The following is a 72,089-nucleotide window of genomic DNA, read 5'->3' as shown; positions in this document are numbered from 1 at the left end:
AGAATTAATAAGATTACCCTGAGATCAAACATCGAGGGAAGAAAAGACATAATTAATTTTTCAAAATTATTTCAAAATATTAGCTGTCCAAGGAAAACAATCTGAATATATGGATTGTTGATCTCACATTCAGTAGCTCGTACTTCAACCAATGCATCCTCAGCAATAAAAGTCCCAGTGAAAGATGTCAGTTTACAGGGACACCAGTGATAACCAGTGATGAAGATCTATGCAACACCAGCTGTGTTGCTGTCCGGTTACTACTAAGCTATTTAAGTTAATTTAATGGCACAATATTCCTGGTGCAGGTGCATTCAGTAAATTAGTATTGAATTAGTTCAAGCTACAAGGAAGTGTCTCGGAAGCCCAACAGCATAAGATAGTTACCATTATGTGCTGACAGAGTAATCTCATTTTTTTTCATAGTCCTTGACTATGCAAATCACTCATGTGCCTGCTTCTCTGGCAAGATGTTTATATTCTATTAGAGCCCCATACAGATGAAGCACATGCCTGAGATACCTCCATCTATAGATTCTTCCCTAGTGTGACCAGTCATCACCCGTTTTATAAGAGATTTAAATGGGCTTTGGACCAAGTCCCTGCCTGCAGTGGTCTAGCTCCTTACAACACTTTCTTAACTGATAAGAACCTCAAAAGGTCCTGAAATTTTGTTTTATCAGGGCTACATTACTCAACAGAGTGAAGGGAGGGCATACAACACTGCGAAGTTAAGTATTGTGTTACTTCCTTTTCCTGCAAAATACTATTGCACAGTGTTACAAATAGTCTTTCACTTCTCCCCTGTGCTCGTGGTTTGGCCCTAATAGCAGTACCAAAGACAACTGTGAGCTGTTCTTTGGAAGCAAACCTTCAGTGAGTCTTTAATTCTTGTGTACACAAAAATGCACGTCACTCAAGCTGGGATTTTTTCAGGCAGACTATGGAAGTCAGCTCATGGTTATAACCCAAACCTCCGCGTGCGCCAGTGCACAGTTTACATATGCAGATAGCCACTTGCATAGTTTATGTATGTGACTCAAAGCTGAAGGCCTTTGAAAATGTGACCTTCAGAGAGCCCAAAATGAAAGAATTGGAGAAAGCTGCAGAATGACATCTAGCACTTTTCACTAATAGTGACTGCAGTATCATTTTTCCAATTCAGTCAACTAACAAATGCAAGAGCTTCTTCCTTCATTATCCTTCCTACAAGACATATTGCTAATGCAATACTGAATACACCTGTGAGACAAATTGAGTCATTTCACACTCAGCAGCAATTTAAGTGTCCATTTATTTAAACTTGGTAAGAAGTACAACCTGCATGCTTACACTGCTGAATTCAACAGAGTTTGCTTATTTGTCTGTTTATTTTGTTGTTTTTGTGTTCGATATCCAAAGACAGAGGGGAGATGTGCCATTTAGTGTACTGTAGTAAAATAGCGCTGACCTACATATTTATCAACAACAGCAAAAGGAACACTATATAAAGAATATCAAAAGTTCATTTCCTACAAATTTCTTTTAATGAGCTATTTGAAAATGTTTGATACATTGTTGGTAAGTGCCTATATTTATGCACAATGCTGGTTCTTGTCTCCTTTTACAGGGGGTCTCTGAGGCCGTCAACTTTTATTAACATCTACACTAAAGGTTTTGTATGTCTTAGTTATGAAGTTTACATATTTTTCTGGCAAAACTGACCTTTGACATTTGGTTCTGCAGAATGGACTATAATAAAATAAGATATGCAGTATAATTAAATGCAATACAGCTATACTCACTATTAAATGCCTACTTTCCTATTATGTATGTATCTGATGTTCTAGAGAGAAATACTTACAAAACATTTTTATTAGAAATACTAATTTGTTAAGATGAGTGCATTCCTTGAGATAATTTTACTCCAATAAATCTCCAGTAGAAACTTTTTTCCCCCCAGTTCATAGCTCACCCATAGGAGCAGTTTATGTGCCAGGTCAGAGATCCCAAGACTTCCTCTTAGAAATTGTCTCAGATCTGAGGCATTTGTCCCCTCCTCCTAACTCTACACTGGTCAGGGCTTTCATTCCTCCTCAATAAATAGTCTGGGGATTTATGGTTTATATTCCACATTGTAACAAAACCAGATTTCAGAATATTGAAATCTTTGGCCAGTTCATGTGCATGTCTGGGGTCATAGACAGAATCACACTGCATGCCCACAGACTGTCTTTGAAAAAAGAGCTTTCAAGTATTCTTCCAAGAAATAAATAGAAGTTAGTAATCTATTTGCTCTAAAGGAGACTAATGAGCAAAGGCAAATACAGAAGGCAAATGAAACTTTCTCAAATTTTAAAGCTTTTATAAATGTGAATATTCATTGTGAAGCATACCATGCACGACACCATACATACATATCTAAAATACGGAATCTAAGTCACAGGTTTCCATTTGCTTTGTTCATGTTGGGACCCTTCAGGTTTTTTGGTTAATATGCTACCAGTCACTCCATGCAGTCCTAGAACAGTAACAAAGATATGAAATTTGTATCCATAGCAGCAATTCACAGTTACCAGTCTGAATTTCTGCTTATTGTCTATTGAAAGGAAACTAGATAAAATGTTTTGCTCAGCAGGGGGGAAAGAAGCTAATATGCCACTTGCTGCTTTGGTTAATAGGAAAATGGAGTGATTAATCATTAAAGAAGGACAACGTGTGATGTATTTTGTGGGAACAATGATGCTATAATTAAGAGCAGCGTGGAGGGCACCTGCACAAGTGACAAATATTAAACAATGTGGGGGATTATGGCATTTGCGATAAACATCAAGACTGAATTCCTATTAATTTTCAAATCTGGGAATGCTTTTCAGTTTTCTAACTGTTCTGAGGTACAAAGAATATCTACCATCTCTCAGACCAAACTCTCAAACATTTTTTAGTGATATTCATTCTCCCTTTAGAAGAATGGTTTTACCCTGCAAAGCTTCTTTTCCCTTTCTGTTGAAGGGAATTTTTTCATTTCCTTTTGCAAAGCACATAGGCTAATAGAGAAAATAAGATGGAAAGTGATGCTTTGGAAGTTATCTGGGCTTCAGTCCCTACTCCCACCGCTTTCATATTTCTTTGGCTAAAATGCGTAGGTGGTGTGGGGCGACAGCAGACCCGAAGCCCCTTCTCCCAGGGAGGTAGCTCTCAAGATACAACGCTTTTGTTCCTGTTTGATGACTCTGCCTTGACATTTCCATCTAAAAGCTCAGCTTCACTAGGAGGGATGAAGGTTGTCATGCTTCGTAGTCTGGCGTCTTTCAGAGAGAGAATGATAGCACCTAAGTATGTGACTTTATTGTCTAAACAGTTGTTTAACTAAAAACAAGTCAGTGTTGCACAAAACAGGGTCCTGTTTTTCTGTAGTTGCAATTCCTTTTGCAGTTGGCCGGGGACAGGAATAACAAGAAGACTATGGCTCTAGGGCTGTCTCCTTTCTGTTGTCATCCTGAAAACAGGAACCCTGGACCCATTCTTTTCTTCCTGGGACATCACAAATCTTCAAAAAAATTCTGTATTTATCAATATGCCTTGGACTAATTTCCATCCTCCAGTTTCACTCAGTTCTTTTATACTCTACCAGCATGGCCGTGAGCGATGGCACCTGCAGTTGGATACAGCAGGTACTGAAACAAGTCACTGGGTCTAGAGGGGTACTAACTTGACACATTCTCCTCTTTTCCTTAAAAACCTTTGGCTTTGGAATCTCCAAAACATGGGAAGAGTTCAGGGATACCTATTCACTATACTGATTAAGTGCATACTTAAGAGACTGCTTTAAACTCCAGCAGCTTTGGAAATGTTTGTGTTAACTATGTGACAAGATAGAGCACTGTCAGTAAGTTTACAACAGAACAGACTTATCTTGGTTGCAGTATTCTCTGGGAAAGCACTTCAAAGCTAAATTCCTGGAAGAGCATGAAGTCACAGGCAATAAATCCAACTAATGTTTATAAAATATGTAACGTTTTAAAACTACTGAATAGAATATACTAACAGAAAATTGAACAGAAAGACCTTTTGTTCCTGGCCCTATAGTTTGTTTGGCAGACCAAATGAAATACAGGGTGAGGGACACTACCACTGTACCAAGGGCAGGAGGACAACATTTCAGAAGTGTGGGAAGAGGCCCTCCAGAGACACAGCCTGGGTGCAAAGAACAGAGGAGATGATGGAAGATGAAATATTTATTTTGTCTTAAGCCCAAAACACTTCTCACTGGTCCTGAGTGGCTCATTATGCACCAGTTTCTTGCTGTAGATGTAGACATTCCCAGCAAAATGTTTTCTGTTTACGGAATTTCAGAGCAAACTGGCTCATTCTGTGTCCAGCTGAGGACTGAGAGGTCACCCTCCGCCCATGTGCAATTGCAGACTGTGGCATGGTGGATTCCCAAGGGGAGAGATCACCAGAAGGTGCTACCTGATGAGCCAAGGTTATCATGAAGAACAGTGGAGTGACAAAATAGTTTTGTAAACTACTTGAAGTATGGGACCAAAATATACAATCCTGTGGCCATAACTGTAAGATGCTGCCCATGGGAAAGCTTGTCATTACAGCTGTTCATAAGAATTTGATTCTGAAGATCTTTTATCCATTACTGGTTCTCAGGGTGTCTAGGCAGTGTTCAGCTTTCAAAATCACTGTTTCATAATGTTGTTTTTCTTTTCTTTCTGTTTTTAAACTGCAAAAGTCTGTATGCTATGAATAACCTAAAAATGACCATTGGGTTTAGTCACTACCAAGCAAGTGGTATCTGCTGGTGAGAAGCTGTGGTTGCTCAGCAGCTTTGCAGATCAAGGCATTTGTCAAGGAGTCTCGCCCTGTGACCCTGGAGAGAGATAAGTATGTTAGCAGATGCTAGTGGATGACTGGCACCCCAGAGAGAAAACTCATCCTTCCAGATACATAAATAATAATGACAGCAGGAAGACATTTTAGAGAAGAGGGCAGCTGAGAAAAATGTAAACTAAATCACAAAAAACTCTGATGGAAAGTTAAACTTTCCAGTGGGCTCCCAGTTGCGCGCACAGTGGGCTGACCCCCGCCAGACCCTGGCACCTCCCACTCCTCTCCACCCGGGACACCCGACAGCTGATTCTTGTGCTCCCACTCGATCAGGACCCGCCACATTTAGCAAGAAGATTGTAGCACATATGCTACAGCGATGGGATAAAGTCTACTGTCCATTACAGCTGCGCATTGAAGTAAAGTGACAGTATCTCAAATATAAACAACTACAGAAGTACCAGCCTTTAAGTTCCTGATTTAGAATGCTATTCTATTTTTATATACAAGTATATGTATACATACATACATCTATATACAATATACACACATATACTCCCCTTAGCAATGGAAAAACACCACCTACATGCAACAGATGGTATCTTACTTTCTTTTTGTTTACTAAAATATCTATTGAAATAAATAGTAAAGCCTATAAAGTCCTAATTTCTTCAATGAAAACATTATTTGCAGCATATTGTCTATTAATTAATGAAAACATTCATAAAATATGCTGCATCTTTAGTAGCTGAAATTGAAAAAAATAATCAATTGTAATGAAGTGAAGAGCCAGATAGGAGATTTTTCTTTTGGAAATGACTTTTACATAAAAACCGGAAACAGCAAATCAAGATATCATAAGAGATGTAAACTCGGTAGACAGGTCACAGTTCGAGAATGCTTCCTGCAGTAATCAGTGATAAATGTTTCTTCAGAGATAGCTATCTCAGCAGGAGGGAAAAACATGTAATGAAAGATATGCTGCCATACAGAAAATTAACCAATGAGAGAATTCAGTGAGAAGAAAACATGCCACATATGAAAAAGAATCAGCATATGGATACATCAACACTGTGATACTGGCATTTCTATAAATATATAAGAACAGAAACTTTGTCAATGATGTCCACACTGAACTTAAAAAACATCTCAGGAAGATGATCAGGAATTTTGTTGTCATTCTAGAGAGTCCTGACTTGTGATTTTCTAATGAAATACAAAAACAACTGATGATACACTGTAGTAATCTGGAATTCCTGACTAGAGAAGACAGTGTTGAAGACTGGTGTTTTCATTAGCTGAATTTCAGGCTACATCTCCACCAAACACGTGGTCAAAATATCCCCAGGAAAATAATTGAATGCAATCCTTAAAATTAATTTAAAAACTAATGTTCTTTAAATCTTAAATTCTTTAATTATTTAACTTCTTTAATTCTTTAATTTAACTAAAATACTGATGTTCTTTAATAGGTACAAAGAGGGCTCAGTTCAGTTGCCCAACATAGGGGTCTAGAGGCATCTGCAGTGTCTTAGGGTATCTGGTACCTCCACCCAGGGCTGGTAGGTATTATCTAGGACCTACCAAAGACCTATGACCTTCTGAAAGGGCAGCTAGAGGCCAGGCAGCTTGCACTAGGGCCATCTCAAGTGGCACCAGACACCTGTGTTCAAGTGATAGGCATACCCCCTCCTGGGATCTAGGGAGCTACTCAACTCACCCTGAAGTACCTACCCAGGTCTGGCCAGATGAATGGCTCTTTAGGCACCACTGACTAGATTGTCTATAAAGGGAGTTTAAATCCCTAATCCACATCCAGACACCTGGATGTAGATATCCTAATTTGCAAGGTGAACCCCACCCAGGTTGTCCAAAGAGTTCACATGGTTTCACTTGCCTGTGACTAGAGATACTTCAAAAAGTCTTCGGTCTTAGCTGTATTTGCCCAGTTCATTGCTGCCCTCTGTATACATTCACAGTCTTGTACCAAAAGCAATTTGGACAGTTCTACTGGAAACTAACAATAGCTAAGGGAATGGTCAGCTTGATCTGTATGAAGTGGAAATTAGACAAACTGTACTTTTTTCTTTTCATCAAGCTCCCTGTGATAAACAGAAGCACAAAAAAATGATTATTTTATTTGAAACTGGACATAAATACATGAGAGGACAGTAATGCGAAAGAAGACCTAACCTTGAACATTTTAATGTTGTATCTTAATTCATCCTACTGAATTTAACTGTTTTTGTAAATAGATCATAGAATCATAGAAGAAAACCCCAACCTTCTGGACACATATTTCAGTTTCCTAAATACAGGACTGCTTGAGAAAATCACCTTAATAATCATCAGATCATTGTTACCATTTAAAAAGAAAGCATTTAAAATATCATTGTGCCGCATAGTCCATAAATAAAGCACTCAAAAACTGAGAACAGTTTTATGAGGTCCAAGCAGTATTTTGCATTTAGTATGTTTTTCTGACAATGAAATACGAAAGGACAGATCTACTACAGATAGAGATATAACCTCATGCTTTACACAAATATGTTCTGTATCACTGCCATAGCTCGACTATTCCCTAATTTAAAATAGAGACAGTGCCTTCTTAATGACTGTTCTCTATTTATTATACTTTATAGCTTGCACTTGGATGTAGCAAACACATCATATATTTCCCAGAACAGTTGAAGAAATATTACACTTCCCATACAGTCTTCCTGAGCACAGGATGCAGAATACACAGCTCTGTAGCCACAGACTGGGGACAGGTTTTGTCTGTTTGCTTGCTTTATTTGGCTTAGAGGATTTCCCTTCAGTGCTAGAGCTGAGCTCGTCCGTCCTGTCAAGTCACTCACTGGCTTCCCTTCTGCACTGAAGATGCTCCATGCATTTGCTCTCTCATGTTCATCTAGAGAGTATGTTTGCACTTAACGCTGATTCATGCTTCATTAGCAAGTTAGCAGATTATACTCATTTGTGAACAGTTGCCCCATTGGGTCCTATGTACTATCATTTCAATGAATAAATGTTAATCTCTGTATTGTAATCTTCCTCTGCTTGTTCTGTCAAATACTTATTTAAATAGATGATACAAGAAATGATGCTCATTTGGCAAGGTGACATCTTCCAACGTTTTTCATGGTTGGCAGTAGAAGTAAAAGAGGAATTTACATTTGTGCCTGTTGCCTACCAGAGAGCACAAGGACATTTCTATATAACTGATAGGAGTAGAGTTGACTTCAGCCGCTCTCCGCCCACATTGCTGGCTGCTCCCTCAGATGCAATGAGTTCGGGCTGGGTTTAGTGCTCCCGCACTCAGGTTCATCCTCGGTGGATGGGGCAAACATAGCTCGGAGCATTTCCTCCCAGGTCTGAGTGCAGAAGCCAAAGCCTGAGCCAACAAACTTATCACACGCAAAAGTTTCCTTGAGGGGACACGGGGACCCAGACTATGTCTGAGCCTCAGTGTGTGTGTTTCCATGCTAATGATGATGTGAATGGTAAATGGAGCTGGGCTTTAGATCAGATCTGGACCTGTATTTAACCAACAGTGTAAATATATGTGAGAGGAAGAAGAGCAGAAGGTCTAAGTTTGCACTTGATGTCAACAGGATTAGTTTAGTCTGGAATGAGAAAGCATTACAGAAAACTTTTTCAGAGACTGTTATCCATATTTCCCTCATAAGTTTTAAATCTGGTTTCCCCTCCATCTACTGAAGCGTTCATTACTTTATATGGGCTATCAAAATCTGAGCACTGAATTTTTTAGATAATCCTCCCTCCTGGGGAACCTAGAGGCATCCATCCTCCAAGCACACTCCGGTGTCACTAAGGACAAGAGAGGCTCAGTGAGGAATGACTGTTCTACCGAGTAGCAAATCTTCCATTTCCTTTGTTATCCAGACAGCTTCTTTCCACTGCAGCCAAGGACGGCATGTTCAGCCATGAACACACAATGCAGGCCTACAGGAAGGGGAAGATGCATAATTTATGTTGTGAGCCAACACAGTGTCTCCCGCACTTTAAAACAATCACTTCCTATTTCACAACCTCAGCCAATTCCACAGCTGGAAAGGGCTTCTGTCCCATTGCACAGAAGCCTCCTTTGCATATTTCAAAGTCTTAATCCTACAGCAGAGTTTCTGCACTTAAAGGGAAATGAAGAAGTTCCTTCATGCTATCAGCAGTCTCAAGCTAAATGTCTCTTGGCAGTCCGCTGGTGCTCCAGTTATAAACTAGATCTAGCAATCAGGGAAAATCTGCCCTTGTCTTCAATAGCAGGGACTCTTTGGCGGGATACAAGCACTTGGTTTTCCTCACTATTCTTTTATACCGGGTGTCACTTCTGCTCCCAGCCGTGGTACATGCAACCCTTCTTTGTTGCCCAGTGAAGCTATGTACAGATGTGAGCCTGATCATCCAGCTGGACTATCTGAATTTCTATTCAGATATTAAAATGGAGAGACATTGCATTTCAGTCTGTCTTTGCAAGACTATCAGACCTGAAGGATGCTGCCAGTACTTAAGACAGAAAATAAATCAGGACCAAACAGTAGGCAACATAATTGAAAGAGTGACCCTTTTTCCTCAGCAGGAGCCAGATATCACCACCTCTCCAAACTGAGGCTACGGAAGTTTCTTGCTGGGCTGGAACAGGAATAAGACAGAAAAAAAACACCATAAGATAATTAACTACAGCATTTTGCTATGGACAGTTCACTTAAACATTGCCCTAGAGACAAAAGGGAAACTGTCTGGAGGAGAGAAACAAAATTACAAAATATCAAAAAATCCTCAGCCTCTTAGAAAAAGTTGAAAGAATTGTCTTCATTCATTCTAGAAAAGAGAAGTGTAACAGAAACATGATAATAGTATAAAAGGATTGTTGTAGAGTAGGATAATCCATGTTTTTCCATCTCCATCAGTGTAAGGCAAGGTGGAATCAACTTCCTTCGCAGTCAAAGGAATCTGGGTTAGGAAAGCATGCATGCTGTAGAAACTGATAAATCCTGGAACAGATCACCAAGGGACATGAAGGAATCTCTAGCATGTGATTATATATTAAGTTGTATGTCTTAGATAATACATTTGATGTATTATATCTGCTAAGGATGTGCTGGTCTTACAGGTGCAGAAGGGAATAATGGAGCAGCAGACCTATTCCAGTCTTACCTCTCCACAATTTATTTGAATTTGTAACGTGGACTCTCAGAACAGAATCCAGCCCATTCAGCAGTCATCGTGATACATAAATCACAATAAAACTCCCAGGGAAGAGCACTAGCCTTCAGTCTTTATCAGTATCAGTGTTTAGACAGATGCTGAATGAGCAAGAAATCAGTTTGCTGGCTTTGTAAGCAAGTTTACCTAAAGGTATGAAAAGGTTGTCTATTTTTTACCTCCCAGTAATTAACATTTACTCTAATCAGAACTCATTCTTCCAGTTCCTCTGAGTTTAGGAAGGGTCTAGACTAGCAGGTTGGCCTGAGCTGAAGGGATCAACTCATCCTTTAGTTTCCCATCCGACATTGCCAGTTGGGACAGTGACAGGCATGTTGTAGAGGAGAAATCCACCTCCTGGGTAACACCTTTGCTCTTACTGGTGCCAGGCTGTCTCAGAAAGTTGAAATTGAAATTTTACCTCCATTGAACTTAATGGGAATTTTTCCACCAGCTTCAGCAGAACCAAGGTTTTCCTCTCGCATTTGGGTTGAATACCTTCCAAAATGGAGGATGTTTAGCTGTGAACTGTCTGAAGTAGCTCCATCACTTTCAGCTGTGGGAACATAACTTTGCTTTGAATTATATGAATAATCTGAAACTCTAGACTCTGCAAAAGCTCATATGACCAGACAGGACAGTTGTGAAGTGCTTTCACTACTTGAGATAGGGTATACTGGCCCCTTATGCCATGCCATCAGGAACATATCCAAATTGCCAACTCTTGGAGACAGTGGCTCCATTTGGAATAACTGCAGAAAACCAATGGGAGCTAAAAAGCCCATAGCTCTGCCTTAGCTCCCTTATTAGCCCCTTCATTGTGCTCATTAAAAATACACAGCAGCTCCATGCAGGTTCATATATTCGTCACATCCCCTCCCATTCCCTGGCACCTGCAGTGGAGTACTGTGGCATCAGCCCTGTCAGATGACCCAGTCTGGGGCTCATCTTCCCCCTATATACAGCAAAGATGCATCCACTACAAGAGTAATACACCACACTCCTCACCGCACGCCTGATTATCCTCCTTATATATGTGAACTAATGATTTGTGGACGAGGCAAAGGTAGTAATCTTCATCAGCTACAGACTGGTTTGATAGGTCACCAGTGCAAAACATGCTGCTCGGCGCTAAGTATGCTGCCTGCCTTTAATTCTTTACCAGTCAGCCTTTTCAGGCTTTCACCCAGCATTTCCCTTTCCTGTGAATTCCTGGTATCCCAGGGCTTGGAAACAAAAGTGACTTTCAAAATATGCAGCTTAATCAAACTTGCAGCTTTTGAGACTGGAGAAAATGTCCTAGTACTTACCTCACAGATTTATCAGGCTTTCTCAAATCTTCCTAAGGATCTGGCATCAGAGGAGAAGTATTCAGTAGCATTCAGTCAATCAGTAACAGCTAACAGCTTCACTAAGTACCTATAAAATCTTCTACAATTCTCCCCCAAATGGGGTAAAACTAGTTATTTGAAAAGATTACTCCSTCCTCTAAGACTCTCAAGATGTTGTGAAATGTTCAGGAGGCAGCCTAAAATGGTCTTTTGCTTCCAAAATTGTCAGGAATATTTTACCAACTCATTTTCACATTTAAGCTTTCTAAACAGGTATACCTAAGTATAGTGAAGTAACCTTCACCCTAACTAACTTTCCTTTTCTGTTACTCACCTTCATGTATGAAGATCTTCATAGCCATTACATTAGTCCCTTGAATCTCTCTCCTTAAAGCCCACCTCCACTATGATTGTAACAAAGACTTTAACAAGAGTTATGTAGTTGGACTCCCCATGTGTTTTTTATAAATTGCTGTTTTAATAATTTAAGACACAGACATTGTTTATCAGTTATGAGATGTTATGTTTATAATTAAATATAGTAAGTCTTCGAGGTCAGCTTGGCAAAATAGTATCTAGATGACGGAAATCACTAACAAGAAATTCATGACTGACTGAAATCAAAAGCAGCAAGTTAAGGTAAAACTGTAAACAGCAGTTTAACAGCTAAAAATAACCACCCAGGACTCTAGTAGATATGCCAGTGGTAGAACAAAGTAGCAGGAGCAGAAACTGAGCCTTTCTTCCCCACCACCCCTGCAGAAAGTTAATAGAAAAGTGTTGCTGCTGATGCTGGTTAGCAACAGCAAATGTAAAAAACCTTGATAAAGGCATTTTGAAAACAGCCAGACAGAATAGAATACTATAGGAAGGATTTTTCATTTAAAAAGTTGTTATTGCACTTTTGAACTATAAAAGAAAAAAAAAGTCCTAAAGAAATATCTTACAGGATGTATATGAATAATGAGGTCACCTGGTTCTTAATCAAAAGCTGAGAAGACCAGGATAGATGCAAGCCCAGGCAACAAAATTTAAGCTACCCTTCCCGTCCCTTCGCTCTAAGAAAAAAAAACAGAATCAGTGAGAAGAAAAGCTATTGAAATTTGCACACCTCAAGGCTTCCCATTTCACTGCTTGGCGTTGCTGAAGGGGACACATGAGCTCATTCCTCTGCGGATGTCCTGCGATCATCAGAAATGGGGCTACTGCCACTTGGAGTGGTTCCTTCTCCACACGGCTGCCAAGCAGGCGTTTGCTTTCCGCTTACCTTGATTGGGAAGTGAAATGGGTTAGCTAAATCCCCTAACTTGGCTGATTGCAGCCAAGGCTGCAGTGTGAATAGCTCCTCTGATACAAGGACTATCCACATGCTCAGCATTTATGACTGCTCATGTTTGAAAAGAGGCACGTGCTCAGTTTTTTCTCGTGTGTGAGCTGCTTTGTTTTTAAACAATGTTTCTAACACTGAACCCTCTCATCTGTGAGAAGTGAGTAGTATCATTTCTTCTGAGAACAGTCCACATGTAGCTACTAACACGAGAGGAAGCTCAATGAAAAACTCTAGCATGGGCAAAATTATACATAGTTACTGCCACTGGTCTGTTCTGTCATGCTGGAACACAGCTAGTTTTGCGCCAAGACTGTGGTCTCCTTATTTTCCATATAAAATAGATGCTGGTTCAGATGCAGGCTCCTCTCTGGCGCAAGCCAAAGAGATTGGGGCAGGGAAATCCAGCTGTAGATGGAGATTGGGGTCCCTCTTCTGCGAGCGGTGGATATGACCAGTGACCACTGTGCAGAGCAGAAGGATCAAGCCACCCCATGGCGAGTTTGGAGACTTGTTGTTAGATAATAGAGAATAAGCTATTATTCAGCCATGCACTGGAACACATGCTTGCCTTCAAGTGTATGTTTAAATCCACCACTAGCCAAAGAAGTTTAACTTTACCAAGATCTTGCTGAATTTTTTCCTGAATTACCACCAAAGAGAGCCAATTTACCTCTGAAGGCTTGGGAGTCATAGAGAAATGTGTTCTGCCTGCCTTCTACCCAAAACAGCATTTGTGCAGACAAATACATTGCTCCCTTTAAAAAGCGATGGAAACAATCCTAGCCAGGCATTGATTGGGATTTAAACACAAGTAGTAACTAATATTAATGTACAGACATTCAAGATTTAGGCTAATTTCCAAATTGTAAAGGTGGTCAGTAGCTGTTAGCACCCACACACAAAAACCACCTGAAATGATATTTATGTCCAGCTTGGCATTTGCACAGTGGACGTTGTGTATGTACGTGTTGTGTGGAAGAAAAGGAGCCTGAGCCCCTTGGCAAACTGCGTGCAGGGTGGATGGTCAGATCAAACGGGGCTTAACTTCACTGCCTCACTCTGCAATCATTCTACCCGATGTAGCTTGCGTGGAACTCCTCTTGTTTTTCTTTCTCCTATAACACCACCAGCCTCCAAAGGAAGCTGATGGGATTGCAATCCTCGTGTATTCAGGCTATTTCTGCTCTGCTGCAAGAGCGCACAGCCCCACGCGCCAGCTACCCAGGCCCTGGGGCTCTGCAGGCTGGACCAAGAGCATGAGCGGACACCAGCAAGAAGTGGGCACACCATGCTGCGCTCTTCATAGCAGGTGTTGAGAGAGATTTAAACGAATGCTTCACTGCAGTGTGTGCTGCTGTGTGGTGAAAAGGACTGGGCTGACCTGCACTTCATTTTTTGCAGCAGGAAGACTTTCAGCGCTCACCAGTGCATCACATGGTAGTGCTGCAAGGCAGGTGCAGTGCGGCGGTGGCCAGGAGGGATGGTGGTGACATGAGCAAGATCGTTTCATTTATGACTTAAGGCTGTCAACAAGTACTGTCCCTGGTGATGAGCAAATGGCACACTCACTGGGTGTGAATCATGTGCATGCAGACAGCAGTTACAAAATATTCACTCTATTTAGCTCCACTTCCCCAAAGGAAAAACATTTCTGAATAATAGACCTGAATGCAGGGCCACATGCATGAGTAACTGAGATGACCAAGATATGGATGTGAGAAGTGAGATTAGCTGAGTTTAGCAACCACACTAAAATCAATTTCGTTTCCTGCAGCTCAGCTCTGGAAATGCTCACATGAGCAGTCACCAAGCGCAGGTCCCGCTGGGTGTGGGATATCTTCCTCTGTCCCTTAAGAAGAATTTTTAAAGGAATAAGTCAAATGGCGATCTCACTGATGCTGATGGAAATCCTTGGAACTGACTTAAAATAATACCTATGAATTTCAGAGGTCTTTCTAACACCACTTATAATCACTCTGTCCTCTGTTTTTGTAATCCCTGGACTGGAAAAAAAAAACAGCTCCCTTTTGGCCATCTCTCAGAAATCTTGTGCCCAAACTGATCTGAATTTGGGGGTAACTCATACTTACTGGGAGCTTCCTGAAACAGAGGGAAAGCTAACCTCAGAGTTGCGGCCATATGTTAGTCCCAGCCTTTAGTCTCTCCATTTTGATGCTCACTTAGCAAGATAATTATCCATTTTCCACAGGCTGTGCAAAGCTTTTAAGTGGCATTCTGACAATTTAGGGCCACATCCTCATTCTTCTTTGTGTTATCTTGGCATTTTGGTTTCCACAAGGGCCTTGAAAAATGAAATAAATGTAATTCATTATTAAAAGGTGTTCCATATCTATTAGAGCTCCACAAATGCAGTCTGGCCTCTGGAGGGGACATTCCGATTTTGCCCATCTGAAATCTAAGGTGAACTGGCTTTTCGTAGTCAACAAAGAGAAGTGAGAGGGCAGTTTGTCCCGTTTTAAAAGAGGTGTCTAAGATATCTCCTCTCCTCCTCACTCCATTTAACAGGATCAGGATTTTTCTGCTGTAACAGTCTTTTTTGCAGTGCTTTGTTCCCCTGAGAATGGAATTGCTCCAAGTGGCATGGTTCCACCTCAGAGCAAGCGAGAGAAAGCAAGGAAATTGTGTTATGCAACTCTAATATTACAAAAAAAGAGGCTATTTGCTGACAGAAGTTAAAAGCCAGCTGTCTACTCCTGTGTGTCTTCCCTGTAGCTGTATTTTTAAAAGGGAGAGATTTATAGATCTAATAAAACAAAACCAGACTTTAAATTCTACAGTGTAGTTGTGAATTTCCTTCACTGTTTTGCAAAAGAAGTTAGAAAAGCCAAGGGTTTGTGTTAGCCTTGTGCGTGGCCAAGGTGGAAGAGAGGGGGAAAGCTTTTTCCAGTGTGCAGAGAGGAGTCACGGTCTCAGGGTGGTGGCACCCCTYGGGGCCGGGGGCCTCGGGCTGCTGTCGGGATCACTCACCTCCAAAACCAGCCCTTCGCCTCCACTCCCAACAGAGACACCGGATACTCTGCAACCATCGCCAGCCAAAAAGCAGGAGTATCTCAGTCAATCCAAGTACAACTTCTACTGCCTTCAGACCCATTTGTAAGTCTGTACGCAGCTGTAAATATTTCCTATGCTGCTGGAAAGAGCCAGTGCTGGAGAGAGAAACGCCGCTGCTCGGGCGCGATGCACGGAGGCCTGGCAGCCCACCGTCACGCTCAGATGGGATTTGCACCTCACGCGGCCCCAGAGCAAGGTAGTCCTCCAGCTTCCACCTGGCAGTGCTTGCCTGAACATGCTTATTTTTAGAAACAGCCATAAAGATACTGGCTCATATTAAAAAAATAATAAAAATAAAAATAAAGTAGCTAGAGCATTTTAATCTGTGCGTTTTCCAAATGGCTAAAATTCTCCTCACAACTGCTGACCCCTTCCTATTCTGTCTGAGATGCCATACAAAAGAGACTTGGTTCAGTTTTGTTAGCGATTCACAGGAACAGTCTGTTTCTCATGCATTATAAAGTGAGCAGCAATTTTTGCCAATTCAAAAACCTTATCAAAATATCAGCACCATAACATATGTTTTAGAATATTACTATTCATTTTAGAATATTACCACTTCCACGTGCATTTTTCCCTAGTTTATAACAATATCTCCAGACACAGCCTGTAGAATAGGCATTAATCGTTGGGATTGGATTCATCTCAGCATACGATTTCTCCCCTCTGATCATTATGCTCCAAGGAAAGCCCTGAACACCCCAGCCCTTGGTGTGTACAAAAAAAAGGCCAGTGCACCCAGCGAGGAGCCCACCGAGGAGCCATGTGGTGCCACCGGCCAGGCTCAGGTTGATGTGGCCACAGCCACCTGGGGTTGAGCTCCTGCCAGGACTGCCAGTGGACACCAGGATTGCTCTGATTCCGGCTCTTAGGAAACCTACTTTCAGAAATTCCGTTTCAAATCCCAAAGAGCTTTAACCATGAGATAGGTGCTAATACAAACTCTGCTCGGCCAAGATAATGCATAGCAGCATTTTAGGTGCAAAACTAATTTTACTGATGAGAGCATAGGGGCCTGCACAATCAAGATAATACAGTAAAAGCTTTGAATGGGACACAGGAGGAGAAATCAGAGGGAGTCAGTTGTAGAGGTCCTACAGAAATACTGTGAGGTGACTACCTGTACCTTGACATGCCCACACACCTCTAGCAATCTGGTTCTGCACACTCGTGGCACTTTTAAAACGGGACCAAAGGTCCACTTTTGAAGGATGCTGAGATGGTCACTGAAATGCCTTTGAAACTCCCACCTGCTTTCACCTACCTACTTTCTGTCCTTACCCGCTCAAAGAAAATGCTTCTCTACCTCTCTCCATTTTATCACAAATCTTTTCATTCCCAAGGTCATTAAATGAAAGCTAGTTGTCCTAAATATTGAATTGTAAACCTGTTCTGCCAGCACTGTTGTCAGCTGCAGCTTGGGAGTTGCACTCAGAGCTCTTGCTAAAACATAACTAGATGGCAATAATCCAGCCAAACTCACTGCAGGAGGTACCGCTGGAGCTGGCTTCCATCTGCCCCCCAAAAGCACAGCTCCTCTGCCGTCACAGGCTCGTGGTGGCCCCAGTGCCCCCACTCTGAGTCTTCCTAATTAAAACATTTCTGTTCCCAAGTGTTTGAAAAAGACTTAATAAACATTAATGTGTAAGTACTGTCGGTTAGTTTCCTTCCACCTCAAAATCAGCTTGCATAATATTAAAAACATTTTGAGGAAGTAGTTTCACCATAATAACTCATTCAATTAGTTGAGCCATTTTAGTGCATTGGTTTCAGCACAATTAATTGTCCTCCATTATTCCAGTTATTCATAACAGTGACACAATTTTTGGAGGTAAAAGGTTTTCAATCATGGCTTATTAGGTAGACAAGTACAATCGAAGAGCAGCTGTTATCATAACAAATGAAGCACAAAGACTACCCAGCTGAATGCAAATCAAGTAAGCCATATATATGAAACATAGGTACCACCATGTCAGAGCTTGAAATATCCACTCTCCATCTTCCGGTTCCTCCACAGCTCTCGACCAGCAGAGGAAGGGAGGAGGGAGACACTAGCAGAGGGGTATTTTCCCACACACTGCTCTTTCCTTGTGTGCCCTCAAATGATTGCACCACTGCTGGCCACCAAAGCTGCGGACAGGCTTGCTGTGAGAGCAGATAAGGGAGAAAAGCATCCTTTAGCAATCTCAAAGTTCAACCATGTCACAAGAGTCTTTCGGGACAAGCCAGACCTGGAGCACTGAATAGATGGTGTGCTTTTCTTTGCTGAACTCCCCCTCTTGATGCTCACTAAGTGCGTGCAGAGGAAAACAGTGCTCTTGGCGTCCTCTCCTCTGAGCTGTCTCCTGCTGTCTCTCCTTGTCTCCTTTCTGGACTCCTGCTGGGCACAGACTCTGTCTCTTACACCTTTGCAGCAGCGGAGCCTGACAAACTGCCCTCCACCCACAATAACAGGCTTGTAGCTTTGATCTTAGCTACTCTCCTCTCTCACAGATAAAAAGTTAAAGTGATTTCCTCAGTTTGGCCATCTTCTTTGCCCAAATAAACCTATTCAAAAAGAAAATAAATTGAAAATGTCCGTGACTTCCTCTCCCCAATATACCAGAAAACTTCCGAGGAGATGCAGAAGAAACAAGAGCAAGGCAAGTTGCTCCATAGTTCCTCCTCACCAAGTCCAGTTAGTACAGAAGATACTTCCACCTCTTCCTCATGAAGGACACTACTCCTGAAAGCCTGGCATCCTTTCCAGCTGCAGAGACAGGCATGCAGAGCTCGTCGTGGTCTATCATCCAGGGACACCCAGCTGCATAATGTAATATCAGAGGCTACTTTCTATGTAGAATGAATGAAAAATATGTCACTAAGATCTACAGTACAGATACACACTGTAATCTGGCATTTCATTACATTTTTTACAGCTATCCCAATATTTTTTTCTTTACTTAGCATTCTAATGAATGGAAATAATGTAAACAGAGCCAAATTTACAGGTGTTAGGCAGTCTTTTGCATCAGGTACCTATTGCCTATTGCCATTTGTGCTAGAAATATCACAGCAGGAGGTTTTCCTGCAGTAGCATGACAGTCCAGTCCGGCCTTGATTCAGTGCTGCCAGGCATTATTTAGGAGAAAGTTATCACAAATATATTGTGAACTTTGAACAAAAGTCATGTTTGGGTTTTGTTCAAAGGCCCCTATGCAGAAGGCCGTCACCATCACGAGCCGCACATCAGCCCACACCTAAGGTTTCAGGCTCCTCAGAAGACACAGGAGGGTGTGAGGCTCTTTTCCAGCTAAACTGTAGCAGATGTGTGGTGGGACATACCTCTCCCTCCTGAGCCGGGAGCTCAGGATCTTGTATGTGTGCCTTAAGTTGGATATACGGGAAACTCAGGTCAAAGCAAAAAGGTACTTAGGGGCCTAAAAGGCCAGCGATGCTAGAGACCAGGTGATCTCAAAAGCTGGCTAGGGCGTAGGTGGGCTCCAAATCTTTCTTTCTGCTGAGATTTAGTAGGACTGGCTCCGTATCTGGTTGCTAATTCATTGAGAAGTGCATCAGAGTCACAGCTAACGCACAGCGAGATGAAACATCCCGTGCGCTTTGCACAGCGAGAAGGCCCCCAGCTTCCACTCCAACCTGTCCGCCTTCCCACCCAGCTCACTGCACAGAGGTTGCACCCTGTCATTGATCCTTCTATTATCACGGCTTATTTCAAGGCAAACAAGCGTCACTTTGATGAACAGCATTCTTCTTATCTTCATTACTTTTCCAACTGCTGCCAGCTATCTACTGAATGCCTCAGACGGATTGTTACAGTGTTATCATTTATGATGCTATTATTCTTCTCCTAAGCTTTTGTTAGCACTCTCCTTATAAATCTCTGAATCTCTGTAGCTAGGGATTTTTAACTGTAATAAAATGCTGGAGATCTCAAGGCTTTGCACACAGTCTGTCTGCCAGAGATTTGTTTTTTTTAGTAACTGACTATCTTTAAAAAGAAAAAACATTTTTTACCATGTTTTACCACCTGACTTCAGACATATGTGAGCAACCACCACCCTCTTCTTACCATAAAAAAGTGTTGCATTATAGCGTGTCTTGTGGTAATTTCTAAAGTCTCCATGACTGGCACATATTACTAGTTACATGTTATCAGTGCTAAGAATATTGTGAGATACTGTGCTTGGGGATGAGAAAGTGGTAGAAACTGAAAATCTCCAGAAATCATTGGGCATTGACACTCTAATAATCAGAAAATCTTGGGTTTGCCAGTGAATCACGGTGGGACATGGATCTGGTATCTTTAAGGTCAGCTATGGAAAAAATATTGAGGTGCATAAAATTGCAGAAAGGTACCTTCTTTGACCTTTTTTTCTTGTTGTGGAATTGAACAACAGGCTGAAAGCACCAGCTCTTGATCTCAGTGAAAAAAATGAAATAGTCCATGTGTCACTGGCAAATCAGAATGGCAAGTTTAGAGGAGGATTGCTTCATTTCTCCCTTTTTTTATTAGCAAAAAGCATTTACCTCATAAATATTGCATCATCCCAATTCTCTGGAATATTTTTCCTGTTTTTGGGCAACTTATTTGTTTACCTATCTATTTTTGTCAAGGCCAAAGTAAAGGGCATTACATTAACCAAGATCCAAAATAATGAGAACATGAGTTATCATCACTGTAGCCGTATGGAAGAGGAGGACAGACATATCTTAGAGGATGGTCACCCTATTTAGGCAACCTGATTGGGATGTTAGGAGGAGGTGCATGATGGATGCCCACCAGGTTGCGGGCCAGCGTGATGGACCAGATGGAGGGACACAACAGGATGGTGAAATGAGGTGGCTGAGGGAGAGAAAGGTGTGAGGAAGAGGGGGGAGGAGATTTACAGAGAGCCCAGAGCTATGTCAAAGAGATGTCACTTTGACTAGCACACAGCTGAAAAAAAGGAGGCAAAACCAAGAGTGTGAACAAAGAAAACTGCTATCTGCTTGAAAAAATAATAGACACCGGTCCATAATAAAGTGTTTGGGAATTAGACATCGTTCCCTATGCTGCTGGCACAAAAAAACATGTGAGATTATCACGTCCTACCTGTACCCAGGAGAGCAAATGCAGATAGCTAGGCTGATAGCACAGAGACACATGTGATGGGGCCAGGAAGCTTGTGCAATGCCCAATGTGCGTGGTCGGGTCCCTCAGCTTTGCACGCTGGCTTGCGAGCCACGTCCGCGAGCCCCGCACCCAACCCTAACTCTGATCTCGTTGCCTTTCAAGGCCAGCAAGAACCGCAGGTCCCAATCTGTGGCCGCCTCGCACCTGGTCTAGGCCCTGGCACCCATGCAAAACTACAGGAAGAAAGATCAGTACACCTCTTTTGTATTTATTTTCTGCAGGTGCCGTACTTTCACCTCTGGTGCACAACATCATTGCAGCAGCGTAGCAGCATTGCTCTAACACCTGCACTTCATTATTTTTTCATGCTCACAACTGGACAGTAATTATGGAAAATTTGATTTAATCAGCAGGGATGACTGTGCTGTTCTATATAAAGTGTTCCTAAGGCAGCTGTTTCCATGGTGTTTAAGCATTAAATAAAGTAAGTGAGATTCCAGCAGCACCTTCCAAGACTACTGGAGTTAGGGGTTGAAAACAGATAAAAAGATTTTCATTCAAATGATGTACAAAACTTTACAAGGCAAATGGAAAATAAACAGTAGTAAAGCTGTGATGTTTTTTATGCATGAACCCCCAGAAAAGTCTGTTTAGTCTATGCATATGTCAAGGCACATTTCCCAAAACTCCAAAACTCTCTGTGGGCAACTTTTTACATTTGGATATACCTGAATATCTTTGATGTATTTTGCAAAAAATATTTTACTTTTCATTCTGTCCTTCTATGGATGATTTTATTCTATGTAAGAAGCATTTTTAAAAGAAAATGTTAAGTGATTTTGTTGCTACTATTGCAAACAATGTGCTATAATGCAAAGAGCCTGTGGGACAATCACAGCATTTTTGACTACCACATATTAAAGGCAGTCACTTACGTTGATTGTTAAGTAGGCCATCAAGGGCATTCAAGTTTTAAAAATKTATCGATTTGAACTATATATGTGAATGTACTTATCAAAGCTAAAAATGTAGTTAGCAGCAAACTGCGTATAATATATAAATGATAAACCATAAATAATAAGTATGGTTGTAAATTAAATTGCTTGATTATGCTGAGAAGATGCACTCTAATTTGGAAAAGAAAATTACTTGAAAGTAATTTCAGCAGTTGATAATGCTTTTAGGGTAGCAGAGCTTTATGAGCTATACTCTTTCTTAAGTCGAGCATGAGACTTTCTGACAGAGTTTGCCTACTGACTTGGTTGTTTGGATGTTGCAATGCCCTGAATACAATGGATGTGACAGATATTGATAAAATAATGAGCGAAGATATTTGTAAACCAAAATTAGGAAGACCTTTAAATTAAAGACATTAATATTTTTCTGATGGGAAGCAAACAAGCATGGTTATCAACAAGAGCTAAGCTATAAGAGAGGGTGAACTGAGTTTTAATTTTGGGAGACGACGGAGTACCATTATCTCTAAAGGAAGCAACAGACGCCTTGGCATTTTTGAATATGGCACAATGAGGGACAAAGGTATTATAAATAAACCAGAGCCGAATTCAACAAGAGGCTCTGAAATACAACCTGAGCAGCAATATAACACTTATGCGCTACTCCAACCATATCTTACATTGCTGGTACACTAGGTGAGATTCTGGATGAATTTCAATAGATAGAAGAAGGAAGAATATCTTACCGAGCATGGACTTCTGTACCCACAAGCCATGTTGATGGTCTGCATGAACCTGAGTGGAAAGGAAAAGGTTGTGGAAAGTGCTGGAGAGCCTGTGTTCAAGGACAAGCGAGCCTTTTCCACACATCCCACGTGAAGTACTGCTCTGGCTTTAAAACCCATGGCCAAACGCCAAGATTGTTAAGGCCCAAGTAAGAGTTCAAAGCTCACCTGGAGCTCAAGGAGCGGCAGCGCTGCCGTGCACCCAGAAGGATGCTCCTGCCCAGACCTCCTCCATGGGCCCTCAGGTCCCCAGGTACTTCCGGGGTATGCAGAGCCTTCGGGGATTGCTACGCGCGGTGTTTTACTCCGTTTCACACGTGCAGCGGGACAGCGTTCACCACATCGGTGAGCTTCTCCCAGCGTCGCTGTTAGCACACAATAAACAAGGGCAAAACACAGCAACGGTTCATTTCGCCAGGACAAGCAATAAGATTTCTGGTTACAAAGTGGCAACACAGAGATGCAAATAAACAAAATATAAAAACAATCCCATTTCAAGTGTAGGAACTGTAGGTATTTCTAGATGTTTGGTCTTTTTTTCTTTTTTCATCCAGTGTCTCTGTGTCACAATTCTAACTGGGATTCAGGGTCCACCTCCACCTCCTGAATTCAGCGACTGTATCTGAACTTGCTACATTTGTCAATTTGAAGCCAATTATTAGGCACTTTCTGCTTTTTCTTCTTTCCTTTATTCTAGTAAAGGCAAATGCTGGAAGATGTTGTAATCATGCATCAGAAGATGTTGAAACATTTAACACTGCTTCAAGTGAACATGACTCTCCTTTGATCTCTCAGACTGATACCGTAAAAACAAGTAACTCGACTGCAAGATTTGTCTCGTGTTATTTTTCCGTTTCTCCTCTGCAGGATCTGTTTGGGAGACTTTGGTCCTGCAGAGGGACAAATCCCAAACCTGGAAGGCTTCATCAGGTAACCAACAGTTTGAGGGTCCCAGTTTTGGAAGTTAAGAGCATGTGGGCAGGATGCAGAAGCGTCCGGTGGGAGAGAAGTGTGTGCAGCGGCCGCAGACCTCTGCGCGCAGGACTGCCCTCCTCCCCTGCTCCTCCCCAGCAGTGTGGGCTGAGCAGCCGTGTGCTCCCCCTTCGCTCCCTTCCTCCTTCCCCAGCCACTCTTTGGTGACAGCTTCCCAGGGTTTGATTCCCTCTCATTATCCCCGGAGCAGGAGGGGTCCCTGGGATCCTGATCCCCTTCAACAGCAGCACCAGTGTCTTGTCTCTCGCACCCTCCTCCYGTGCCATGTGGTAGGTTCAGTCTTTGCCTTCACCATGGGACAAAAGAGATAAAAGAGGCAGAACAGGCACCACGGGATGTATGCTGCAGGTTATAACCTTGGAGTCRTCATCTCCTGTCTCAGCAGCCATTGCAATTATATCAAAAAAAACAGTGGCCCTATGAGCCTGTAAAAACAGGTACTCCTTCAGGCAGTACTTTCAAAGGAGAGCTTTGCCTGAGTGGAGAAGCTCTGCCTTAGCACCCTGCAAGGTGACCCCACAGGTCACCAGTTGAAGTGTCAGCCAGAGCAATTCTCATGGAAACACCCCAAATCAGTGCCATTTTTCATTCTGTTTCTGGGACACAGTAGTACCTTCCCTCCCTTGCTGTGTCCCACAGAATTGCTGTATTATAACACAGCCTGTCAGACTAAYGATGGAGTAAGGAAAAGGAGATCTCAAATCCACATTCACACAAAGGAAGACGTTTATGAGGTACAGGTATCTACTAACGTTCTCTCAGCATTTCTTTATTTCATTTGTATCATGCCACATTTACGAGAAACTTTTCACAAGCGTTCTCGGGGATCAGACATTAATGACCCCCCCAGGAGAGCACACAGCAAGTCTCAGTTACGGAACGAAATAGGGATATTGTCAATGACTCTAATATCAACAGTCAGAGCAGCATAAGTCTGTCATTGCAGGTTTTCCTTGTGTCAGCTATCAGCCTTTTACATACATAAAGGCCCATTTGCTGGATCAGGATACACCTTTAGCGCCTGCATACAGAGCATCAGCTTCAGCAGAAGCTGTAACGCTGCTGCGTGGCAAAGCACTGAGTTGCTGGGCAGCCCTTTCTGGGGCAGTGCTGATTACTCTGCACTGCAGTATTATGTGTTTCAGCCCTAAAAAGTCTGTTGCAGATAAACTATACAAAAAAAAAAAATGTTTCAGCAACTTTGGTTTCAGCAGCTTTCCATAAGGAACTTTTTTATTATGAAACCGGTCCCTTGCTTCTGTCAGTTGAGAGCTGGAGGTAAATTATATTGTTATAATGAAACTCATACTCTGTCAGACTGAGGATGGGTTCGGAAGAGTGGGTTTCAGGTCAACGTTGACATAGATGAAGACATTTATGAGATTTACAGTGACTAATCTTGCCCCAGTCTTCATTTCATTTGAATCATGTCAATTGTATCATGCCATAAAAAGCTCTAAGAAATGTCATGGAGGAACATTTTTCTCTCTCTTTGAAATACATCACTTGAAAGTCCATTATTTTGGGGCAGTCCAATAAGTTAAGTGAATGCTGAGCCCCAGATCTGGCTTGTTTTACTGCCGTATACAAGACCCAACCCTTGACTGGCGCAGACCCCAGTGGTGGTTTGGACTGGTTTCCCTTGGTGGGGGTAAACTCAGCTGTGAGAGGAGGTGATGGCCACAGAGCAGGTAGAGCTTTCCTTTGCTTATGTTTAGAAGGCAGCTTTTAAAAGCTACTCAGTAAGCCCTGGTTATTAAAATAATTATCGGAGAAGTGGTCTGTAGGCAGAGAGCAGGTAAGGAAGTTTTGGATATCTGAATTAGATATCTAAATTACCTAAAAGCAGATATCAGGTAGCTAAATTTTAGATGCAGATAAATATATATATACATTTATTTTATTTAATTAGCATTTATATTTAAAACATCCATTGACTGCTATTTCCCATATTCATTTCTCACATTAGTGTTTTAGTAGTCTATTTGAGATATATTTTAAAAACAAGATATATATATTTTATCTTTTTTTTTCTCAGGAATTGAATGATGTCTCTGTTTTCCTTGACCTGTAGTCCTTTGACTTCAAAGATTATACTACTGATCAATAAATTGTTTGTTGTGTATGTCACTTTTCTACAATTTCCTACAGACTGGGACCAGTTTGGGCCAATAGCTGTTAGCTGCTGATGTGTTATACCTTGAGGCATTCTGAAATCATAATATCTACCAAGAAAGATTCAAAATGCTAATATTATAGATCAAACAAATGTCATTTACATTAAAAAGATTCATACTGCAGCATAATTAAGAAAAGCAGAATTGCCATTTTTATAAAGTCAAAGACAATCTGTTCCTCTGTAAATAATAGCAGCTTGTCCACTGCATCATGCAGAATATTCATTCCCATGACATACTCTACCAAACCTCCTATAACTCACTCAGTCTTGGATATCTATTTGTTTATATTTTTGAACTTTGAAATGGAATGTCTCTCAGGAGACATTTAAAAACAAAACATTGAAAGGACACACGCTTACCGTTGTCAAGATGATAAACGTGTGCAACGGTCAGTCAAGCAGTCAGCACCTAGAACAAAGGCAGTCCAGCCTCCAAGGGACGAGGCTTACAGGATACAGGTACAACTGTGCCACAGTGGTGATACGCTGTCCCGTCAGGGGGTACCTGTACTACTGTGCAAGTTGAAAGTGAGCCAACTTTTTTAGTCTCAATTCTGCTTACTGTAACTCAAAAAAAAAAAAAAATCACCTCAACATAAAGAGGAATGATGAGGATTTGGAAGAGTTTCTCTATAAGAAGTGAATAATAGACAGGACCATTCACTTTGAGCAAAGGATGATACAAAAGAGATCTATAAACTATGAAAAGCTTAGAGAAAATTAATAGGAAATGATTTATTTCCTATTTCAGATAATACTAGATTTAGGGCACAGTTAATGAAATGATCAGTCAGTTGGCTTAAAACAAATGGAAGTATTTATTTATACAGTGTCTAATTATTTGGTGGAATATATTGCCACAAAATTTCTAGAAGCCAAAATAAAAACAGCTTAAAATGTTATTGGATGAATTAATGTGAAAAATGTCTTCTTTTGTCTTAAACACTATGATCTGCTACCATCTGAGTCAGAAAATTCCTATGCCACAGATTGCCAGAAGCTTGGAAGACATACCGTACTTGGAAGAAAAGTATCATTGCATGCTTGCGGTGTTACTCTTTATTTCTTTCCTCAGCATTTGCTATTGGCCAGTGTGGGTGGAATAAGATAGATCTGTTGTCTCATTATGGCTATTTTTATGTATGGACAGATTTTTTTAAAAAGACCTTAAATTTCGTGGATCTATAAAGACATTAATGAACTGAAGTGTTTTTGTTTTTTTTTTAAAGATATGGATGCAAGGATATGAAAAAGTAGCATACTGTGCAATCCTCATCTTTGTAAAACATGAAAAGAATGAAAATAGGAGTTTACATAAATGTAAACCACTAGCCTCTTTAATGTCTTACAGCTTTGAAGGTAGCTATGCAAAGCTTTCAGCTGGATTCCCATCTTCCTCTCCCACATTGTCTGTGTATCGGCCTCCTCTCTAAGCACAGCAGTCTCTTCTAAGCTGATCTTACTCAGATCACATCTGCTGGCTTGCAAGGGCTTCTTTAGGGCTGAGTGACACCTCTAAGTTTACAAAGAAGAGAAAACAACATATTGGAGTGTTAGAATGAGCACTGAGTGCAGGGGAAATCCTAGAAACTCAGAAAAACAGTCTGTGAGTAGATCTCAAAAAGCAAATTTTGATTAATGATGCTAGGATTGGATTGAGGCAGTGGGGATTAGGCTGAAGCGAGTTACTGGAGTACTTGGAGGAYATTTTAAAGTGACAGATGAATAGAGTGCAAGGACTGCTGTGCATTTTAATTGGTTTTTTTGCTTTTAAAGATTTGATAAAATTCCAAATGATTGATTGATAAGTGAAAGGATCAGCAAATAGAAGGTTAATCATAACATAAATGACCTACAAAATGGAGAACAAATACAGAATAAAAATGGAGAACAAATACAGAATAATATTCTTCAGGCTTTATTAACACTGTTCAAGCTATGCTACCTGCTAAGCAGCTGGTAGTGAACTTTGAAATTGAAAATAGCAGAAAAATCACACTCACCCCTCAAACCACAGTAGTCACCAGTCTGTTTCAACAATGTCCAAATACCACTTTGGAAAAACAATACTGCACAGCATGGACTCCACGCAGCTACCACATAAGTAGCAATGTATTTGCTGAACGAATTATGGCCTTGCTGAACTGGGAGAACTCTTAAGCAAGTAAATGGAAAGCCTGAGGGAGCTCAGGGAATCTACACTAGCACAGTGTCCTTCTCTAACCTTGGTCCTAGGCTCAAACCCCAGCAATTCCAGTGAAGGAATTCCTTGTTSTCAGGGCAAATTTCATCATTTTGCATTAATCAGTCTTTAAATGAGGCCCTTCAACACTTTCCTCTAATATGAAAAATAGTTGGATAGCTAAAATAACCTTAGTAATCATTAATTTTCTAAATAAAGGTTAGAAGGGCAGGGTCAGATCCATTTTTATCTTTATTCTACTTTCATGGAATTACTCAGTTTACCTTTTGGCTCAACTGCATGTGATTTAAGAATCTCATGTTACCATCACATTAAAATGCAGTAATTAAAAAAAAATCTTTTCCGCCTAGATCACATGAGCTCTGTAGGACAAGAATAATTTTCTCGGTCACTTACTTCAACAGCCCAGTGAAAATCCTGACTGGTCCTCAGAGATGAGTTTAGATTATGAAAGGTTATTAAATTTCTCTCTTAATTCTTTGCCCTTAAAATATGGCATCTGAATTCTGCAGTATGAAGTGCAGTTATGGAAACCCAAATCTGTATGCGATTCACTGCAAGGATTCACTGTTTGGCTTTGCTGTTTACATATGAGAGCAAACATCTGACTTTGGATGATCCATTCTCTAACCCTTGCCTAAAAAACATTGGTATTTTACCCAGCTCTCCATTCTGCACTTCTGTCTCCGGAAATCTCAAGTGGATCAAAAATGTGGCTTTTAAAATATGTGTCTAACCAACTGCTGTGTTACGCCTTTTTTTTCCTGTAACAGAGAAAGAACATTGCAGGTTGTATCTGAGGCATGTTATGAAATCCCTGATGTGTAACAACTGTGGTTTAGACAAGTTGAATGACCTGTCTGATCGCAAGACAGATGACATAAAAGAGAAGTAGTAGTGAAATTATCAGCTGGTGATGCAGAACTTTTGGCTAAGAGCAAAGACCTCTTAAAGAACCCTGTAGCCCTCTCCAGGCTTGACTAGAAAGACTAATAATATATTCCAACAGCACTTAATTTATTATTAAACCTATTTCAGCAGCAACAGAATAGTCTGACCTGTGCACAGGATTAGGCTCCAGTGAAGCTGTTATACTTCAGACTTCTAGAAGTGAAAAGCACTTGACATCTGTGAAAAAGGGCAACAAATATATTACAAAATTTAATGAATCCCATGGAAGTAAGGGTTCAGCCGAAGGGGAAAAATAATCAGGCTATAAATGTCAAAGGGTAGCATGGGCTATTACAAGATTGTTTTATTTCTGCTTTTACTAAAATATCATCATTGGTTTCAATTGGATTGCACCAGTGTAAAACTGGAAAACAAAGCACTTAGGCTTCTTTAATTTATAATGAGATATAAATTATTTGGAGTTGAAATTCAGTCAGTTTGATGGCACAATGTTGGAAGGTTTAAACAGCATTCATGCAAAATGTAGATATATGTTTCTGATTATGTACAAGGGTTAGTGCTTTTATTAGCATTTATATTGGACACTATGCCAATAACCAATATGAAGACAAAAGCACAGATCTCTTTGGGCTCAAAATCAAGCCTATCAGTGCTACAGAAGCATCATTCTCTAAGTCTACCTCTGTAGGCCTTCCTCTGGTCTGATATCCTCATGTCTGCCTAAGGCCCATCTAACTCTGGACCCCATTGTACTCAGCCACTGAGATTAATATACCAAATTTTGAGAAGAAAATAAGTTTCTGCTTACGAATGGAAAATATATACACAATGCAGCTCCTGGAGTGTCTGAATTAGCATCATCAGTACAGAAGACARGAAGGCACAATCAGACCTGTATTCTACATGCTCCCTTGTAGTCCCAAAAGCAGATGTGATGGTAAGATCTTGCTGCAGACACTGAGGCTCACCAGTGTGACACCAAACGGCAGCCAGGCAAGAGCTGCCCTGGATAACCTGTTCCCTCACCAGCCAGAGAGAGCCAGTGTTCCTTACAACACAGGAAATTCTGAGAGATGGAAATTGTGACATGCCACTAGAGGGGCAGCCAGGATTCTTTCGGGTTCTGGGGTTAGTTGTACTGAACTTGAGAGATCATCATTTGTCAAGTACAAGAATTTATTAGAGCTAAGTGGTTCTAAACATATGATGGACACTGGACAACACTAAACAATTAACACCAGACAATCTATAAGTATAACAAAGCTAAAACAGAACAAAAATAGAATACACATATCAGAGCTCTATGGTTAAGCCACGGATGCACGGTACAATGACTGCTCTTGCCCTTTTTGCGTCCTTATGGGCCACCCCTCCAGTATAGCTTTCCCTGGATTATTCTCACCACGCTCAAGCTGTGCCAAGATGATTCAGTCTCTCCCTGGCAATTGGCATCAGGGGCATCCCCGCTGACGGATGGGTTGTCGGGTTTGCAGGCCAGCTGATGGTGAGTCTGAGTCCACACCAGAGGTATGTGGCTTACTTGCTTTTATCCTTCACGGGCTTAGTTCATTATTCAATCAAGCAGTGCCAGACCACGGTTACACAACAGAACCAGTGGCCTCAGCCGATAACAATATGGTCAACAATATGGTCAACAGGGCGGTCAACAGATAACAGTATGCATGGTCAACAGATAACCCAGTGCAAAGTTCCACAGGACCTAGATGCTTACGGTGTGAGTTTGCGGTGTCACTTCTCCTTTGCTGACGAGGTTTGCTCAGCACTCCAGGGGTCATTGGAAGGCTACAGCAACCCCACAGTGTGGTGACTCTGGCCGTGGTGCACCCAGGGTTCCTAAACTCTTGGGGAGCACCCCAGAGCAAACCCCTCTTCCATGGGCTGCACCATCCTGAGTCCCACGCTGGCCTGCATGGTGCCTCTCAGAAATTGAATGCATCTTTTAGACTACTAGACTTCCTCATACCTCACACTTGTGTAAGTATCACGATAACACAGGTATGTGATAGTTTTCATTATTTATGAGAACTCACCATTGCATCCAAGAACAGCRAAAGGATCTGCAGGATCCAGAGGGGGCGCCTTGACAACGAGGCAGAATGGCCACTTCTAATCTTGGTTAGCAGTTAGAAATTATCTTCTACATACCAACATTCTTTTCAGTTTGTGAAATTCAGTTAATTCTGAGCATTTTAGCAGATTTATAAATTATTTCCCTCAACACTTATTCAGAGAATTTTTTCCACCTAAAACCACCTTAAATTATTGAAAATAATTGAGTGTTTTTACCTCTCTCAAGTGTTACAGTTGCTGGCATCAAAGAGATATTAGTGATGACTATCCAAAGAGAAGACAAAATAGTTTCTGAAASGAAATGAGATTAAAAAGTGTGTGTCTGGGGGGAAGGGAGATGGTCAATGCCTATGCATACATGTCTATGAATACATGAAAAATAAAGAATTGCAGGTAGAAATTTACTTTCACAACCTTTATAGGAGGCACATAAGATACACATGGAAAGCTTTCCATCAATTTCAGTTGGCTTCAGTTCAGTCCATGAGGTACTAAAAAATTATTTCATTATGGATTGGTTGTATATTGTCAGACATAACAGAGGATGTTTGCATTTCTACTGCCAATGCAGCGCCTGCTGTGGAGGCAAAAATCTTCAATTTTCAGTGCCAGCTATTAAAATAAATAGTCCAAGATCTCAGGTGATTGGATCAACGGACATCTTTTCATTGCTAGAAAAGTGTGCTTTTTACAACTGGCTGCAGAACATACAAAAGAGCGGCTGAATGAATCACAGTGTTGCTAGGAAAAGCCTGTGGAAAATACTGGAAGGAGGCACCCTCTCCTAGCCATAGTCAAATAGCTATTTGCATAATTGCATTTGCTCGCGTCTTAAAAATAAGTTCATGCTGGACACGACTGATTTAAATAAAAACATTTGACTATTTTTACCATTAACATTATATAAATACTTGTCCCTTCAGACTAAGCTTTTGCAAAAGATAATCAAAAGTATAATTTCCATAATTTATGAGATTGCCTTTTCCTTGGCTTGGTTTGCTGTCACTCTGATTACCACCTGTAAAATCCTCTGGGATGCCACCATTATTGTTCAACATGAACTTTGCTTTTAACAACTCGAAGGATGGCAAATGCTATGAACTATAGCATAACGAACAATAGCGCAGCTCCTGAGGCATCAGACACTGACAACCTACTAAGCATTTCCTTTCCCTTTATAGGGAACATTTTTGGTAACTGGAAGGCTTGGGTGACACTGTAAAGATGTTTTCAGAACCTCTCTAYGGCAGCAAACAGATACCTTCTTTATTCAACTTCAGAACAGCCTGAATAACATACGCCTTCCTGCTCTGGGCACCCGTATCTCTTCTCCATCTTTAATGCCAACGATTACTCTATTAAAYGTGAGAAGGAGAGATGAGCAGGAAAACTCTATAGTCATGCTATACGATATGAGTAAAAAAACAGCCCAAAACATAAGCCACATTTAAATAGTTCCAGTGGGATATTTCACACAGCAATAAAAAAACCCAAAAGATAAATAATTGCACATACTACTCAGTTTTCACAGAGTAGCCCCTAAATCACCAGTTACCGTGTGTAACATTGACACTCCGGCCCTCCTATATCTGTTTGAGTAACGCATGAAGCGGCCTACACCAGGAATTAGGGTCAGAGATTTTCTTTTATCTATATACTTACTGAAACCTTTAAGTACTACTTGTACAAGAGAAGTTGGCTGATTTTTTTTAACTTGAGCTGTAAATGGAGTTGCCTTCTTCCTTAATGTGACCTAGCAGGTTCAAAACACAAGGASAAATAAGCATTTGTTTATAAATACAATTTTGGTAAGTCTGATTAGAAATGAAGGTAGCAATAAAAACGGGGCTCATTAGCTATTTTACTATCCCAGTATCTTCATAACTTTTCCCGGTATGCATGCCACTGCACATGCCACTGACCACCAAATTCTGGTTATTTCCCCACTAAGCGAAAATTACAGATAGGCCTGTTCCAAAGCCAAAAGCCTTTTTCTCAGTCTATCATACAATTCAATGAAACTTTAGTATTCCTTTGCTTTACTCCAGCCAGTTTCTACACCCAGAACAAACCTAAATGGACTGTCATACTCCCTCAGGAAAAAAAACAACAAAAAAGAAAGTATGCCTCTAAAAAGAATAACTAAACATTTTTATGATTTAATTAAAACATATTCCGACAGCTAAAATTATACTAACAGAATATTCCCTAATTGCCATAGAGGCTGCATGCTGCTGGAATTTTCAACAGATCTTAATCCAATGACAGCTATAATTAATAAAGGCAGAATTGCATTGGGCAGGATGGTCACCTTCAGTACAATTAAAAGGAAATATCCGGTACAAAAAAAAGCCATATTATTTCTGTTCTCACTGCAAGGCTGACAGATTAATAAAAAGGATTTCTAAACAGTTGTAAGAAATCAGAAATTTAAGAATTCTGTTCCTCGGTTAACTTATTATTCAGCTACTGAAAACTTTTCATTTTCCCATTTGTGAGATGACAAAATTTAATGGAAACAATATTAATATTTATGTTCTAAATAGAAAAGGCTTTCAAAGCATGTTCATAAAGAGGAAAATAAAAGCAGTTTATCCAAAACTTTCTGGCATTTTTGCATAATTAAAATCTTTCAGCCTTGCTGCCAGGATTTGCTGGCTTAAGAGCAAAAGGTCATATTTTCTAAGTTATTAATATGGGTAGAAAGTGATTCAACTTATATATGATTTCAGTGGTATGTTTCTATTATATGGGTCAGTTAATTTTAACCACAGTTGACACTGCGATACATGTAAGAACACATATTTTTCAATTGCTCAAAGACGAAAAAAAATATATATATATGATTAGCGCTATTTTAAATGTTTCACAAGAGCAGTTTTTACTTTCTATGTGAAGATCTTTAAGTAAACATGTGTGTGTATATACATATCAGCTGCCAGTAAAAATGAAAACATTTTGGAACTAAAAGAGTAAATAGATTTTTTTCTTTCATATAAAGTCTTCCATTATTAATCATATTGTTGCTTTCTTCTGAAGCATCGGAGTAAAATCCAATACCTTATGTTAATAACATTAACTTGACATTCATTAGAATAAGCTAATGGAAGATTAAATAGTCTTTGGTTTGAAACAATTTGTTAAGTCCTTATGCATGGAACACATTCCCTTGTAATAGAGCATACCACTACTTCCACTTTCTGATCATATATATATATACACTCAAAAAATGGTTACGTCAATATGCCCAATTGCTAAGATTACACAAAGTATCACTGAAAGGGTTTATATTTACACAGTGAGAGAGTATGTAAAAAAAACAGGAACAACCATGCATCTTTCTTCACATTCTCATAACAGCAATTGTCTCCAGAGGATACATTTATACTATTATGTGAGCTTGAAGTCCAGGGAAGAAAACTGCTTCTTCAGGCAAGGAACACAGGCACAGTACAGGAACTGACTCACACTCAACTCTCTCCCTCCTGGCAGTACAAACATAACTGGCTTAAAATATTTGGCTCTTTGAATTCAAGCATACCTATTAATAGCAGTTCAGAAGTAGTGATAGCTAATTCTGTATGAAGGTAGCCACTATATACTTCCTTTTTGCATATCAGAAAAAAACCCACTGCACACAGCACAAGCCCCATACAAATGTTTGTTTGCATTTTGCATGTTCAGAAGATTCCATGGTAGAAAAATTCAGGACGGTAAGTCCTGAAAACAGTGAAACAGTAAGTCAGAGCTTTCTTTCAGAAGACTAAGAGTAATTTCAGGGCTTAATTCTGACCTTAGATTGGCAGGTGAGGAGTGTTCTCTGTGTGTGTTTGTGTGTACACATATGTTTGGTTTTCGCTTTTTTACTAGGAGTCTCAGGCACCATGCTCTCCTACCTTACTGCAAGAAACACCTGCCACTTGTTATATGGATTATTAAAGCTATTTAAGTTAATTTAGCTTAATTTAACTTTCAGAGTCAGAGATCTTCACACCTACTGCAGATGTAAGGAAGATAGACTTGTCCTGAAACTACAAACACTATAGCTTTCACAGTACCACAGTTAATGTTATATGCTTCAATATGAATATTTGACAATTTGACAAGCAAAGCAATCACTGCTCAGACTCACATGCATGAGAAATATATTATATTATTATTATTATATAAACCCAGTAATGAAGATGAGGAGAGTGATTTTTAGTTTATTATGGAGGTGAGAAAAATGTATGGCTGACCAGGGAACAAGGACAGTGAAAATGTTCTCTAAAATATACATCACTAAAATAAACRTCACACCAATACTTTACCAGGCTGGCTGGACTGCAGCTGCTGCTTTTGAGAAAAGGCAAATGTGTAATTGACTACAACAAATTTGCCCTCAAAATAGTGTATGCTGTTTATGTAAGGCACTCATTTTTTACTGCTGTGACTTGGCACCATCATGTGGCCACTTTGAGTTTGCTCAATTAAAGTAACAACTTACATCCTTAGAAAACACTTTGCAATAAATTAATTAGAACTTACAAATTATTTCAATCTACTTAATAAGGAGACCGTACACATCTTAAATATATATCCACTGAATTCTGAACACAGTGTCTTCCAATTGTCCTTATTTTGTGAGTCCATGCTCTATTTAATCATGGTTTTCTTCATTATCTTTAAATCAGAAATTGTTAGGCTGGAAAAATTAAAGACATTTTCTGTGCTTGGACTTGTCCCAAAACCTTACCAATACTATACAGAAATTAGAATAATAAAGACAACTATCCTCTTCTTCACTACAAGAATAGTGGAAATGATTTACAGCAATAAATAGGTCAGTATTTTGTTTTTACATCAGAAAACCTTAACACTACAAACATCCAAAGGATTTAGATTTTCAGTAAATGTTACTTGCATGTTGTTTACATTTTTTGATCCAAATAGTGTATGTCTCAGGAGAACTCAAGCTATTTAGGTATTCCTTTTGCAAGGTTTCAGGGTCAAAAATCAGAGGTAATGTACCATGCAATGTAAATTTGTACTCTGGTATGTCTACATAATGATTTAGGCAGATATAAGAAAGTTTCACCCAAGGATTAGTGTGTAAAAGGCCCAAAGATAAAAGTCTCAATACACTCAGGTTGCTATTACAGAGGCACAAGTTTATGCTGACCAGACAAAGGACCTGCTGTGATTTCCTTCGAAGTGGAATAATGAGAAACAACACTGAAATTTATAGGAATATATTTTCAGTATTTTTTCTTAAATATACACATCTAGAATCCTTTCAGTAATGAAGCACAGTTCATCTTCTTTTCGAGCACAATATTGCTAAATTTGGTTCTGTCATTTTAATCATCAAAAATATATCTTTTCAGCTGAAATACTGTACTGATACTCTTTAAAATATATGCAAATTATATACAAATTCAAAATTATATTACCAATCTTTTAATTACAGTCAAAATCACCTAAATATTTTGCAATAATCTGTACACTCAGACATGTGTCCTGTTTCTAGAAGGACTGCAATAGAAGCAGATGTAGTTTTTCAGATTCCCCAGGCTGAGGCAATGCCCACTTCTTCTTTACATATTGAATGTCTATCAGTCCAGATTCTTTGGCCAGTGCAATTCCTAACAGACCGTCTGTTTTTTCTGGTTCTCCCACTATAGCCATAGTTACAACACTGAAATCAAAAGAGGGTTAGTTTTTCAATCAAGAGAAAATGAATGGAAATTGTTTTTTTCAAATGTGTATTTAGCAGATCACTTATATTTAACTAAAAAATTAAGCTTTTTTCTGCTTRTTTTCATACTGTCATATTCGTCCCTATTTCAAGTCCTAGCATGTTAGTTAGCTTTTCAGGAGATCACCAGTCGCAACTACTTAATGCAAGTACACTTGAACAGAAAATTCTTCCACTGTTTCACTGATTCCATAATCAATTTCTAATCATTACTTTAAAATTATTTCAAGCTTGTAAAGATGAACCTGTACTGTGAGACTACCCTGACACTACTCTTGGTGAATACAAGCTAATCAAAACCATCCTCGTTTTCTTTGTGACAATAAACACAATATATTGCTTTATATTGGTAAACGTATTATAAATAGGCATTTTGAAATATTCTCCAAATCTTCATTTCTTGACTGCTTTAAATATTGATCCTGGCTCAACAAAGCTACCTTTGAACTTAAGCAGTTCAGTGACTTTAGTGGGAACAAAGCTTTTCTCCACATACAAACAGCAACTGCTCCATGTTCAGTCATCTGTCCCACTAATAACACTACATCTGATTTTAACTTATACTAGCATTATTTTTCCTTTTTCAGACTGTATAAAATAATATGTAAAAAGTGTAAAAAAATATTTCACTTGCTATAAGGTCTCTTTCCACAGCAAAAGCAGTTTAAAAGAAAACAAAAAAAAACCCCAAAAACACATGCTTAGAAAAGCAATTCTAATGAAAGTTTGAAGTTAAGCAAGCCCCCACGAACTCTAATAAAAAGACAGATAATAATATCAATATTTATTGAAGAAAAAAAAAGAATAAGTGTAATGTACTTACTTATCTGATGGAATAGCCTGCTTTGCCACAGGCAACAAATCATTTTCCAGAAGGTCCCAAATATAAATATTAGATGATGCATCCAGGACAAAAAACACAGCAGGTCTTGTTAAAGCCCACTGCAGGGCAATAACTGGCTGGCCATTTGTGCTGTCGTTCCACTGCATGAGGGGAGACTCTGAGGTCATCTGGTGCAATCTAATACTTCCATCAGAACAGCCAACCTATAGCACAGTCAAAAATAAAAAAAAATAAAATGGGAAAGAAACAAACTAAGCAGGACAAAAAGTACAATTCTATTCTTGAAAACATCAGGCAGGTAAATAAAATGAATCACATGACTCAAGTGGCAAATGTCTATCATATTTCACTCTATCCAGTTCTAATCYGAAATGTGCTTGGCCAGATTCGAACACGCCTGACCACCGGCAGGATGGGTCCCCTGGCAGCCAGGCATAGCCCAAGAGGCCRTCAGCGGGCTACTGCGAAGCAATGACGTGAAGAGGAAGCAGGGCACGGAGGGCCCCCAGCTACTCCACAGATCATTCTTTCACAGCAATGGAAACATCTTGCCTCCAAAATGACTATGTTATTAAGGCATACATGACAGSAGTGAGAAGCAGATGAGGTTACATTTACAGCAAAAAACCTGCTAGCTGTGCTGAATTTCAGTAAAAGCAAAGAATAAGTTTTAAAGCTAATGGCTAAAGTGAGGTTGCCATTTATTTCTGTGAGCCAGATGCTCCTTCTTTCAAAGCAAAGTTCAAACACCAGGACAGAGTATTTGTCACCCTTCATGACAGATCTGAATTAGTAAAATAAAGCACCTATCACATCCAGTTAAATATGGCAAACTGGAAATCTTTTCTCACTAAGTAATTAAAAAAACAAAACTCTCATTAAATTAAAATGCTTTCATACCAGAAAYAGTGGCTTTCCAAAAGGGGAGAAATCAATTGCATTGATACTTATTGATCTTAGTCCACTCTGCTGGGGTCTAAATAGCTTTGGAGGAACTTTTAAATCGTGTCTTGTACCATGGCCAACCAGGCCCTATGGATAATATAAGGAAAATAACAAAAGAAACCATTTTGCATTATTAGTATTTCAATAAGAAGTTAAACAATTCACAGAGCTGCTGCCTTGAAAGATCCTTAATAGCAAGCAAATGTGACTAAATTTTAATAATAGCCTCAAGTTATAAATTTTATATACACTGTACTGATAAAATTTCAAGTAAATGTGGCAGCCTTCAAAACCAAAAAAATAACAGTGAAATGAATTTTTGAATATTACTCACAATGTTTGTTCCAACAATGAAATGATTAGGATTAGAAGAGAGAAACTTCATTGTCAGTGTTTGTGGCATTCTCAGGCACATATCCTTTGGGAAAAGGCTGGGGAAAATATAAAGGTAAAAGATGATATAAATATAGAGGAACTTGCCTCCTAAAGCCATGCAAGTACATTATAGAAGCTCTTGTTGTTCTAAAATATCTATGAACATCTCTGGGAAAAGTGTGCATTAAAAAAATAAAAACTAATGAACATACTGTTAAATATATTTCACATAACAGTAATTTAACAAGGTATAGGAAAAATTAGCTTTGTGAGATACACATGTAAAATCTAAAAGCCACAGTTTTCTTACCTGCTATTCAATTCTATAGTAGAACTATGTACTAACTTCACTTTCCCTCCAGGAATTAAACCTAAAATTACATAAAATAATTTTAAACAAAAAAAGACTTAACTGCAGCTGATTTAAGCACTTTTTACTAAAAAAATACTATCATAAAATTAAAACCTAAGCTAAGAAAAAAGGAAACTTCATAATTAAATTGTTTCTTATAGATATAGTTTATGATATGTAAAAATCTTGCATCATTTAGAACAGTTTACTTCAGAATTCAAATCTGAAGACTTGTGATCTTTAACAGACATCTAAGAAAGAGCACAGAGACAGGGAAACGTTTTCTGTTTAAAAGCAAAGCTTATAAAATACAAACTCAATAATTTTTTTTTTTTATAATATGCATATAGCATCATGCAATATTATTCTACAAAACCCAACTTGATCAATGGTGAAAATGCACATTGATGTCAGTTGGATCCTCAGCAGTAAGTTATAGTAATGAGAAACTGTAATAATGCTTCCATAAAGTTGCTTCACATTACTTGTTAGTAAATAATAGCACAAATAATTCAAATTCTTAAAACCCAAGAATTTTCTGAAGAGGAAAAGATGAACGCTGGCAACAGTACAGTCATGTTCAACACACCATTTTGAAATGTACCTCTCCACAGAAATAAATACCCAATTGTAGCAACTTAATGTAGCCACACAATGCATAAGAGCTTATCAATGACAAAACTGATCAAAACTTTTAGTATACAATACAAAGCACCACTTTATTGTTTTTATATGTATTTTAAAAGGTGTCGGCATTTTAATCACTGCCTTTTCCAGGTAACTAAGTATGTCAGTCCAAATCTGTTCAAAGAACAAAAAATAGACTTTTCTTTATTCAGATAACTCAAAATGAATGGACTTTGCTCTTTAGGTTTTTGTGGGATAATTCGCCTCAGACCAAATTAAGTACTTTCCCAAAAAGAGAACTGTCATGATAATTATCAAAATGGAGATGTAGGCAACAATAAAAGCATTATAAAACCTCTGCTTAAAGAAAAAACAGGAGGACTCAGAAGGACATAAAAACTCATAATCCTTGAAAAAGAGCTATCAGAGGGACACAGAAAACTGCTTTAACATTCTAAGAAATATGGCTGTCTGTGGTGGCAAATGCCAATATGAGATTAGCAGATGAGATTCAGATAGTAGTGAAGACTAGACTCATGATGCCTAACCTATAACCCAAAATATCAGACATATGTCCTATTCAGAATTAATCTTTAGCTCAATAATTTTGCCTTCATCTGAACTACTTGTTGTCATCAGTGACCCTTCTTTCCGAGTAACTTCACAATCACAAAACCCATGCACTTAATTCTCTCCAATGCACATTACTTACCTAAATCAGTCTGTGAACCAGCTAAATCAACTTTTTGTAATTCAACAACTACCTGAAAAGTCAATATTCAACATTAATAAACAATAAATATTCACCAGCCTGTAATTTTTTTTTAACTAGTTGTAAGAATGTATGAAATAACTCTAAAGAAATGTTTAGATAACTAAGTCTAACATTACAGTGATTACAGGCAGATTCTCCATCCCTCTCAATCCCATGCAATGCTAAAATAGCTTCAAATGTCTGCTGGATATCCCCTCCTGCAAGTGTTATAAGGCAGAAAAGGGGAAATCACTTCCTATACTTAATCACTAATTGGCACCTATGTAAGAAAAAAAAAATCCTGTGCTTTTCACTACCCTTTCAAGAAGTGGAAGGGGCAAATCATTAGACCTGAATCTGTTGCTACTGAAGTTACTTAGAGCTTTAAGGAACTTTACTATCCATGTAGAAGGGAAACATTTTGTCCACTGAGCCATTCAGTTCCTCAAACAAGATCAGCTCAAATGCAAATGTTGCAAATGCAAAGGTTTGCCCCAGAGATACCTGGGACAAAGCTATATGAGAGAGAGACTGAAAACATCAGGTACAAAGAAGACACTTCAGTGAGAGCAAAAAGAGCAATAGACCTGAGACTTATCCACCTATCGTATTTTAGGAAGGGTAATTTTGTCCATAGATTTCCACGTTTTGCCTCTTGAACATTTATTTGATATAAATTATGAATGTGACTTCCCACATACATTCACTACAGTCTCTGATACCACTGTGATTCAAATAAAATAAAGTAGGTGGGTGGAAGAGGATCAAAGTTCATTATCCAATTACTAGAAATGTGTGAACATATTCCTATGAAGCAGAACTGCTGATCACGTCTTCATGAATTCACGTACTTGTTTAATAGTTTAACATCCTGGCATTAGGGAGGCACGTCAAAGATTTTGACGAGAATTCCAGTAGTGTTGCTGTACTTTTCAGGGAGGCAATTCTCATAAGAAACCCCAAATGTGTGTTGCTATATTTGAAGAAGTATATTATTATTACAACATGTGATACTCTCTCCTTTTTCATACATATATTACTCACCCACATATTGAGGATTCCATTTTCATCCATTGACGCTATCTGGAATGGACAGCCTGACATTTCTATGGGAAGAAAAGTAACAATTTATATTTATATGCTACCTTCATCTTAAAAGATACCCTTTTAAACCTTTAAACCTTTCCCAGACTAATACATTCTCTGAAAGTTTTGTGTTCCCCTCAGCGGCATAAAAAGGGAAAGCGCCTAATTCTGCCCATGAAGAAAAAGGCATGAAACTAGTATGTTCTGCTTATCCTACCAAAGAGGCAAATGATCTCTTTCTGCATCTTTTAAAATATTTGGATTCTGCATGTATTTGGGAACAGAACATAAAGTGCAACGAGATTAAAACTTGTAAAACCTGCACTCTGCAGCACATTTCTTTGGACTACTATGGCTTTTAAAGTGAAAATCTGTAATGGGATTAATACAGCACGCTGCCTGAGAATTTTGAGGCAGGAGGATTAAAGTTTCTTTGCAAAGGTTGGTCATAAGAAAATTTAAGCAAAGCACATGGGAAGAACTGCCAAGTACAGTCGCATATTTTTCATGCTATCAGATATAAACAGCTTGCTCCACTGATTTAGATAGGGTTTTGGGGGATATTATAGACACACTAAGACCACCTCCAAAAGGAGTTTTTGGGTGATAACTTGTTTTAGCATGGATGAACAAAACATGATATTAAAAACAGAGATTATAACAAGCATGAACCCACATTTGTGGTAAAACCACAMTGAAGGAACATTACATAAAAATGAAACCAGAAAAATCAACATGGATGTTGCATGCAATCGATACAACAGAGAACTTAAAAGGCAGAATGCAGTTATGAATTGAATCTGGCTAGGATATATTTCTTCACTAAATACCTAAAGAAAGCATCAGATTTATTGATCCTTTAAAGAGCAGTTTACATACCCTCCTGATAAGAGAGTCTTGAGAGTTCATAATTCTCAGTGTAGAGAGACGTTAAGACAGGTTCCACTGCTAGTATAGAAGAGGTGTGGTTTACCAAGTTTAGAATACCATCTGTAATTAACAATAATTAAAGGTAAGCACCATATTATTTTCAACAAAAACAACAACAAAACTCTAATCAATTTTTGGCTTATAGGAGTATGATGATTACAAAGAAAGAATGACAAATAATGAACTTCATAAAGAGTTACTTTGCAAAAGTCTCAAATACAATAGTGTGAAACGTTTCCTAAATGAACAAAAAACCTGCTAGGTAAATCAGTGGTTCACCATTTGTTTTTACTTTTCATTTTTCAAATTGCTGCTGCATCATTCATGTGATGGAATGAGACATTTCATTAAAATCTCCCGTTTCAGGGTTTCCATAAAGAGAACTATGTTAATTTCAAGCTCCATAAGCAACAATAAATAAATGTTTGCTAAATAGGGAAGACAAAATCGAAAGAATATGATACTTCCAAAGCATGATTTAGTAGAAAGTAACTACCCTTAAACAAAGAGCTCACCACAAGAAAATCTGTATTTATCCTTTAATAAGCTTTTAGAATAAATGTGTATTTACAGCAATTTCAATATGTCAGATCCTCTTAATTTCTAGACTTGCTCTGTACATTGAACTYAGCCTCATTTAAGACTAAAGCCATAAGGCTACCTAAGAATGCACCATGAAAATCTGTTTGCTTATGTAAGCAATTAGATGAAACCATATACGTGCATTTGACTGTCGGCATACTATGCATTTGACTACTGGCACACTGTCAACATAAGACCAAAAGTCTTAAATCTACTAAAAAGGAAAAAAAATTATATCAACAACCAACTAAAATATATTTTATGCCTACTTCAATATATACTTTACACCTAATATATATTTCATGCCTACTGCAATTAGATATGTTTATGAACAAGAGATGGGTGTGTGTGTGCGTGTGTGCGTGTGTATGTGTGTATTTTTTTAAGAATAATATCTCAGTATACATCAAGTTGTAGCTCTTGCACAAAAGAAGGAAAAATAAAGGAGGACTCATTTTGCAGTAATAAAGTTACAAATGAACAATTGCTATGGGTTATTTTTCACTCTAGGGTGCAACACAGTGCCAGTCAAAATTGCACCAATTTACACCTGAGATTGAGATAAATCAAGGGTCAAACTGATGGAATATGCACCTCATTCCTGATCTCTTAACGTACAACTATATACCTTTAAAACTACTCTAAGATTAATGACTCACTCATCTAGATAAATTTGCATGGCCAAACCTTGGTAATAGACAAAAAGACCCATCGACTTCCATCAGATTCATAAAATTGTAAGGCTCTGATGCACCAATTCAACTGCAGAATCAAATAATTTGGATTGGATGTTCTAGTATGTCATTTATACGCCCTAGATGAACTTCTGTAACTTCTGAATTTGTCGCCTACAGATTACAAGGAAGTTTATAAAAGTCTGCATTATTTTGTTCATATACTAACGGATCAGAAGTATAGAAAAAAGGAAGAAACACAATATCAAGAAAACATAAAAAGATGAAAGTAGGTCACCCAAAAGCACTTTTGAAAAGTAAACTTTCTTCTGGCTCCCAATATGTATGCAACACTAACTTAAGCCATCTCTAAACTAGGGAATACTATGGAATGACTACCACGTTATTTTTGTTGCTCTATTCCTCTACCATTAGTAACCTGGAAAGAACATGTTGGGACTCCCAAGTGGTCCGAACGCTAGAGGTCTTGCTCATGTGGCAAGCTAGATGAAAGCATATGTCCAGATCTTGCTTCCAACAGCCAACTGAGGCATTTCTAGAGATACTGAACCAGACAGCTCTTAGGCCCTGAAGCTCAGACAGAGCTTCAGAGTTCCTTCAACAAAAGACTAAAAGTAAACCTATGAAAGTCAGAATTCAGCTTACTGTGTTATCCAGACCACCTCTGACACTTGGCCTTCATATTCAACCTTAATTGTTAGACTGATGTACTATTATTAGCTTATATGCTACTTGCTTGCAATTATGTGATCCCCAGAACTATTCGTATACCCTGTGCTGACAACATCATAAAAAGACACTTGTAGATGTAATAAAAATATGAGAAATTCCTAAGATTTTTACATTGCTATAATAATTGATAGATTAATGAGCAATAAATGAGCATGATTCTGACTCAAATTTTAGAGTATCTGGATAGAATCCAGAAGTGATAAAATTACATAGGCTGGATTTTCAGAAATGTGTAAGGATGACATTCAACATGAAGATTAAGACACAAATTGGCACCTCTATATGAGCTAGTTTTCTAAGATCTTTACAGTGAACTAAATCTAATCAATACATTCAATTCAGCTAATCATTTACAGATACATTAAGTTGAGCTGAATAGCTCCCTAGATCCCATAGAGCTGCACTCCACTGATTCTAACAGAGCTTATATCTGTATGCACTTACATATGTATCTCACATGCATATAGTTACACAGAGAAACCTAGATTTAGGTGGCGTAATTTGCAAACTGAATGCAGCCTCTGAATGACTTTTGAAAAACTATGAGTTTTATGGTCTTAAATTACTTCAATTTTTTAAAATCCCTCCATCTTAATAACTGGGCTTAGATGTAGATTAAACAGAAATGCAAATTATATTCAGGCAGATAACACGATGTAAATTGATTACACTAATGACTGCAGATGAGGTTGTGGCTGAATAGTCCATTTTAGTATTAAAATGCTCCTTAGAGTCTGCATCTGATCCACCTCTATTCTCATTGCCTGGTGTATATTTTACACTGGCTTACACTCCTTTACAGTCATTACTGATAGGTAACTTCTACTACACTAAATATAATCTCTGATGTGGCTAAACTAGACTGTTGAATTTGCAGTGGTCAGTCTTATTGTCTGTGAAACAACAAATTAAAATGCGCAGGTACTAACCAGTGGAAAATGTTGGAACTCTAAATACCCAGTCGGTTCCACTGAACGTCATATGAGGGTGCATTCTTGAGTCTTCCCGAAGATCCCACACCAACAATGAACCATCTGTTGTCCCGGCGAACACTAACGGTGTTTTACTGGGACTAATGCAACAACTTAGCACCTGTTAAGCCAGGAAAAATTTACACCATTAAAATTAAGAAATAGACCGATAATAATAACTTTTGATAAAAATTTGATAACTTGAAACATGTTCGCTCTTCCTAATCATACAAATCCAGAAAAGCTGGATTACAGAATTTGGCTACAGAAGGACAACTTATGCAAAATGGAAGTAGGATAGAAAACTTCCAGTATGCCCTCTCTTTCCAAAAGAATTGTTAACTATATCTACTGCTGCAAAGCTGAAAGGGGCGATTCAACTGTATGGTAAGAGCTGTAGGTAGAAATGGGTCCTGACAACCTTTTATCCAGCTGTTTTATTTCTGTTTGCTCTCCAGTCATGAAATGAAGTCAAAGGGGGGGGGGGGGAAAGCATGACCATCACAAAGCTCTACTATTAAAACAAAATATGGATGAGGGTAGGGTTTTGCTCACTCGGGCAAATGTGTTTTTTAAAATATACTACCACTTGCAGCAAGACAGGAAAACAAAATATACATAATAAAGTCATTTATTCAATAGGCAACTACACAATGTTATTAAACCATACCTCTGAGTCACATATTAAAATTTTCTGAGGATTGGAAGGCTGCCAGATATTCCAGACACATATGATGCTCTTTCTGTTCAGTAAAGTAACACCTGCCTTCTCAGGTAATCCATGAGCAGAAAGTAGCATCTGCCTCTGAACTTGAGACACATACAGGCAGGATATTTTTCGGTCTAAATCACACACACAAAAAAAGAAAGAAAAAAAGGAAAGCTCACTGTAGTTGAAAAAGAATAATAAGCTGCTATAGCAACAATCAAAGAAGCTAAGATGTAATTATGAAGAAAATATCCATTAACAGTGGGTTGATTTTGATGCTATACCAGAAAAGAGGAGGGACTGGACAAGGAGTCCAAAAAACTGAAAGGAAATAGGAAGTAAAAAGGAACAGAGTCAGGAAGTTAACAGAAATCTGGGCATAAGGAAGCCAATCAAAGAGTCTGATCTGATGTAAGTATATACACTGAAAATGAAGCTAAGTCTCAAACAGGAAACAGAGAGCACAGGCCAGGCTATAGAATCAACATATGCATTTTTCTGCTTCATCATGTGTTTTTATGCTAAAAAATGCACGTTTATCATGTTGTGATAGGTCTTCTCACTCCTAATCACGGGTGTTTTAATTTTCATTTTCTTTTCATTTGAACTTTTACTGTTTTTATGGGGAAGATATAGCTGCAGTTCAAATGTATCAGGCTATATTCTCCCAGTTCAGTAAGCTTGCTTTATTTGTAACTTGGGACCTACTGCCAGCAAAAAGAGCCTAAATGAAATGATATTCCTTGGGACGGGCCTTCAACAACAGATCAAAAAAATACACGCAGGACATCCCTATGTCATGCTGATCACTGGCTATATTTTTGGCTCCACGGCAACTATGCTCTGATGTTCCCTGCGTGAAACCAATCTGCACAGAATTACAGCAAGATTAGAGGCACAAAAAGAAGTGAGTTTTACWTTATCTTTATATCCTGATATGCGCTGTTTGCAATTCAGTCAATAAAGAGCCTGGCACTTTGCATAAGGAAGAAGAGTTCACACTGTATGCTAAAAGGTGTATAATAAAGTTCCCTTACCATGGAGGAATGGCTGGTTAGTATTTAACTGGAAACAGCTATCACTAATAGACAGACTGGTTTGTCGAGATCTTAGTTTCCACCTGGGCTGTGTTGCAACTCGATCCTCCTCTAGCAAAACAGCGATCACCTTTCAAACACAATTATATTTACAGAAATAAAAGGGTCATCTTATCTTTCAGTTTTGCTATTTGTAGCTTGCAAAAGCACGTGGATAAATTTAAAAAAAATTTATCAACTCTTGCTAATTTTATATCTTTGCAAGTAGGGCTTAATACAGCTGTAAAATTTGCACAGCTCTGGTTCCATTCCTTTGCAGAGAGATGAATCTCACCAATAATGAGTATTATTTAAGTAATTTATTTAAATTAGTCAGAACAAGTACTGTAAGTGATCTACCACACTGTATACTTATGCACACAACTCCCCAAGGATATTAAGTACTAAGTGTACCTGGCAAGCAGACCGGAGAAAATTTGCTAATCTTTGTGTATCAATTTTAGGTGTTAGAGCACTATTCACTGACATCTCCTGGCTGTTTATAGGACCTACGAGAAACCAAAAACAAAACCAAACTTGAAGCTTCAAAAAGGAATCAGTTAAAGCAGCTGCAAGAACAATGTAATGTTTAAGTACCATGAGGATGACAAATCAACTTTTCTTCAGCAGCAACAATGTTACTGAAAAACAAGATCTATTGAGGAACCTTATCTTCCGCCAAGAGAAACAGCAATCCAGGAGGTCAGAACTTTTTCCTTCCCCACCCATCAGCAGATGGGATCAGATCAGGGGATTCAGAGTGTCTGCAGCAGGTTGCTATTGGCACAACTTGCCCCATTTCAAATCCTGACAATAGGAGGGTTCAAAAGAGAAAGCCTATGTGCATACATCCAGACATGACTATGATTAAAATGTTCTTCACCTCCAGATACAAGGGCACTTTCTCCTGGATGCTGTGTCCATTTCTCCAATGTCTCAACTTCCTCAGTCTGAATGTCTCTCTCAATATTATCCTCATTATACTGAACATAAGCCTGAAGTAGAAAGATAACATATGGGTAACACAGCTAAGAATGACAGAACATAATTGAATAGAACTTAAATATCCATTTCTTGATTGATGAGCTCAACCTCTTCTGTTTGTGAATTCACGCCCAAGGAAACGGACACTGACAGTACAGYCATTTTGGGCATGCAGAGTCAGCTAGATTTTGTCCAGGAGTGCTAGACATACTGCAAAAATACAGAAAGTCTTACATTGTGCGCAAATGCTAAGCCCAGCATTCCTGGGACAGTGAGCCACAAACGTACAGAAAGTCCATTATAAAATGGGGAAGAAACACAAGAGACAGCTGTTTTTTAACTGGGAAAGGAGGAATATGCCCTGTCTGACCAAAAAGATGTTATATTATTGCTTTATGGTTATTAAGGATGAGAGATGAAAAATATTCATTAGTTTACCATCCTATTAGCTTTAGTAACTTCCTTTTGTACAGAAAATTATTTTCGAAAACAAGAATCAGCACTTCCAAGATATAAATATTACTAAAAATCAGTTACCCACCTGTTTAGTGTTCATTTTACCAAAATTCCTGATATACATGTCGTACTCATTTACAGGAGGCAAATCCAGTAATGTAAAACTAACTGAGAAGTCCAGATCAATTAGTTGGAGAAGTTCTGAACTCCGTTTTCTTTAAGAAGTATTACAAAAGAGAAATACAAAAATAGTTAAGACTAAGTATATGGTATTCTAAAAGAAAAATAACCTGATATTGCACAGTACTACAGATTTAACAATATGTTGACTCATGTGAACTGAAACTGTAACAAAGTTAATTCATAGATAAATATATATCAGTAGAAATATACGTAACACTGCTGAGTTCTCATTTAATGCGATAGAGATAATGACCATATTTGAAACTGGAGAAATTATATGGTTTATTATTACAGTCAAGCCCAAATTTTCAGAAGCCTGGGAACATCTTGCCGAGCTACTCAAAAGCTGTTCTGTGAGATAACAGATGAACATTAAATTCTTTCTGCAATTAGGATAATGGTTAATACTCCCAAAGCCATTTTATTATGTAAGTTACATCAACTATGGGTGCACATGCTTTACAAYGATGAACCATATAAGCTTGTTTTTGTTAGACTTACTCAAATCTGTTTTGAATGACCTCCTAAGCTACCTCCAATGGTAATAAGCTGCCTTTAACTCGTACCTCTTTACATACAACAGGACAACAAATCAAAATAACAGTAATCCTAAAATATATTTTAAGTATATACATGAAATGAATTTATTGTTGATTCATGACCTAGGGACATGAACACTGACATCTTCCCCAAAAGGTAGGCCTCCAAAAACCATCAGTCACTGGACTAATGGACTCAAGCTAAACTGTATGAAAATGAGTATTCAGGATAGATGTATACTATGTATTTTTCCACCCATATTTTTCTTTTGTTTAGAAAAAGATTATCACATCACACACTTTGTGAGATACCTGAATCTTTTTGTTCTATGAACTGCCAAATCTTTCTGTTTTCCTAAATTCAGTTTCTGGAATGACAAAAATTAACTTACCTGCCTTACTTATTTTATAGCTTCCATGATCACACTTACCTCATTCCTCTTAATTCTTGACAACCTCATCTCTTAATATTTTCATCTTTTCTCACAAATAAAACTACATTTAGTTTATTAATTAGAGATTAAGTCTATCTTCATATGTTGCATCTTCCTCTGACAACATGCTAAAAACATTTACGTCATATTACTTGTTATCATCAACTAGAGTGAGATTCCTACTGCCCCACTTGTATGGAAGTGTGGATAACTGCAGAACAGTCAGTCTTGTCACATTTTACACGATGATCTGCCTAGTTTAATGTCATAACACTGTTAAGATATTATTTTATTTTAAGAGTTAATTGCTTAAATTAGATACAGATGTCTCTTTACATGTTAATTCCACTTTGTTGCTATAGTACAGATTTCTGGACAATGGGAAAATTTTTGTCTTCTTTTCCCTTTTTCTCTCTCTTCCACTTTCTTTTTTTTTTTAAATGTACACTTATTATAAATACAACCTACATATGGTTATGGGTCTGTAGTAATTCCATACCCAAATGGTCTTCCAGATGCATATTTTAGTTACAATTCCTCTCAGTAAGATAGTCTTTGGAAAGGGAACAGACTAGAGCAACATGAGCTGGCATTGCACCTCCAACATTTTAGGTTGTGTTTTTCYTCATGTATGAGGGCAATTTTCACATCTCCTTTTTGTTACTTAAAGACATCTATGATATTTTCTTATCCACATTTTTTATTTCTGTTTCTACTTCCTACTACGCCAACTCTTCACAGCCCTTGGGGACAAGGGGTGCTGAGATCTAATTCAAACTCACGAAAGTTGCTTCCTAGCTACAAATCTTACTGAGACATTCAGACAAATTCTTAAATTAGACCAATTAGCCTCATTGAAAATTCCAAAGTGTCACTATTCATTTACAGAATGCTTTCRGTTTATCTACTGGTAGCAATGTATTATTGTAACTTTAAATTCCCCCAAACTCTTCCTTTTTCTATGAAAATGCTAGTTATCTTGACAGGCTATACATATAGTATATAAACAAAGTTATATGCATAGCTCATTTTCTATACAGGTTATATACATTTGCATGAAAGGCATTTGAATTAGATCTGACGGGTGGATTCATTTGACTGACTTTAGTTTTCTAAAGTTATTTATCTAAACTACTTTTCCAGACTCCCTCTATAATCAGTAGAGAGTGGCAAGCATTTTAGAAGCCAGTTCTTCAGAGAGATGCCTTCCTGAAGTTCCTCATTTCTCTCCACTGTCTAGAGATATGAACTCACATAAAATTTAGGTATATAAATTTAGGCAAGATGAATTACACCGCCTAGTCAATAAAAGCTCTCTTTTGTGAAGACTAGCCTCTAATGTACATTCAAAGCAACGTAATCTCGTATTATCAGTAAAACTTACTATTCTTGCTTTGTGTGTCCAATTGATGTAACAGAAAATTGGAGATATATATTGGGCTTCACATAAATTATCTGAATCTGCAGCTCCTGGTAAGTTCCACTAGAAACAGGCATCGACTTGATTCTTTAACATGAAGCTCTCTTAGATGTCTCAAATCTAGATCAGTTTTAGATCAGTAATAACATGTTTTTTACACCAACTGGTGCTATTCCCAAAATGGAATATGCTATTTTGGCAACAGTATGTACCATACAGAGTCTTGATTATTTCAAGAAATTACAGTTGTGCAGAGCTCTGAGAGTAGCTAAAAGGCTTGCTCTGCATTACTAGAAGTTGATATTTAATTAATGATTGAAGAATGATATAGATACATGACCATATGGGCAACTCATTCTGTAATAAACTGATACACATAAACTGACATACAGATATATTTTTATTATAAAACTCATATAGCAAAGCCTGTAAGTTATATTTACTTAAGAACTAATTACTGTTAGGTTACAAAATATTTGACTTTAAAAGCTGCAAGTTTATAAGCTTCACATATTTCAAATTTTAGGAAAAGGTATCTTACATGGTGAGTTGCCATTTTGTATAGATAATTTAAAAGACACTTACTTTTGCTTACTAGCCATGCTTTGGCTACTTTGTCTTTGGTTTGCCATCTCAAAATCCATGAATATTCCACAAAAAGAGCTTCTGGCAGGAGGATATTGCCTTTCTGTGGTATTATAAAATGTTGTGTTATAATTCACACTTTATACCACATTAAAATGTAAAGCAGCAAGTATAAAAAGCAACAGATTCATTCCACAGAGCTACTAAACGTTACTAGTTTGCATATTACATAACTTCTAGCACAGTACCAATACAATAAGGTTCTTAACTTTACTAATAGGCCAGGCCTTTTCTCTTATTATGCTCCTGTATTAGTCAATTAAAGATGAGTGACCACTGCAATTTTTAGTTTAGAAGACTTTGACCCAGCTTCTTCCTTCTTAAAACTATCAGCCCTTTTTTCTGCCATTAGCAGGTCCCAGTATACAGCAAATTGCTGCATGAGCAATTTTAAATCAGATCAAATTCACCCAGACTAACAGATGGTGGTGCATGCTACACCTCTACACAGGAATTGGTTACTACAGCTAATGGAGAACCTTATCAACAGAAGAGAAGCTAATACCCTTGGATGAATAAGCAAAACATTGAAAAATGTTGTTTTAAAAGCAATAGTTAGTGGACCGACTACAATACCTGATGTCATCTTGATTTTACACTCTGTCCTGACTAGGCTGTAACCAATTGATTTTTATAGCTAACTCCCAGTTAGAACTGACAATGTTCAACTTCCTCAGAGAAAGATTACCTTATTTAGATAATACTTGTAAAGTGCTTTTGAACTTCTAAAAATTATTACCAGAATGGTCAATAACCATTTTGACTAAAATGAAAAACAACTTTGTCAAAAGAGACGGTTGTGTAATTTACAATAAAGCAATAAATGCTATAATTCAGAATTTAAAAATCTGCTTTTATATTAGAATTCTATATCGTTCATTAGATCGATATTGTTTATTGGATTGGTATTGATTCTATCTATTAGAAAAATAAAACAACAAGAAATGCATAAATCTTCTGCAAGAAGAAATCCGTATTACAATATATTGATTCTTACACTAAAGCACTTAAACTTTTCCTTCCTTACTTGGGAGACATACTTACATAATAATGCTTTTCAAAAACCAAATAAAGCCTATTCAGTACAGTAGAACAACATGAAAACTGAAAGTCAAGTTAAATTGCAAAGACCCTGCAATCACAACTCAATTAGAAATTCTACAGATGCTGTAAAGACTCGCAGAAACTCTATGCCATTCTTCCACGACTCTGTTAGTTCTGCTGTACTTTGTACAGTGTACTGTGGAGAGTAAAAAGCTGTGTAGAATTCTTTTGCACAGTGATCCTGTACTGTCATTCACGAGTGGATTGTGCAAAGGGGAATCAGGGCTGTAGTCAGTTAAATGGGTAGATCTGGCACTCACAGAAGTCAGATCAACTGAATATATGACTGCAATTTTATTGTCACTTTTCAGGAAAAAGGAACGTTGTTTTACTTTAAAAGTAACACAGAACTACAAATTTAAACAGTATCTATACTTTTCTCACCTTCCTGACCAGAGCTGTGGCTTCAATCATATAAAAATGCCAAGCCATATCACAGGAAGACCCAAACTGTTCTAACACTCTTCCATCTTTCAAAACCCAGACTCCCCCACCTTCCTCCTACCCAAAATAAGAAATATTAAATGCTAATCTGTAAATTTTCATACTTCACATTTTAAATGATTAGTAATGCCTCTGAATCATTCTTTAGCTATGTGAGAGTTACAGTACTTACCCACAACCTAAAGTGACTCATTCAGAGTACCAGATTTTTGCCTTAAGGCAGACTTTTAGAAAAGTAGCCTGTTTACTCATGAGTTGTATATGTTACTCATCCATTTAATAAAAAAAGACTGATGCCTAGTCACATACCCATGATTGGTTCCTTTTTTTCATTTTTGATTTTCTTTGGCAGTGAAGTAAAAATTCTATCATTTTCTGCATTAATTGCTCTTTGAATTTCTTCAATTTCTGATGTTTTGGAAATAGAAATCTCTCTTAGTTTTTCTTCTGCAATTCTTTCTTCACCACTTTTGTCTTCATCATCATCAACAAAATCATCTTCATAATCCTTTAAAAATAGCAGACTTTTAGTAAGTAATAAACATGAATTACGTATCTTGTATTTTTCAAGATGTTTTAAAGACAACATTATGAAATGAATTCCCCGTAAAAATAAAATTCTCGTACAGATGGCTACAAACCCCCTCACTGAAAAGCTTTTAAAAATAATTATTTGATATAAAGGAAGAAAAGATATTTTAAATCTGYGGTAATTTTAATCAAGAAAAGACAATCCCACAGTGTTGTTTCTCACTACCTCCCAAAAATCCATCTTTTTTAAAATATCCTGAAGTAGGATTTATACGTATATCTTAAAGAAAGAAAATGATGGTCAGTAGCATACAAGTGTCATAGACATATAAAGTTGTTTATCTGCTAGTTTGGATTTAAGCAGCCTTTCTACTGCAGACCCAAATTTATCTAGCTTCCAAACTATCTGGTTGCAAATCTATGCTTAGGCATATGCTTTGATAATTCTTTGGAGCATAGCTAAGACACTTCATCTCATGCTAAAGTAAATATCTAATATAAGTGATATGAACAAGCCTTAAAAGTGCTTGTTTCTCCCCACTGAGTGCCAAGGGACACTACAGCAACTAGCTCAACTGGTGAACACTGCACCTGAGGTAAGTAGAGATGAATTCTACCCTGGTTGAACAAAGATCACAATGTGGTTGGTTTGGATAGCAATGAAAGCACATTCAGCACACTCTTCTACCTTAAATAACTTTAAAGTAAATAAAACAGAGCTAGAAGATAAGAGAGTTCAATTAAACAAATTCTCAAAAGACTTGTTGTGTATCAGTATCTTCTTCTATGATATTTTTGGAACAGAAAAGAATGAGGTCTTTTCTCCTCCTGAAATTGATAATGTGCTACATTTGTATTTAAGAAATTCAACTTTTTTTTTCCAGAAAAGTATTTAAGCAATTGAAGTCCAGAAATGCAGAAAAAAGATCTTGTGAAGACTTTGACTGAACAGCTAAAGTTAGTTTCCAATGAAGTCTAAGTAAATGTATACAGGAGAGTTTCTACATAACATTTTAGTTGCACATTATCAGCTGTTGTAGACAAAAGCCAAGTTAAGGCCACTTATCGAAAAAGCATAAAAAAATCATGTAACATTCTGTGGTTTTTATTTCAGTGAAGATAGTTGAAATTATTTCAAAAGGACAATTTTATGCTTATACTTACTTCAAAATCATCTTCATAATTTGTTGAAAAGTTATCAAACCCTGTATCTGCATTACAGATGTGTGTATCTTTTATTTCCTAAAAAAAGTAAAACAGATGAAGCCATTATATAATCTCATAAAAAATTAAATCTTTATCTGCCAAATCTTAAATGATGATAAATGAACAGTTCTTCTCAGATTCCACACATTTCAAATAAATACATTTCTCAGAAGTATGCAAAAAATTTAGTTTAGAAATAAATAAACATATATTAACAAGTGATAATTATCAATATGAAATAATAACATAAGAACACGAAATAGAACTCAAACCTATCTTGGGAACACCAACTGCTTTTCCAACAGTATTTTTATTGGGAAAAATTTAAAAAAAAAAAATGTTGTGTTGCCTACAATTTCAGCAGTATACAGTAGTTTTCATGATGTGATAACAAGAACATAAGACTGTTCTACTTTTTAGAGGATCAAGATTTTTAGAGGATAGAGAAAGAGAACAATCTGAATATATTAGTTGATCCAGGATGACTGTTCAGCACAGTGGTAAGAGCTGTGCAGATCAAATCTAAGAATACATTGAAAAGCTATTTCTTTCAGAAACAGAGTATTTATGCCATGCATTACACAAGGCACTGATGACAATTCACATTCAATACTGTATTTGACTCTGGCCACCCATGTTCGAGAAAAATTAATGGAAATTGAAACAGAGTCAGCTGCTAGAATGATGAGAGGAATGAAGAATCTGGCTTGAATAGCTCAGCAAAATTAAGTCAAGAGCAGATATACATGCTTTCTGTAAGCTCACTGGGGAAAAAACCCTAAACAATTATTCGAGCTAAAAGACAGTATGGAAACAAGAATAATGAAGACATCTTGGAAATCAGAAGATTTCTAACTCTAATCATCAAACTATACAGGTTCCAGAACAGGCTTGAAAAAAGCCAGGTTTTAATAGAAGTTAATATGTTTTTGAAAGATCTATGGCTGCCCATAGCAAAAGAATACTGGAAAAGATGTCTTCAGTAGGTAGCTGATCAGAATCTACTTTCTCCCAGATCAGGTCCATAATCCTATAATATTCCAAAATATAATTTGGATTTTGGGAGGTGGTTATAAACTGTTCAAAATATGGTAAAATATCATAAAGCACTTTACGGTAATGTTAGGCTGTATCTACGCAGGCTAGTCCAGATAAACACAGGCCCATACAACTTGCACTACAGACTTGCTGAAAATTTGGGTCTGTCTGCACCTGCCCATTTAAACACATAAAAATACTTTCCTCTTACAGTTTTAAGAGGCATGTATGAGTTACATAACTAACTGCATTTTACTTAGCTTATACTACATTTTATTTGCCTGTCAGCTGTTTATAGAAAGAAAAGAAATGATATACTTTAAATATACATAGATGATTTGTTACATATCAGTCTAAACTCTTCACACTTACTGAGAATTATTTTTTCAAGTGTAGATGATACTGAAATAAAGTTGAATACATTAAATGGTTAGCAAATTTATAAATAAAATATCCATTTTGCAATGCTGTATCCTGAAAGCAAGGTTAAAAGACCAATATAATAAATCTTATCATATCTTAGAATTACTTTACAATGAACTGCATACTGTAATTATTAAGACCAAGAAAAACAATACATTCTAATATCCAAAACTAAATAGTTTTACCACTTGTCTTGTGTCCTTTTTTTCTTTTCCACTGTTTTTTCCTTTATCTTTTACACTCCTGTCAAAAAACAGAACATCATTTTTTATTGGTTAACTCAGAAGGAAGCACCGTGTTTAGAAAAAAATAGTTGTTTCTTCCAGAAAAGGAAAAAAAAGAGTTGAAACATTCCAAAATGAAATATTTCTACAAAAACATTTATAGAGCTGTTTATGATATGAAATGATAATCAAGCAGCAAAGTGATTAATAAGCTAAGAATTACAAAAAAATATAATATAATGCCTGTCACTGCATCAAAACTGAAGAAAAATTGAGGAGAAAAAAACTACTAATTCCACACTTCTACTAGTTTTATTAACATCTGCAGCCAAATGAAGATCAAGATTGGGTTGGTGTAATGTGCTCTGAAGCTGTATATTATAGATTGACATTCAATCCTGGTTCTTCATTCATGGGTTATACTTATGAGGACAGTACAATCAGACTCGGAGAGAGGGGGAGAAAACCAAAAGCCAGCTCTGCTCCCTAACTATTTGATTTCTTAGGCAGAGAATAGGACTTCAAGAAAAGAATGTTCTGACTTCTTAAGCAAGAAAGTGTTCATATATACTGCTGGAGGGACTGACAAACAGAAAAAAAAAAGGGAACAATAAAAGTTTGGCCAGATCCTCACATACCAGATCAAAATAATTCAACGTTAATGTTAACTTGAGGCTGAACCAAGGTTTTGGGACATTCCAATAAGCCATATTGCCTTCCTTGGATTTAGAAATAGCTAAATCCTTCTCTTTCCCATCTATGCACAAGCAATGGCTCCCCCACAACGCCCCATCAGCAACAGCTACAAAATACACAGTTGAGTGCTGCTGCTAGGAAGTACCCCAACAGATGTGTTCTGAAATATTCCATTTTTTTTCTTTATACAAGAAAAGATTTCCATAATGATACTGACTACGACTAAACCGATTTGTTCGATGCTTAAGGAACAGTAGTTATCCTTAGCAGACAGTGGTGGTGACCTCACTATCTCTGTCAGTGTTATCTGAGGCCCAGCATGTTGTCCTTCTGTTTTGCTAGGAAGTTAAATTAGAAGTCGGGAACAAAAATTCTGACTGACAATGTATCTAATGTCATATTTCAGAACATTGCATAGGAATTTGACATGTCTGAAGCATTAAGGAATACAAAGATAATTAGAACACAAATAGAACTTCTCTAAGAGATTTTGTATATACTAATGAGAAAAGCTTGGAAACATCATCCTGAAATTTTACTCACCCTGCTGAGGATGACCTGGACCTTTTCCATTCATGTACAACAGCAAAGTTGCCAGATACATACATACTTAATATTTTAGGTACCAACCAGAGTAGCAGCTAAGTATGGGTATTCAAGTTAAAGTAAACAATTAACAGTGTCCTGCATAGTTCATCATGGGCTTTGTAAGTGTCCACATGACTACACAGTGAACTTTCAGGTAGTAGAACACAAAACTTCTGCCCCTGAAGGTGCCTCTGTCTCCCAGACTAAGTGCCCAGATTAAGATATTTCTATTCAGCTAGAATTGCAAAATGTCTCTTACTATCCAGGGGGAGAAAAAAATATAACTGGACTAAGAATACATACATTTTAAAGAAATCATCCAAGAAGCAAAACACTTTTTTTTTTTTAATAGCTATAATAATGTACAAATGCCTATGGAGAAAGGATGCCCATGCTAGATACTACTGCAAAATGATTACTGCTGGTCAAATATTACTGCTAAATGATTTGGTGCTGACTGAATCTTCTCTATTAACAGATATTGCACAACATATGTTTACTTTAAATGTCTCAATGTACCTTATATGCAGATGGCTTGTTTCCCTTTCTTGCTGTTGACTCCTCTCCTGTTTTTTGTATTCACTGCTCTGTAAAAGAAGTCACAATATTCGTGTGTCAGAAATGCTGGGAGTAAATACATATAGGAATATAAATCAGTGGTACTGGTATTAAATAGTAAGAGGTTTCTAAGGTATTAATTTATTTCATTGATAAATACTGTGCTATTTTGTATAGGTCACTGCTTGTAAGAGGAAGTTCTGTGTATGAACTAACATCAGAACAATCTCCTACCAAAACAGTTATGGTAAGCAAAGAAAGTAAACACCAATAACAGATATGCCACAAGTAATATGAGCTTATCTTGAAAATATTAAATATGTGGGACTATGCCCCTTTCTACACTGCATTTCTGAAAGGAAAGGAAGAGACGGAATCTTGAATCTTTTCCTTTATTTAACTAAACTCTTATAATGCTTAAGTACCAGAGTAAAATCTGGCTGATTTATAAGACACCATCACATTATTATACTAGTAACAACAGAACAACAGTCAGAAAATACTCTGGGCCCCCAGGAAACTGCTTGTCCACACTTAAATTGTTACCCCAGTAATTGGCCTAGTTTTGTTCTAGGCCAATGAGGACTTTCCCAGTAATCCCCCAGTGTGGCTAAAAAACTGGCAGGGTCTAGGGACTGAGGGCCCAGTAGGCATCTGGATGTGACCAGCCTGTTTCAGAGAATAAAAGATTTTAACAATATGGACTGCAATATTTCATACCAGTTGGTCCCAGTGACAGACAACAAGTCTCAGGCACTTTTAATTTACAAGATAGGATTTGACTCAAATTCTAGAGCATAAAGGTTTGTCTAAGTTTGGAAATGTACTCGGTGGTTCAAGATAAAATTGCTTTTCCCTATCCATGAACATCAGAAAAAGAAATGGAATTTTGCAAGAAAAGCATCAACAACTGTGCATATATTCTAAAACAGCTACTTCTGTAAATTTCCAAGGAATATAAACCTTAAGCAAGCTGCTCTTAGTCTTTTGTATCCTGTTGCAGAAAGTTAGTTGCAGGAATCACTTGTAGTGGGTCCCTACATTGAGGACACCTAGTATTTTCGCTAGAAAATGTATTTCTAACCTTTTATTTGAGAAGCTTGCACACCTTCACCCTTTAGCCAGCAGAAGAAACTATCCTAGACCATCTGAATGATTCTATTTCATAAAACTAATCTCAGATACTGGGAGTTAAACATTGTTATATATTTCTTCTCTCATTCTTGTACAATACATAGCTTGTATTACAAAAACAGTAAACATTTCAAGGTTTTGATTAAATCTCTAAGTTACAACATCGTGCTCTATATTAGAAACATGAAACATATCCTACCACTTCAGAAGCAGAAGCAAAAACCATAAATATAAGGCATCTATACTTAGGTGTCTACTTGCGAGTTAGATATCTAAGCCCCCATTACAGGCAACATCAATATTAGCTCCTACTAAAATGTATTTTTCCTACAAAGACAGCCAACACATTTGTGTGGACCTCTAGTTTAATCTCCACTTCAGAGTGTTAGTAAAAATTTCAAAGTCATASCAATAAAGAACTTAGTGAAAAAGATGTTTCTAACAGATAGACAAGTTTCTAATTAAGATATCAGAGGTGGAATCAGCTCTGGGTTAGGATACTTAAATGCAGATGCAGCTTTTTAATCTACCATGTCAATCTAAAATTTCAAAAAATGTTGATTTACAATCCTAATATTTTGATTGTTTACCTTATTAATGTATGAACAAACATTAACAGTTACAGCAAGTTTTAAGGTATTGCTTTTAAGTCTTAGAAGAACTAACCCGAAGATCACACTTTTTTTCACTTTCTTCACTTTTTACTCTTTCATTTGTTTCTGCTGGTTGTCTTTCTCTGTTTCCACGGGAAGATCCCTCTTTAGATCTCTTTGATTTACATTTTTCTTCGTCTTCCTTTTCAAACAGTTTATGACTTCTCTCTTTTGAAAGACCTTCTTTTCCTGGCCTAACAGAATGTTCTTTTTTTTCTTTGTGTCTCTTTTCTCTCTCTTTATCTGCCTCTTCGTCTTTCTGTAACTTAATCCCATGTTCACCTTCAATTTTGTATACTAAATATTTGTCAGTGCTATTTTTGGTATCATTATCCTGGAACAAGAAAAAAGAAATGAAAGAGTTAGAAAGTTCTCCAAGACTGTTCTATCTTAGAAATTCACCATTCTAATGGTCAAAAATGGATAGATTTGTTAGGTTCCTAAACTATCTGCCAGCACAGATCTTCCATCCCAATTTTCAATCACATATGATGGCCCAGCACATTTCAAATTACCATATCACTTGAGATTATGATACGTCTTCTGGGACACCACATACTTTACTACAGAAAATTCTTTGGATTTGGTATTCTTCAAGCAAATTTAATTCTTTGTTTACTAGGCACTCTATCACAAAACAGGATGTATACTTACAAATACCTTTCTAATAAAGGCATAAATAACAGATGGAAAATTCTGACAAAGCTGTACAAAAATGAAGCAATCTGTTCACTATCCAAATTTTATTAAAAAAAAAAATGACTAAAGTATCTGCTTGAAATATAATGGTTCAAATATATCTTATTGTCATGTGTTTCATATACTTGTAAGAACCTTAGTCTAAGCGTATCTTGGATTACTTGGGAACTGAAGCCTGATCAAATTTCTTCATTATTTTACCATTTTATATTCCTTTATGAAACATTTAATTCCTTTTCCTTCTTTTACCTTCCTTCCTATATGTCTTCTTTCTTGTCCTTCACCTCTTCTTTTCTCTTCTTCTAGAAAATAGATGTATAAATTAATAAACACTTTATATTACAATCAAACTCTGTACATAACTAACAAGCATGTAGAAAATGACACTTCAGTGACATGGACTTTCTATCATAAGAATTCTGTCTCAAATCTCATTCAATAAAATATTTACAAATACTATACAGTTTATCATTTTTCTAGGGTCTGGATTTACTGAAAATTAATAATAAAATAATATAATATTCAGTTGAAATTCACTTTCCAAAACTGATTATTCCTGTTTCTTTCCTGAAGGATCTCTCTGCTCTCAGTTGCCTTGTGTAATATAAGAGTAGTGATACATGCTATTAACTTCAACAATCACCCCACAACTTTGTTTAGGATTCAAAGGGATCCCTCAGTAGAGAAAGTCTGGGCAGGAAGATACTTAATCACTCTTCAAGACAAATGATTAACAAAAACTGTGAATGTCACTGTCTCTTTAAGGGAAGAAAAAACAGCATAAAAAATTCATAAAAGCACTAAAATAAAACTAGGTTACCAAAGATTCTATAAAGATATATGTGTCAGCATGTACTCAAACTTGCTTGTCTTTATGCTCTCTGTATAGGTGGGATATAGCTTCAGAATATTTCTGTCTAAATAGCAAATGAAATATTTCAAAGTACAACATCAATGCAAAGCAACTTACCAAAACGATGCCTACTTTCTCTTCTTCTGTGATGTTCTTTATCTCTTCCTTCAAATGATTTCAGATTATTTTGCACATGTATTTGCTTCACCTCATGCCTTTTAYGCTTTTTATCTTCTTCTCTCCCATTTTCCTGGTCTTTATCTTTTCTCACACTGTACCTTTCCTTCTCCAAACTTGATTCTCGAACCTTATCCTTGTAGCTCTCTCTGTCTCGTTCTCTGTGGTGCTCTTTTCCCCTTTCTCTCTCTCTCATCTTATCCCTGTCTCTTTCACTAGATTTAAATCTCTCTCTTTCTCTTGTTCTTTCTTTGCTCTTCCCTCTGTCTTTGTGTTCATATTTACGAGCATCTGTGTCATGAACATCCCTCTGCGGTTTCTTTTCTCGGTGCTTTTTGTCTTCATTTTGACTATCTGACTGTGATGCCTGAAGTATAAAAAATAATCTATTATAATGCAGTAATCTATTTTGATACAGTATATTTATGCAAAGAGATCCATTACAGGACTATTAACTATGAATCTAATTTCCTAAACTTTATTAAAATGCTGATACATCTCCAGACTTAATTTGTATGTAAAATTACTAAAATTATGTTTGCGTTTATAGTAAAAATCTAATAAGTGAGATTCATAAACTGCATTTTCAATGTATCTGAAAAAAAAAAAGTACTGTGCAATTGTGCATTCTGTTTAGTGTCCTCCAGTTGCCTTTAGAAAAGATCAGCTTTTACTTGAACAGAAAGTAGAAAACAGCATATAAAAGTTGGGAAAGAAAATTTTGGCTTAGATCCATTCAGGCTGCTACTATTTTAATTTTATTTAAGTCATAAGAGATTACATTTGAACCTTCCTGAAGCGAATAGCGAAATGCCCACTGATTTCACTACATCCATAAGTTTGGCTATTTGTCTAATGCACAATAAACAAGACTTTCATTTTTGATTATACACATTCAGTAAAGTGAATTAAACTTTAGCCATCTGTTTCACAGAAATGAAAGCCCAACCACATCACTCTGTTGAAACCAAAACTTTTCAACTCTGATTTTATTGCTTTAGCCTACATGAAAGTAGAGTAGAGAAAATGTTATTGAAAGCCTAAAAATATGAAGTACTTATCCTGTAGCACTGCCAATAAAGCAATGGGGAGTTACAGAGAATAATTGATAAAAATCTAGAAAACAGATGAACGAGTAGGATGTCTGCAATTATCAAAGGAGTAATGAAGATCTGCACGAGACACAGAAAGGAAGATACACATCGGAAAAGAGCTTTTAAAAATATATAGCATAAAATAAATATATGGTGATGTTACTGACTAGATCCTGCATGCAAATTTGGCAAATGGTAACATAACCAGGTTAAAAGAGCATGGCAAACATGATAGATGATGCTAACAAATATAGTAATACATCATACATGTATAGGAAACTGAGTAAGTATATAAGAAGGGGAGCTGTAACATGGATTTGGGTGGCCAGCAAATCAGACCCCATGGTACAAAATACAATGGTATTTTTTTCCATCAACCTGATTAAGAAATCTGTATATCAATTTTATGCTGAGCTGCATAGCCGGACTAGGTTGAGTGGGCCAGTCTCTGGACATACTTGGATTAGACAGATTCCAGAACAGTCAGCTGTGGAAAGGAAGTTAACAGCTATATATTAAATCTGCACCTTTGAATACCAACAGTGCCAATCTTGGAAGTGTGTGGAGTACCACCAGTCAATCCGCTCTGTTTAGCCTGTCAATAAATTTCATTGCTTTAAGATAACTTACTATCAAAATTAATAAAAATAAAATAAAATTACCCTAAGATGCTTCTTAAGTTCTTCTGATTTCCAAGTATCTTCTTTAGTTCTTCTCTAGAAGAACAGAAAAGACAGAAAAATGAATTTGCAGTGAGAAATAAATCACTTGACAAATAGTTTTTATGAGGAAAGGATCAAGGTACATATGGTAAATACCACTGAATTTTGTTATGCAAACATTAGTTTGATTTAATGTGTGTACTTATAGTATACCCAATTTAACGGGACCTGGAAGAGGCCAGAAGTTCAGACTTCTACTAGATCATCCAGCTCTGTATACTCATGGCAAACAGTTTTGAAGTCAGCGTCTGTGGCAGATGACAGCAGTCTCCTTCAAGGCAGGCTCAAAACTGTTTGGTCTCGCAACGACAGTCACTCAGCAATATTACAGATGAAACAGGTATGCACACTCATGCCAAGCACAGAATCCCAGAACCGTTTACTTTGGAAAGGACCTACCGATGTCATTCAGTTCAATCTCCTGCTCAGATCAGATCTAACTTCAAAGTCCTGGTCAGGGGCTTATTCAGGTGAGTTCTTAACATCTCTAAGGTTGGAGATTCCATGGCCAGTCTGGGCAACCCATCCCAGGGTTTGACCACTTCCACTGTAAACATGTTTTTCTCATACCCAGTCAGAATTTTCCTTGCTGCTGCTTAGGGTCACTGCTTCCTGTCCTTTCACTGCACATCTCTGAGAAGAATCTGCCTCCACCTTTTCTGWAGCCTCTCATCAGATAGTTGAAGACAGCAGTTAGATCCCCTCTTAGTCATCTTTTCTCTAGGCTGAATGAACTCAGCCCCTTTCCCGCATACGCCATGAGCTCCAGCCCCCCAACCACCGTACCGGCCTTTCTCTGGACACTCTCTTGCACCCACGGCCCTACAACTGGACCCAGGACTCCCAATGGGGCCTCACAAGAGCCGAACAGAGAGGAACACTCACTGCCCTACACCTGCTGGCTGTGGTCTTGATTCTGCACACACTCAGTATGTGGTTAGCACTTGATCACCTGAAAAGCACGCTGCTGACTATGTTTGACTTACTGCCACCAGGACCCCAGATCCCTTTTCTGCATAACCACTCACAGAGCAACACTTCTGGCACTATTTTTCAATCAACTGTCACTTATTGTCATATAATGGTTCAGACTACATGTGTAAGTTGACTGCCATATGAAATATTGGTAAGTAAAACTGAAGTAAAAAGGTAGAAAGATAATGAAAATAATCAGAGTGTACATGGAAATTGTTTCACTAGACTTCTCCCTAGTTAAATAAGCAGTTAATGAGGTTATATTCCTTTTACTCTCATTTGCAAAGGTTACTGCTCTTAACTCCTTGGCTGCTGCTAAAAAAATTAAACCAAAATCATTCATATTATCTGAGATCACTAAAGAAAATGGGGAATTTTAATCTACTGAATACTTTTAACTACTTCATTGAAGGATGATGATGATATACACAGGAATATGACCAGGTCATACTTATTCTCAAATTTAGGTTTGGTTAAAAGTTACCAAAGCTTAACAAAATCATTGCTAATGAATATTTGAATGATGAGCTGCACTGGTGGGAAAAAATAAACATATGGTGCCCTTTCTGTTAATTCATAACAGGGAAACAGCATTTAAAAGCACGTTTTAGCTTTTTAATTATTCTTTACTGAAAAATTCTGGTCTTTTCAAACTTAGGTTTTTATGGAAGATTATAATGGACTGGTGGACTTCGGAGGAAGTTGATCATAAGTACCAAGAAGCTAAATTCAGATAAAAAAATAAAAAAGTGACCTTTAAGACTGAAGTTTTGTCTTCTTCTGATCTTTAAAAAAAGACAAAAAGGTACAAGTATTTACTACTGCAGAACCCCAGAGGAAACACTAAAAGCAAAGATGGTAATTTTCCTGAGTGAAGTTTTGTCCAACTTTTTTAACAAAGTCTATCAAACTCACCTACAGACCTTGTGTGGGAGAGTAAGCAGAAAGGAAGGATAACAAGCAGACAAGATAGAAAATTAGACAAATAGAAAAGAGAGACCTTTTATAGAGCTTAAAGAAACTTAACACCTTTGAAATCACTGTCTCTCTGTCAGTAACTAAAAAAGTATCATAAGAGTCATCTGTACACACAAAAAGACAATTTTAAATGATATATTTAAAATTAAACTTAGAAATTACTTTTAATTCAAGCAATTCCAAATTCATCAAACAATAAAGAATAAAAAATTATTTAAACTAAGTATTTATTACTGCTGTGCTACCAGGCTTTTCAAGAAAGTCAGATCACTACTCTGCAGGAAGCTGCTGACTAAATGTTTAAAATCAGTATTTTTTGAAGTGATTAATCACCTTTTGAAATCTGGAGATTCTATTCAATTCGGTTTAGTTCAATTTTTTTAGATAAGGAGAGCTTGTCATCATCTAAACCATAATTAAAAAGCAGGTGTGAGAGCTTGCGTTCTGCAAGCGCCAAACTCCTGAAAGACATGAAATCACTTCAACTCAGACAAAACTTCATTTGTTTAATACCTCAAATACATAATTATGTTTTGATAATTTTTTCTTTCATATGAGAACACAGAAGGACAAAACAGTGCAAGTATAACTAAAAAAATGTAATTAAAGGCTGTATTTTTGCATTTTTACTGAATTTCAATTTCCATCCAAAAGCAACCATAGCACAACAAATTAAAATACTAATCAGCATTTTCTAAAACAATTAAAATATTAAGAATCTGAATAAATGTAAGGTAAAATACACATATGTTTACACATATAATTTTACACCTTATCTTTCTAGCTTGCAAAAATAAACACATAGCATAAAGCCTATACTGATCTTCAAATTAATATATATTAACGATGACCAACAAATCAGAGTAAGTATTTTTTGCTTAGAGAAGTAAAAAGTACAGATATAGGCAAACTTTAAAAGGATTTATTGAAGATGCTCATTTTTCTGCTAATTTAAAACTTCTTATATACTCACTTAAATCCAGATTAAAGTTAGTTATTTAAACCACACTGGAGTTTAACTCAATCCATCTACCTGAGAGAACGGGGAGCTCGTCAGCTGATATATCACTCCAAAAGAGCTATGACAATTTATAACATTTAAGAATCTGCCCTCTGAACTAAAGGAGGATAAGTACGTGGCTTCATGAAGTCAGCTGATGAGACGACCTTGCTACTTTAGATAAGCTCTTTAAGAGAGACTAAGTGAGGTTTCTTTGCTTGTAAGATAGAAAGATTGGAGAAATTTCAGAACTTCACTAAGTAAGGCCTTGAGCAACCTCAGTTAGCTATGGAGTTAGCCCTACCTTGAGCAGCTTGGACTAGATGACCTCCAGAGGTCCCTTCCAGCCTACTTCTATGATCGTAAAGAAATAGAAAAAACATTCTGTGGTCTTAAATCTATAGAAAGGTAATTTATTCTTTACATATAAATATATATCTTTCTTATGTCTAATTATGAGTTAACTATTTGAGAGTCCTTATAGATAACACAAGTGAAAGCTCTCATTTGCTATAATAGGAACAGCAAAAGCAGACTTTCTCATACAATCTAATTGTGTATGTCACTGCCTCTGGTTATTCAGCAGTCTCACCCTTACACTGATATGATATCTGAAYAACATTTTTTAAAGCGTGGTCTTGACTAACATACTATATCATATACTTAGTCCAGCCACTGTATTTTCTATCTATTTCTGATCTAGATATGATCACAAATGAATTAACTGTGAAATTGAGATCCACAGCATAGTAGTATTAAAATCTGTGGCAAAGTGATTTGATACTTTTGTTTTTCATAAGAATATGTGACATGAGAATCAATGTTAACATGCTGATATATTTGGGGGGGGGGTTATTTTGCAGCACTATAGACTTTTTTATAAACCAGTATTTAGGCAAAAGCTGAATGGATTCCTAAGCAAATAAAGCCAATAAATAATAGCCACGGAAAGAGCAATTATTAGAGATACTCATCAACAATATGAGAAATTAACATATTTGAATGTTACCATAACCATCTCTTTTCTAGAAAGTTCTGCGGCCGATAAGGCAGAGCACAGCTCCCCTCCTGCCGGGGGAAGGCCGACTTCCTTGCTATTGATACTCGGGCGGGAGCTTCTTCAGAGTGCTGACACCTTATTCCGGGCTCTGGCGTTGCGCCAGCCTGACGTCGCACAACATCGGTGCCCACAAACGCCARGTCTGCGAGCGACCCTGACGGAGCGGGAACACCCGAACTGCCCCGGTAGCGACGCGGGGACGCTCAGGGCCAGCAAAAGCGGCGCCGGGGGGGGGGGGGTTCCTGGTCTCGCCTCAGCGGACACAGCGGCCTATTGAACAGGGAGGCGGCGAGGCGCGGAGCAACGGCCGCCCGCGGCACGAGGCGCCGCCGGCTGCGGGAGCGCCCGGCGCCACGGCGGCCCACGGGGGGGCGGGATGGCCCCTCCCCTCGCGCGACGGCCGCAGACGCGGGGCCTGTACCCGGCCGCGCCTCCAGGCTCGCCCCGCTCCCGGAGCCTTGGYCGCCCCCCGCCGGCCCCTCCCTCACCTTGTCTGTCTCCATGGCGGGGGCGGGCGGGGCGCTACGCGCGGGCCCCCCCGGGCGCCATGTCCCGCCGCCGCCCGGCGGCCGCCCCAAAGCGCGGAGCAAAGCGGGGCAGCCGCGTCCGAACTGCCTAGCAACAGGCGCCCAGGGCAGGCAGCCGCTCGGCCGAGCGATGGATCGGCTCCGGCCCCGCCCCGGAAAGGGGGGGACGCCGCCGCCGCCGCAAAGGCTCGTGGGAGGKGGCGCTCCAGGCGCTGCGTCGCGGCGCGCCCGGCAAGGCCGGGCCTGGGCCTGGGCTAGGGCCTAGGCCTGGGCCTGCTGGGGAGCGCCGTCCTGCTTCGCTCTCCTGCGCCGCTGCGGGAGCGCTTCCCTCCTCCCTTCGGGGCCCCGCGGGGTTTCTCCAGGCGGTGGCGGGGCCTGGTGAGGGTCTGCGAGCCAGGGCCCCAGGCCCTCACCCAGAGGCCTTTTAACGCACCTCCGTTCTCCGGTTTACTACTGGCTTTGTGTAGGCCGAGTATGCCGTGAGGCCATTCCCAATAGCTGCCGATTCCTTTCTAGTAAACTAACAGTCATGCACGATTATTACGGGGAAAAAAAATAAGGATAAGGGTAACAGGCCATAGATTGACTTAATCTGTTCTTGCTTGTCTGCCTTGTGCCCAGATATAAGGTAGAGGCGTACGTAAAGAATACGGAAGAAATAAAAATGTTAATAATATTCTCTCAGTAACAAATATCAGAGTTATTTCTGCAGTGAAGAGCAAATGGCAGCTTCCCAAGCACACGTGAAGCAAACTTGCAGCAAATGATGATATCCTGCGGGAAAGGTGTGTGCCGTTTACACAGCAAATACTTACAACTTATTAAAGTGCTGTGCAATTTAAAAGACTGGGTGAAAATTCCTCTGGGCACTTTAGGTTTGTTGCCTATTTTTTCAGTAAAAATAATTTAATATTTGACTGTATAACAGGGGGAACTAAATTTACTGCTAATATTCAATGCTAATGTTTGTAGAAAACTGACCAATTGGGRGGAAAAAAAAGGTAATGGAGAAGTCATTATTGCATTTGAGAAACAATCTTGCTCCAGTTAGTTCAACAGCAGTTGCATTACAACWTAAAATAGTATAAAAGTTGTCTCACTGTCCAGAATATAAAGTATTCTCTTTTATGTAGYAGAAAAGCAAATGGAAATTAAGAAAGCAGTTCAGGAGGAAAAAAACTTTTTTTTTGAGAAACATTAACCGTAAGTTATCTTTAAGGGCTAAATTATATCTACTAAATATAAACATCTATAGATACTAAACTATTTATAAACATTCTTATAAATAATTTAGCTGTCTTTGGCAGAACAATAATAATCCATGAGCATTTTATCTTCCCTGAACAAATAAAAATGCATTTATAAGCCATCTTGGATTAACTCAGTGCTTTTTAGCTAAGATAGTGACAGTGTTATAAATGCATGGAACTAGACATCTGCTTAGTAAAGGATATTCAACAGAAATGCTGTCCTCCATATAAAGGCTGAAGGACAAAGACTACCTTCAAATACTCTAATTGAACTGCATTTATTTTTAATAACAGTATAGCAAATGCATATAACAAACTGGCAAGTGTGACAGCAATACTCAAGATTGGACAGAACAAAAAATACTACTTTTTGCATATTCTGGTTCTACCATCCACCTCTTTAGAATATACATGTATATTTGTTGCACGTTCAATAAATTTCAGTTTTGGCTACCAATAGCTTTTTATTCCCCTTAGCAGAGTCTATAGCAACTTTATGGCAAGAGGAAAAACTACAGATGTGGGAAGGCACCACTAGAGGGTTGGAAAAAAGTCTTCAAAGCTTAAAGCCAGTGATCAAACTGAAGTTTAACTGCTGAACGGGAACAGYTGGAAGATTACACCTATGGAATAACAGAATTAAAATTTATGGATCTTTAAATGTTTTTGCCATGTATTAAAATAAACTACAATTTTCCTCCATATAACGGAAAAAATGAATACATCAGTATTTTTACTGTTTTTTAAAAAATGGGTTTTACATCCATGTGAATACAGGCAATAAAACGACAGATATCTATTGTATCACTATGTGGCATAAAAGAATGCCCTAGCTTTTCTTAGAAAGAAAAGGATGTTGTAAACAAGGCTACTGGTAGCCCTGGAAATTCTGGTAAGATTTTAGTTTCTACGTTGTCTGGCTTCGTACACATATCTTATTCATCCACGCTTTTTTTCCTGAAAAACAAGAATATAAAATAACTTAGCTATTTACATTCTGCAGTAATAGGCTATTTTCTGTCTTTGGATGTTCTCCTAATGTGACAAAACAACATAGATTTTTCTCTGTCACTGTATGGAATGATACACCACAGAATTACGCCAGTAAATGACTGGAAATATGAACCTTCATAGGGACAACATGGTGACCCCATCCCATGCTTTAAAATGATGATTCTTTTATTACAGAGAAAATGAAAATCATGAATTTTTTTGTATGAAGGGAGAGACTTGTTGGAGTCTTGGCTTTGTAAATATCTTTTTCCCTGCTTTTTTAAACAAATTTCTGCTGAAATCTTATCAAGATGAGAAGAAAAATACCATTATCAAAGGATGTGCATAAATGATCTGTGGCAAAGTGTTCAAAATGCTTATGGTAATCAGACTTCCAGATTCATACATAGAAACAGCAAAAATGAGGGTGTCTGAAATGGACTATGTTAAAATACATACTTTTTAATACTTTTCTAGGCCAATAACAAGTATTCTGTGTGCCTCTAATTTTGAACAGTAACTTGCAAGAATCCCATTAGGAAAAAAGTCCAAAGAGAATATGATCACGGTGAAAATTTATTAAGAAACAAATTCTAATGGACAGTATTTCTGTATTGAGAAGCAATAAATATTTGAGCATCTTAATCATAAGGGAACAGTGAAACTGAAGCCGGGTTGGCTAATACCAGGGATCAGACGTGGTTTTGTTCCAAACAACAGTAGCTCTACATAGAGTCCTCAGACTCATAATTGTGCTATATATTAGATAATCTGAAGCAGGCAGAGAAGTGTTTCTGTTTAAGAATGTTGGTTGAGACATTTGGATAGAATCAAACACATCATGAGAATTTACTAGGATGAGACTGCACATAAATTATGTTCCCATTCATAGTGCCAAAGTTTTAGAAAACTTCCGTCTGAGTAAACATTCTGATGTTTCTATGCAGTAGTTAAAGGTTTCTATTTAGTTAAAAAACTGTAGAGAGAAGCTGCAGACTGAGATAATTGTGTTAGGTAATATAAGGTATAATATGAAATACTATTCTTCAGGAAGATTAACTGTTACTGAAAACAGTCAAG

General features: G+C 37.9%; 1 protein-coding gene and 1 long non-coding RNA gene across 6 annotated transcripts; one reads left to right on the top strand and one right to left on the bottom strand.

Annotated features, from left to right (window-relative positions):
* Positions 1 to 36,221: 36,221 nt before the first annotated feature.
* Positions 36,222 to 68,831, bottom strand: WDR60 (WD repeat domain 60). 5 transcript variants are annotated; one of them, XM_026069238.1, is made up of 26 exons: positions 68,728 to 68,831; positions 66,513 to 66,640; positions 64,626 to 64,892; positions 64,167 to 64,220; positions 62,351 to 62,777; positions 61,630 to 61,682; positions 60,695 to 61,015; positions 58,856 to 58,923; positions 57,014 to 57,071; positions 55,326 to 55,403; positions 53,940 to 54,138; positions 52,023 to 52,125; positions 48,947 to 49,076; positions 48,305 to 48,416; positions 47,836 to 47,930; positions 47,383 to 47,512; positions 46,307 to 46,479; positions 45,595 to 45,757; positions 42,606 to 42,716; positions 41,685 to 41,746; positions 40,599 to 40,650; positions 39,218 to 39,278; positions 38,867 to 38,963; positions 38,488 to 38,619; positions 37,567 to 37,790; positions 36,222 to 36,683 (listed from the first exon to the last, which is right to left on the bottom strand). In XM_026069238.1, the coding sequence occupies exons 3-26, from the start codon at positions 64,632 to 64,634 to the stop codon at positions 36,512 to 36,514; spliced, it is 3,084 nt and encodes a 1,027-aa protein (XP_025925023.1). In that variant the 5' UTR covers positions 64,635 to 64,892; positions 66,513 to 66,640; positions 68,728 to 68,831; the 3' UTR covers positions 36,222 to 36,511. The 5 variants fall into 5 exon arrangements, with proteins under 5 accessions (XP_025925023.1, XP_025925022.1, XP_025925020.1 ...); XM_026069237.1 differs by lacking the exon at positions 68,728 to 68,831 and adding an exon at positions 68,189 to 68,486; XM_026069235.1 differs by lacking the exons at positions 64,626 to 64,892; positions 66,513 to 66,640.
* Positions 68,832 to 68,936: 105 nt separating this feature from the next.
* Positions 68,937 to 70,736, top strand: LOC112967758. Its single transcript, XR_003254096.1, has 2 exons — positions 68,937 to 69,551; positions 70,494 to 70,736. It is a non-coding gene; the product is annotated as an uncharacterized LOC112967758 (long non-coding RNA).
* The last annotated feature ends 1,353 nt before the right edge of the window (positions 70,737 to 72,089 follow it).

Source organism: Apteryx rowi, unplaced genomic scaffold (assembly GCF_003343035.1).
Source record: "Apteryx rowi isolate R43461 unplaced genomic scaffold, aptRow1 scaffold_29, whole genome shotgun sequence".
In the NCBI taxonomy this organism is placed as follows: domain Eukaryota; kingdom Metazoa; phylum Chordata; class Aves; order Apterygiformes; family Apterygidae; genus Apteryx; species Apteryx rowi.
Note: the sequence above shows the minus strand (reverse complement) of the source record. Positions and strands in the feature narration are given on the sequence as shown.